At 37.8% G+C, this 72,089-nt stretch overlaps 1 long non-coding RNA gene and 1 pseudogene across 1 annotated transcript; both read left to right on the top strand.

Moving 5' to 3' along the window:
• Positions 1-16,157: 16,157 nt before the first annotated feature.
• LOC104223024 (NAC domain-containing protein 41-like) lies at positions 16,158-37,731 on the top strand (annotated as a pseudogene).
• Positions 37,732-50,495: 12,764 nt separating this feature from the next.
• On the top strand, positions 50,496-54,168 carry LOC104223023 (uncharacterized). Its single transcript, XR_011406076.1, has 4 exons — positions 50,496-50,638; positions 50,781-50,835; positions 50,976-53,595; positions 53,771-54,168. It is a non-coding gene; the product is annotated as an uncharacterized lncRNA (long non-coding RNA).
• Positions 54,169-72,089: the final 17,921 nt, after the last annotated feature.

Below are 72,089 nucleotides of genomic sequence, written 5' to 3'. Positions count from 1 at the left end.
ATGCATTCTACTTCTCTGGGAATGGCATGAACTTGGATAGGATCAGGTCTTCGATCTTTACTCGAATGAAACTTCCCGGCCAGCCTCGATTCTGGTCCTTATCGATACTCGAGAATGGGGTCGTGCTAGCCCGATGTGTGAGCTTTATTAGTCCCCTTGGAAGATTTGGGGACTGTATAGGCGGAGTAAGTGGTTGATGGTGAACCGGTGAGATTCGGTCTTATTCACGAAGTAACAAAGGAGTATCACGATCATCTGCGATGGATGGATCTGACCGAGGCATACTTCGTACCTCTTGCAGAAGTTAAGAATCATCAGGTCCACCAGACCCAAAATGAAGAGATAAGTGTAAACACTTAGGTATCCCGCAGCATGGATAGTATTGGCCTCTTTAGGGTCAGGGACCACCAAGTACTTGCCTGCCCAGTTGCAGTCCTGTCTGACCTCGGGGAGGACATCTTCAGCGATTGAGCATATATATATTGATGCCCCCTCACCCCGGTCGTGCACCGACGAAGGCTTTTCAACCTTGAAATCGTTAGTAATCGAACAGCCCTTAGGGATAAATATTTTCAAGAGAGGCTTGGGAGCCGATTCCTTGGTAGCTATATCAGCAGCGGACCTCTCGAGGATGACCATATCGGGAGTGGTCTAATCAATTTCGACGGTCGTTTGTGAAGAAGAAGAAGAAGAAGCGATTTTTTGGGGGAACAAATTTGGAAGTTTTGGCCATTGTTATTTGGAAAAGGCTTGAAAAATTTGAGGAGAGGCTTAAAGATGAAGGTCAAATGCACTGATTTGGGTAAAAAATAAGTAAAAACTTGCAACTTATTGAGAAATCTTGAAGAATGAAGGTAAAGGTATTAGAGTATGAAGAAGGGTAGTAATCTCTTGAAGACTCGAAGGTAGAAGCTTAGTCAAAAGGTAAAAAATAAACGAAGAAGGGAAGTATTTATAGAGGGTTCATGTCGTTTCACATTCAGGTATGACCTGCCGATAGCTGACGTGTGTTTGAAGTCATAATGACGTGACTAACGAGATGTTTCAGATTCTTTGTCATTTCTATCACGACGTATTGGATAAGGAATCGAAGTGCATATGTCGTTTCTCGTCGTTTCCGTAAACTTACTCTCCAAGAAACAAGAGGACTATCTATATATGGGTGAAACCAATCCCTTTATATGCCTTGGTTCTCAATGAAGTAAATAGAGCAGTGATGTGATAAAAAGGAACCAGAATCGGGGCAAGGATCCCTTCGAGTCAATGTCCGGGCAAAAACACCTACCGTCGGAGGAATCGTGCCACACCCCCCAGGTCTGATTCGAATCCCTAAGCATCGGAGAATGTTATTAGATAATCGAGCAAGACAAACAAGTCGTCATGATATCCGTGGCCAGCCTGATGACATGGCGTGAATCTCCGCATGCGTCGGCAGAAGATCAGTGATTAGTAAAACGGGAGATTTTACCTTTTATGGAATTGTACTTAGGGTAAAACTCTCCTACTATATGAAGGGGAGTCTAACTATTCATTAGGATCATTGTAACATGTATACCAAGGGAATATACTCTTATTTTTCCTGTTATTCAAAGTTCTTACTTTTTGTTCATTAGTTCTTCGGTATTACGAGCTTGGGATCGACGACATGCATTATATTAAAGTTGTTACGAAGTTTGGGTTCACTCCTCATAAGTGATTTGACAACTTGTTATGCCCTTTATCTATTTAATATGACGCAATTTATTATTTTTATTGAATTAATCCGCATATTTTTAAAACCACATACAAATTTAATTGTTATTTGTTTTTTAGGGTAAATAATTTCATATAATACGAATATGAATTTTTCTAATAAGATTAGCTTGACGAGTTCCTGGAGTATATTTGTTGTGTCATATTACTCCTTTAGAGGTTTCAATAGTGCATTAGTGAAAGTTAGATGATAATCTTTTCATAAATTGTAAAATGTATGAGCATGTAATGACCCGACTGGTCGCTTTGAACAATTGCATCTGGTTCGGCAGTTTGAGTTCAAGAGTAGCTTCACATTGTGTATATCGACTTGTGTGCAGGGTTGGATTCAGTTTCGGATGAATCAGAGTCGAATTGGAAAGAAGGAATATAGTCCTGGAAGCCTAAGTAGAGAGAATTTGACCGGAATTTGACTTTTGGGTAAACATATCTAGAATGAGTTTTGGATGATGTCAGTAGCTTTGTATGGTGATTTTGGATTTGGGCGTGTGTTCGGATTTGGGTTTGGAGGCCCGTAGGGTAATTTGAGGCATTTTGGTGAAAGTTGGAAAAGTTGAAGTTTGGAAAATGGAGAGGTTTGACCCATAGTTGAATTTTACGTTATCGAGGTCGGAATGCTATTCCAAAAGTTGAAACAGCTCCGTTATGTCATTTGGTACTTGCCTGCAAAATTTGGTGTTGTTTGAAGTTGATTTGATATGGTTCGGACGCTTGGTTGTAATTCTAGAGGTTCTTAAAGTTCATAGTTATTTTCATGCATTTGGGCATCTGATTCATGGTCTTAGCGATATTTGAAGTGATTTGAAAGTGGGGCTAAGTTCGTATGATGTTACGGGATGTGTTGGTACATTTGGTTGATGTTCTGGGGGGCCTCGGGTGTGTTTCTTGGTAAATTTTGAACGAGTCCGGGCATTTCGGTACTCTGAGATGGTTCTGGAACTTTTGGGAGTGCAGACCACACCAAATATATGCGGACCGCAGAGGAGAGTGCGGGCTGCACTAAAATTTCGCGGACCTCAGTGCGGACCGCATAATTTCGTGTGCGGCCGCGCATCAAGATGTTGGGCAGGATCGCTGGTCCGACTTCGGAAGCTTATATAGTTTGATCTACAAGGAATTTTGAGATGATTCAAAAACAAAAGTTGTATCACTTCGTGTTTAGTTTCTAGAAAGATAAAGAAATCACAATTTGGAAATTTGTAGAGTATGTTATGGCCAAAATACTAAAGTATGTCACTGCAGTCAACATTCTCCGTGGTCAGCGGTAGTTTTTTTTGCGGTCAACAGTGATGGAAATCTGGTAGGTGCACTATAAATAAAAGGTTTAGGTTTTATTTCATATTTTGACCTAGAGAGCTCGGATCTTGGTGATATTTTGAAGGTTTTTCCAGAAATTCATCGGGGTAAGTGATTCTAACTCGGATTTGGCTAGAATACATGAATCTACCATTAAATTCGTCATTTGATTCGTGATTAGAGATGGAATTTGGGAAAATTATGAAATCTTTCAAAAACGTAAAATGATAATTTGAAGGACCAAATGGTATCGGAATTGGATAAATTTTGTATGGGTGAGCTCGTATCGGAATGGGTATTCGATTTTTGTAAATTTTGTCGGGTTCCGAGGTGAGGGACTGGGGAGTTGACCTTTGTTGACTTTTTGCAAATTATATAAGAATCATAGTTTTGTTAATTACAATTATTTTCTCTTGCATTGTTAGATGTATTCAAGTCATTTTTGGCTAGATTGAGCCGAGCATTGATGAATTGGTAAAGGAAAAGCTAAATTGAGTATTGAATTGACCGGATTGAGGTAAGTATCTTGCCTAACCTTGTGTAGGGGACTTCCCCTTATGATTTAAGTATTCCATGCTAATTGTAGTCCATGCATGCGAGGTGACGAGTGTGTGCTCGGACTTATTTGTAGGAAATTTGCCTCTAGGATTCTTAGGTCCTTATGTTCATTATGTGGAAAGTATCCCGTTATGGTTGAATTTCCTAATTTCTTAAATTGCCTCTATATGCTCCATATGATGTTATTAGCTTTCCTCTAATTCGTACGTGTTACTTGACCCTTAATTGAAGTGATTACCTTCCTTATTGTTTTGATACTTCTTGATTGTGAGTTTCCTTTATGACTTCGTGTAAACATGCTACATGTCCAATTGTTGTGGTTACCGGTGTAGTTATCACGTGCTTATTATGTCTGATTGTTTTGTTGAGGTTGTCGTGCTTCTTGGTTTTTCTGTGATTCTTATTATGTACTATTCTTGTTTAAATTAACTATTATTCATGTCGAACAAGACTTATGACATTCTCTTGGAAATTATCCATTGTTGAGTATTGACTCGAGTTGAGATCTATATTACGAAACGAACTATTGAAACAAGATTGGTTATTGTTGATTCCCTTGCCGGAAAGTTATTGTTTCTATTGTTGATTCCCTTGCCGGGATGTTATTGTTGATATTGTTGACTCCCTTGCCGGGATATTGTTGTTCATATTGTTGACTTCCTTGCCGTGATGTTATTGTTTCTATTGTTTGGGTGAGGAAGAGTGTAAAGCACGAAGGGTGATGCCGTGCATGATATTGTGAGAGAGAGTTAAAGCACGAAGGGTGATGTCGTACATATTTCTGTTTATGCATATTATGAGGAAGAGTGTAAAAGCACGAAGGGTGATGTCGTGCCACATTATTGAGAGTAAAAGCACGAAGGGTGATGCTGTGCCACATTATTGAGAGTAAAAGCACGAAGGATGATGCCGTGCATGATATTGTGAGGGAGAGCGTAAGGGTGATGCCATGCACATTTCTATTTATGCATATTGTGAGGAAAAGTGATAAAGCACGAAGTGTGATGTCGTGCACTTTCTGTTTGTTGTGTTTCTTTGTAGTTATCAACTCAAGTGTTTTAATTATTCAGATTTCTTACTGTCGTGACCCTTGTGATGGAACTCCATAGAGTTTTCAATACTTCGCCGTATTTATATATATATTTCAATACTTCAAATTTCAATAATTATTTCATTTTTTTTATTCAATTAGTTACTCAATTAAATTCCCTTAAACCATTTGAGGTCGTATTTTATTTAAAAAGGAATTTCTACTAAGTTAATTTCTTAAATCCCATGGTAAAGGTAATAATTCTTTCGATTTTGTATTTTAATTGAAAATTGTACTTTCTTTATTCAAATGATTTCTAAAAATAATTTCATCTTTTCTTGCTGAGTTCTTAATTAGCTTAGAAGTTGTACTCTACTTTATGTTATGTAAATGAGACTCCTTGAACATCTTAATTGCATTGATTATGGACCATATGTACTGACTAACATAAGAACGTTGTTGTGTAAAGAGAGATAGAAATATGTGGGCACAAGGTGCCGTGTGTGCTAAAAGTTTGGTAATTGAGGTTATGATATGAGACATGGAGTTTGAGATGGCTGGAAATTGTGCATCAGAAACGATATGATTTATTGAGCTGATATCGCCTTCCTTGTTTTAGTACATTTTTACTTGTCTGTGTCCCAGCTATGTTGGTGTTAAATTATTTGGTTATCTTCGTTTCCACTCGTGTTTCTCTTTATTGTTTCTACTGATTGTAGTTTGTTCTTTCCCTGCTGTTGATATTACTATGTCATTTCTAGGTTGATAGTTTACTATGAAATCTTGTTCAATTTATTTGACCAGTAGGTGTCTGGACTATTCCTCATCACTACCCCACCGAGGTTAGTCTTGATACTTACTGGTCACCATCGTGGTGTGCTCATACTACACTTCTATATATTATTGTGTACAGATCGAGGTATTTGATCGATAGTAGCCGTGCGGGTCATTGCGGTAGAGACTCAAGGTAAACCTGTTACAGCGTTCGCAGGCCTCGGAGTCACCTTCATTTGTACTTATTTCCATTTGTTCCTTTTGTTTCGGAGCAGTGATGTATTTATTTTGTATAACTACTCTTACAAAGGCTTGTGACTTGTACCACCTGTTTTGAGAATTGTAATTTGTTCAGAGTAATTTAATTTAAAGTTAGTAAATTTCAATGTTATTTCAGTTTATGTTAGGCTTACCTAGTTTAGAGACTATGTGCCATCACTACTCCTTCGGAGTGATTTTTGGGTCGTGACAGAGCACGTGATTTATTTTTGAATTTTTTGATAATTTTATTTTGTATTGCTCATAAGTTGCCGTTGCTAGGAGTACTTGGTGTCGCTAAGTCTATATATGCTTACATACCATTGGTACGTATATTCGGAAAAATCAATTAATTTGCTAATTTTATGTATACTTTCAAGGGTTTTCTGTGTTCTTGCGAAAATTAAAAAGGAGGCATTATAACTTGTGAAATTGAACTAATAAAATTATGAAATTAGAATAAATTTTAAGTTAAGTATATTGACTGAGAGGATTGAGGACTTTTATGTGCAGCGATTTTTCCTTGATTAAGTTAGCGAAACAGAATCTACAACCATCATTTAATGAAATTTAATACTTTTTCTTTAGTTCTTATTTTCTAACTCAACTAAAGTTTTTAATATAATGTTTATGCATTTTCTTTAATGTTTATACTCATTGAGATAAAATACACGTGAAATGTATGTACATAAGACTAGTAAGATTGAAAAATGCATCTCACTTACGTCTCAAGAAGTATTCCTCATTGCGAAAACCTAGCTAGAAACTAAAACCTTTTCGAACAAGACCAAACTAATCAGGGCCCGATTTAGGTCCTTTTTACGGTGCACGTGAACCAATAGTCTTTTCGTCAAATTAGATATTTTGTGCGTATATTTCGTAAAATTAATTTAGTATTACTTGTTAGCCCATATGCTCAAAAAAGTTGAATGAAGCACCTGGTTGAAAGTTGAGTTAGTTATTCAAAGGAGCATGAATCAATTATCACTAAGAAGTAAAACAGTAAAAAGAAAGGATAAAACTAGGATTAGTTAAAGGAATTTTACATTCTTATACACTATATGAAACTATATTACCCTCCATACTCAAGTTTTACTATAATTACATTTTATATACTCAATTACCATTTATGTATATTTTAAGGAAATTAATGATAACAATTAGTGTCCTAAAATTACTCTAACATATCTTCCACTCCCCCACGTTTCTCTCTCCACATCTCACACCCTCCCCCACTTATCTTGCACCCACAACCATTAAAAAGTTTTGAAACTTTGAATTCAAATTTGGATTTTCAAAAAACATTATTTGTTTGAATTGGATGTTGTTGCAAAGAATTGGGAATTCTCTCTACCTCTCTCTCTATCTCTCAACCCCTAATTTCATTAATGTAAAGCAAAGGAAAAGAGAGCAGCAATTGCACCATTGACATCCATTAAAAAGCTTTGAAACTTTGAATTCGAATTTGGGTTTTCAAAAATCATTATTTGTTTGGATTGAGTGTTGTTGCAAGCAATTTGGAATATGCTTTGGAGTTTATATCTCAATTTTGAGGGGTTTTTGTGAAGATTAAACTTGATTTTTGCTGAATTTCAGATTGAAAATCGAATAGAGGAAGAAGAAGAAGAAGACATGATATACATTATATTTACGAAATTGTAGTAAAATTGTAGAAAAATTATATTTTATTGTTTATATATTTTTCTTTTATTTATTTAACTATTGTATGGAAGTTGAACAACACTGCATAAAAATTATATTAAAGTTGTATGATATTGTAGTTGTATATAACTTGGTAGAAATAATGTGTGAAAATTGTAGATAAATTATATAATATATAATTAGTTGTATGAAATTTATTTTTACTATGTACAAATCAGATATAAAATATACAAAAGACATATTGTATAAAATTTGTGTAAAATTTATCTTTAAGTTGTATGTTATTGTAGTTGTATTTAACTGGGTAGAAATAATGTGTGAAAGTTGTAGATAAGTTGTATAATATATAATTAGTTGTATGAAATTTATTTTTAGTATGTATGAAAGTTGTTGATAAGTTATAAATAAGTTGTATAAAATTTATTTTTAGTTTATATGATATTGTAGATGTATCAAATTTGTATTAAAGTTTTACGGAATTATTTTTTTAATTTGTATGCTGTTGTACCATACAAATTTATCATCTCTCTGTTCCAATTCGTTGTGCTCTAAACATATGTCATGTTCAATTGTAATAAGTGAATTTCTTTGAATGATTTCTTCATTTTAAATGTTCATAATACATAAATTTCAATGCTGAGTGAAGATGAAATTACAGAAACAAGTATACGTTTCAGTTCTTTTGCTTGCTCCAAGAAAGCTTGTTTATTATGTTTGCTACAAATTTCTTGACCCATCTTTGATTCACAATTTAATTTACTCAAAAACATGCATCAGTTTTTAAGATTTAGATCATATATGTCACCATAGTTTTAGTTCGATTCCACCTAGTACTTCGAAGATTTAATTGGGGAAAAAAAGATAGACAAAAGTTCGACAAGCTGACAACAACATAAACTAAGGCGGACAAGGTGTGAAGGAAAGAGAAGAGGAGAAAAAAAAGGAAAAACGTATAATCAAATCCCTTAATTGAAGGCACTAATAATGGATTGGGAGCCTTTTAAGGTGGAATGTATGTATTTTGTAAACAAAACTTGTGTAGGTAGGGTAATTAACTAAACATGAACATTTAGGGTAATAAAGTTTCCAATAGTGTATAGGAATGAAAAAAATCCCTTAATTAAACTTAAAATCACTTCGCTGGACCAAATAACGCAAATTGGCCCATATTTCAAATCTTTACCCGGCTTAGCCCAATGTGTACATGATTTGAAAAGAAATTATTGGAAGCTACCCGATTTAGTTACTTGGAGCTTTTGCTTTGCATTTTCTGCTACTTTTGTGTGAAAATAGTAGCTGATTGTGTGAAAAAATTAATTTTTGTAAGACCATGGCCTATTATCTTTTGGGCTACAAATTTGCAAAGTTATAACTGTATCACCTAGTTGCAATGTATGCGTGTGGATGTAAGAAAATTAAAGAACAGAAAATTAAAAGATAGAAGTCCACCATTGAAGACCATTCAAAGCTTCTCTTTTGAAAATAGGATTTTTTTTAAAGTTTATTTGTTGTTTGGATTAGGTGTTGTTCCAATTGATTGAAAATATCAAGAGGTGTAACGACCCGACTGGCCGTTTTGATAAATTGTGTTTGGTTCGGCAGTTTGAGGTCTCGAGCAGCTTCATAATATGTGTATTGACTTGTGTGCATGATTGAATTCAGTTAACGGATTATTCAGAGTCAAATTGGAAAAAGGAAACTAGTTTTGGAAGTTTAAACAGTGAGAATTTGACCAGAATTGGACTTTTGGGTAATCGGCCCCGGAATGGGTCTTGGATGATCTCAACAGCTTCTTATGGTGATTTTGGACTTAGGCATGCGTCCCGATTGGGATTTAAAGGTGCGCGTCCCGATTCAGATTGGTTTGCGGGTGCGTGGCTAGTAACATGGTGATTACTGAGTTTCGAGGCTTTCGAGGTTCATGTTTTGTTGCGCGACCAGAAATCCTATATGGGTGCTTCAACAGAATGATAGGATGTGAGTGAGATATTAGCCATTTGATTTGCGTAGTTGAGTCGGATATGAAAATTTTGGTATTCCTAAGTTTTGGGGCTAGATGCCCTCATATATGGACTATTTCCTGTTTGCGGATTTTGAAGAAATGTTGAGAATGAGATGATTAATAGCATGTATTATTGACGAGTTGTTGTGGATTCTTTTGAAGCATATTTATCTAATTGGGATGGATCAATATTTGGTTGGGGCAATGTGAAAGCTCAATGAGAATATGTATCTTGTATCAGGTTAAGTTTGTGTGCTCCTGTGAGGTTGCCATTTTGGTTATGTTATCAGGCAGAATGGATATTATTTGTGCCTCTGGCCTATGTTATGTGTTGCTCTCTTATGTTGCGATGAGCTGTGAGGCGATATGATTATTCTCCACACATGTTGTAATTTTGTTCAAGCTTTATGGCGATGTGGGTGAGATAGCCCTCGTGATGTTAATTGCTCATTGCACCTCAGCTGTACTTGTTTCTTTTATGTCTTATTACTTCTATTCACTTTTTCCCACAGTTTTATTTGTGCACTTTATTGTACTTGATATCAGTATTCATATGATCAGTGAGCCCGAGCATTTTAGCTCGATGAGTATTTGGGAGCGGGCTGCGCGCCGCAATGGATGTTATATAAGATACCCTTTCCTCGTGTTTATTTGGGGTTCTGTTTTTCCTTTGTGGAACAATTTGATGAAAACTATATTTTTGTTATTGCACATGTTACATTTGTTAGAAAATTCTTCTATTTTGTTTTTCTTTATTTGTATTACGTAATTGAGTTATTATTGGTTCAATGTACGAGCTGTATAGTGTGAGAATTTATGCGTTTCCGTGATGAATCATCAGTTGGGCTTCTTGTATTGGTCGAGATGTGGTTCTTAGACTTGAGAGTGGTACTATGGTATTGGGGGTGAGAAGTGTTTGGAAGTATGCGGGTGTTTCTGCTAAGATTTGGGCAATGGCCCTGGTAGGCGAGAAGGTTTCTTGACTTGTTGACTTCATAGGCGGCTATGAGTTCCCGCATGTTTCTTTATCATGAATAGTAATGTGGAGGTTCGGAATAAGGTTATATTCAATCTGAGGTGAGTTGTCGGCATCCAGAATGTTATTTGAGCAGCTATGGGGGTCAGAGGTTATTGCTTTGGGCATTGAGTTGTGTGGAGCAGCATGTGATTGTGTTCGGGATTGGAATTTTTGGCTCGATTGCTTGTTTGGGTGTTTTCAGTGTGATGATGTGGAATTCGGGTCCTATGATGAATTTCAGATGTTGAGGTTTGTTATGGACTAAGGAGGAGATGAGACCTTCAGTTAAGTGGCATTGTCAGTTCTTCATAGTTTGGGTAATGGGGAAACACCCTCGGGTGTATGTATGGTGAGCTCATGCAGTGGTTCAATGGTTTTGGATCGACTCCGTACACGTTCGAGGATGAACGTATGTTTAAGTCGAGGAGGATGTAACGACCTGACTGATCGTTTTGAGGAATTGTGTTCGGTTCAGCAGTTTGAGGTCTCGAGCATTTTCATAATATGTGTATTGAATTGTGTGCAATATTGAATTCAGTTAACGGATAAATTAGAGTTAAATTGGAAAAAGGAAACTAGTTTTGGAAGTTTAAACGGTGAGAATTTGACCGGAATTGGACTTTTGGATAAACGGCTCTGGAATGGGTCGTGGATGATCTCAACAGCTTCGTATGGTGATTTGGATTTAGGCACGCGTACGGATTCGGATTTGGAGGTCCGTAGGGTAATTTGAAGCGTTTCGGCAAAAGTTGGAAAAGTTGAAGTTTGGAAAATGGAGAAGTTTGACCCATAGTTGACTTTTGTGATATCGGGGTCGGAATGCAATTTCGAGAGTTGGAACAGCTCTGTTATGTCATTTTGGACTTGTCTGCAAAATTTAGCATCATTCCGGGTTGATTTGATAGGTTTCGGCATGAGTTTTGGAAGTTGGAAGGTTTGAAAGTTCCTAAGTTCGATTCATGCTGTGATTCGTCGTTCCGGCATTGTTTGATATGATTTGAGATCTCGAGCGAGTCTGTGTTAGGTTATATGACTTGTTTGTGTGTTTAGATGGGGGCCCGAGAGACTCGGGTGTGTTTCAGATCATTTTAGTCTGCTTTGGATGCTGATTATCTGATATCTGTTGTTGTTCTTTGCGTTCGCGAGGAGCCTCCCTCGTTCGCGATGAAGAATTTGGCTTCTGGAAGTTTGTTCTTCGCGGTCGTGAAGAGAAACTCGCGTTCGCGAAGAAAGAAATCTCAGTTGCACAGGTCTGATTTCGGAGGCTTATATCTCACAATCTATAAGGAACTTGGAGATGATATAAAAATCAAAGTTGTAGCCCTTTGTGTCTAGTTTTCAGAAAAGGAAATTAATTGGCATTTAGATTTTTGTACAAAAAGTTATTGTAGTTATACTACAGGCTGTCCAGGAAGAGTTGGAAAATCTCTGTTGCACAGGGTTGACTTTGGAAGCTTATATCTCGCAATATATAATAATTCAGTAAATGAGCAACCTAAGAAACAATAGCCCTTGGTGTCTAGTTTTCAGAACATCAAACCATTTGTCATTTGGAGTTGTGTGCAAAACGTTATGACCATTATACTAAAGGCTGTCTGGAATAAGTTTGGAAATCGCTGACGAGGAATTTACTCATCGCGAACGCGAGAGAAGGGTCGCGAACGTGAGAGAAGTGTCGCGAAAGAGAAGAACAGCCCCTAGGCAGGCATAATATATTCTCAAATCGAGGGTTAAACCATTTTATTCATATCTTGACTTGTGGAGCTCGATTTTGAGCGATTCTTTGAGAGTTTTTCAAGCAAAATGATTGGGTAAGTGTTCTTAACTTAGAATTGATTATATTCCATGAATTTGTCTTTATTTTTATCATTTAATTTGTGATTTGAGTTGAGGAAAATGTTGGTTTTTGAAGAAAATTCCTAAAATGAAAAATCATGATTTGAAGGGTCAAATGGTATCGGAATTTAATAAATTTTGTATGGTTGAATTCATATTGGAATGAGTATTTGGTTTTTCTAAAATTTGTCGAGTTCTGAGGCGCGGGCCTGGGGTCGACTTTTGGACAGATTTTTGGATTTTGTTAAAGATTGAGACTTTATGGTCCGGAATAGTTTCTTATGTGTTTTGTTTGTGCTTTGAAGTTAATTTGGTTAGATTTGAGCCGTCCGGAGGTTTTTCACCCGAGAAGTGCATTATAGAGTATAGGTTTGTTGTCTTTGAGGTAAGTATCTTGCCTAACCTTGTGTGGGGGACTTTTCCTTAGGAATTGAGTCTTCTATGCTAATTGTAGTCCATGCATGCTAGGTGACGAGTGTGTGCTCGGATTTATTTGTGGGAAATTTGCCTCTAGGGTTCTTAGGTCCTTATGTGGAAAGTATCCCTTTATGATTGGGTTTCCTAGTTGCCTAAATTGCCTCTATATGCTCCATATGACATTGTTAGCTTTCCTCAAATTATTACGTGTTACATTGACCCTTAATTACCTTAATTGAAGTGATTTCCTTCCTTATTGTTTTGATACTTCTTGATTGTGAGTTCCTCTATGACTTCGTGCAAATAGGTTACATGTCCAATTGTTATGGTTACCAGTGTAGTTATCACGTGCTTATTATGTCTTGTTGTTTAGTTGAGGTTTCATTGTAAAGTTAATTGTTGGTACAATTTTGGTTATAAATGATTCCCTTGCCGGGACATATTTAATTTTTATTGTTGGTTCCCTTGCCGGGACGTATTTATTCTTGTTGTTGACTCCCTTGTCGGGATATTGTTGTTTTCTTATTATTCCATTTCCGGGATTCTTTTGTGATTGGTGTTGATTTGTATATTGGATCGGGTTGCACGCCGCATCAATATTATATGATTTGGATCGGGTTGCACACCGCAATAATATTATATGATTTGGATCGGGTTACACGCCGCAATAATATTATATGATTTGGATCGGGTTATACGCCGCAACATCACTAGATGATTTGGATCGGGTTGCACGCCGCAACAGGACTATATGATTGGGATCGGGTTGCACGCCGCAACAAGAAATAATAAAGGTGAATATTGATTCTTATGGTGAGAACAAGAGTAAAAGCACGAAGGGTAATGCCGTGCACTTTCTGCTGTTGTGTTTATTTGTTGTTATCAATTCAAATGTTTAAACTGTTTAATTCCTTTATTGTTGTGATCTTTTGTGTTAGAACCCACAATGTTTCAATACCTCACCGTATTTATATATAGACACACACACACGTTCCAATACTTCCAACTTCAATAATTGTTACATCCTTAATTCAATTAGTTTCTCAATTATATCCCCTTAAACCGTTTGAGGTTATATTTTTCTTAAAAAGAAATTTCTATTAAGTTTTAAGTTATTAACTCTCATGTTAAAGGTAATAATCCATTTGATGTTGTATTTTAAATTAAAAGGGGTACTTTCTTTACTCAAAGGATTTCCAAAGAAACAACTTCATCTTTTCTCGTTGGCTTTCCTAATTAGCTTAGAAATTATAATTTTACTTATATTAGGTAAAAGGGACTTCTTGGACATATTGAGTGCATTGTACGGATGTTATGTATTGTATAGCATGTGGATTTTGTTGTTAAAAGCGAGATGGAAAAAAATATGGGGGCAAAGGGTGCCATGTGTGCTGAAGGTTCGGAAGTTGAGATTATGATATGAGAAATCGAGGATTGAGATGGTCGGGATTGTGTATTAGACATGATGTGCTTGATTTAGTTGGCATTGCCTTCTTTATTTGGATATATTCTTACTTGTTTTTGTTCTTGTTATGTCAGTGTTGATTTACTTGGTTATCGGATTTATTTGGTTATCTGATTTACTTGGTTATCGTTCGTTACTACCCGTGTTCTCCCTTTATTGTTCCTACTATTTGTATTTTGATTTCTCTCCGCTGTTGGTATTACCTTGTTGTCTTTATCTCGATATTTTATTATCATATCCTATTCGTTTCATTTGACCAGTAGGTGTCTTGACTATTCCTCGTCACTACCCCACCGAGGTTAGTCTTGATACTTACTGAGCATCGCCGTGGTGTGCTCATACTACACTTCTGTATATTTTTGTGTACAGATCCAGGTATTTGATTGGTAGTAGCTGTGTGGGTCGTTGCGGTAGAGACTCAAGGTAAACCTACTACAACGTTCGCAGGCCTCGGAGTCACCTTCATTTGTACTTATTTCCATTCGTTCATTTGTTTCGGAGTAGTGATATATTTATTCGTATAACTACTCTTAGAAAGATTTGTGACTTGTACCACCGATTTTGGGAATTGTAATTTGTTCAATGTAATTTAATTTAAAGTTAGTAAATATCGATATTATTTCAGTTTATGTTAGGCTTACCTAGTTTAGAGACTAGGTGACATCACGACTCATTCAAAGGGATTTTTGGGTCGTGACAAGAGGGGTTCAAATTAAAATTTGAAGTGATTTGGAGTAGATTTGAGCAAGATTTGAGTTAAATTTCATAAAGGGCGTCAGGAAGAAGACGAAGTAAATTTTTGTATAATGATGTATAATATTGTATAATAGTGTATATGGGTGTATAAATATCTTTTATACACTATTATACACTTTTATACACCTTTATACAAACGTCTGTAGATGAACTTCTTCTACGATTTTCAATTTTGTTAAAAATCACTCCAAATCTCTATTAAATGACTTCAGATTTTGTATACAAATTCCTTATACTATTTCCAGCAAGTCTAAAGGACACTCATTCCAAATCTCATAAAATCATATTTGAAATTTAAATAAACTTATTTAAGTTCGTTCAACAATGGTGGACTAGTCTAAACCTTAATTAAATGACTTTAAATTTTGTATGCAACCTCTTTATACTATTTGTAACAAGTTTAAATAACATCCACTCTAAATTTCTAACAAAACCATATTCAAAATTTAAACAAACTTATTTAAGCATGTTCAACAATGGTGGATTATCTTAAAAATTTATTTTTTCATCACCCAAATGTATTTGGTTTGTTAAACCAATATTTGAGTGACAATAGATTTAAAAAAATAGATTAAAAGCATGAGCATTTTCTTTTAAAATGAATAGTAATTTCGAGAACCTATTTGGAGTTGAATGTTGAATCTTAGCTTATTATTTTTAGGTTATAACTTTGCAAAGTTAAATACATACCACTTAGTTGCAGTGTATGTGTGTGAGTTGTATTTATATGTAATTCCCTCAGAAAACTAATGGACGAATCAGGAAAAAAAATAACAAAAGCTCTATTCTAAATTTCTAACTAAGCATGCTAAAAGAAAATAAAAACCCGAAGAATATGCACTAAAGAATAGGGTTAATTTCACACGTGATTAGTGAAATTTACATTTTGTCATAAAGCCGTAATATTATTTTTTTGCATCATTAAAGTCCCTAAACTTTGTTGTTTGTATGGTTAAAGTCCCAAAATTAATTATTTGCTTATATCATCAAAATCACGAAGCTATATTTGTATAAAACAATTGAGCTAGTATGTGTTAATTTATTAAAAAAATAAGTCGCCGTCAATTAAGAAAAGTAAAATTTGAAAAAAGTACTAATAATCTTTCATCCTTGAACGTCAAGAAATAAAATAAGAAAAAGCAAAATCCTAATAACCTTTGAAAGAAAGTATTTCGATTATCAGTAGGAATGGGTTTTCATCAACCCATCAGCTTCATCTATAAATTACCATTAGAAACAACTATTCGGTCTCCGTTCTTTCAACTGTTTCTTTTCTCTTTGATTATATCCATCATTCATCAGCAGTACAATGACATGCTCTGATCATCGGGCTATGGGATGTTCTTCTCGTTATCCGATGGGTAATTTCTTTCATCCAACGGATAGGGAAGTGTTAGAAGTATCTACTAGGGTTTGTGAGAGACGAGCCCCTTCCATGTCAGAATTAACGAGCTCATGCAGCAGACCGATCTTTACGCGGACAAGGAACCTTGGCAGATTTTCGAAGATTATTGTTTGACCCAAAAGATATTGAAACATTTTTTAATAAATCAATTAAAGGAAATGAAGAGGTAAATCTCAGCTAAGTATAATAAACTCTAGAATAAAAAATATAAGGGATGAACACGGTGGATAGTATTTCTTGATCTCATGACACTGAATGATTGAGCATTAAAAATGCCAATCTTGAAGGTAGAAGGATATTACAATCAGTGTTCTTAGCCAAAAAGTCCCTCTTACAAGGTTTTTTCCTCACTATATATAAGGGATAACCCCCTTCTCAACCCTAAAAGACATATCAAAGGGAATATTCGAAAGTATATTCCTAATGCCCCCTGTTAGGCCTACACTAATGCAAAAGTCATACGTCTTTTGTCCGCTATCGGTTGTCGTAGTCCTCCACAGGACGTCATGCTTTGAAGATCTCATCTTTTGTCGTATTTGTCAGTAGCCGTGGTCGTCTAAATTTGAACCAATACAGTTAGTCCCTACACTTGTCGAGGTTGCGACTTGGTGCGTCCTTGATAAGCGGACACCGCCCACTCCTGTGGAGAATTTTGGCTTCACGAAGCGTCATGGCTAGGCCAACAATAGAAGGTTAGCATGCTCAACAAGACCTTGGTTGGTGTATCTTATCGTGAAATAACGTCACTTCCACATGCGTCATCATTATGCATGTTTTCGAGACAGGGGCTGAGGGCTTGTCGCTTCGATTTTGGTGCCATTTTGCAGCCTTCCGCTTCGATTCTGGCGCCACCCAATCCTATAAATTTCGTCTCTGGTTATTCTTTCTCATCTCTCCCGTGTTTGCTGCAATGATTTCTCTGCTTCCTCTTCTTCCATTCTTCATTCTTAGCTTTTTCTGTTATTTTAACACATTTTCCGTCGTAGAGATGCCTAGAACACGTCGATCTCATGAGGGGGTTTCTGACGCTACCCCGTTGTCCATGGCGCTCCCCTCTGGCAGTGAGGACATGACAGTGGAGGAGGGGGACAACTTTCCCAACGTGGATGAATTTACTTCCGAGACACCCTATGTCTCGAAGCGACTTTCTTAAGGATCCTCCTCTTACTCCTGCTCCCGTACTCTCTAAAACTGAACAAGTCCATATAGATGCTCTTCATGCAAAATATAACATTCCCGCTCATATTGATATGGTCCAGCGGGAAGGGACTTCGTGGAAGTCCATAGGCCTGGGTACTGTGCTTTTTATGAGTACCCCTTTCTGATCGGTCATTCCTTCCCCCTTCTCCCATTAGCGGAAGAATTCTGTCGAGTCTATCAGGTATGCCCGGTGCAACTTTCCCCGTACTCGCTCAAAATACTCCTGCTATTGACAAAATATGCGGAGTTGGCGGGGTGCGAGGTTACTGTTCACCACCTTCTACACTTGTTTTCACCCAGCTTTCATAGGGGTACTATGGTACATTTGAGGCACCGTGCGACACAAGGGTTGGTGGTCGGAACCGACGACCGAGTGAGTCGCAAATTTTGGCATAAGTACTTCTTCGTTAGAACCGAACCCATCGTGTCTGACCCCGCTAGGTTCCTGGAGCGATGGAACGAGCATCGTAAGTGTCACCACTTGTTTTACTCTTTCTTTTCTTCTTCATTCACCTTAGTGTTTATATGCTTCCCGTTTGTAGCTATGGGGTGTCCATCCCACCCTATTGCAGGCATAAGGGATCGGGTAGCCCGTTTGCTGCCTCATGCAGCGGAAACTCGAGACTGACCCGCTTTCGTAAAATGCTTTGGGCTGAAAGTTTCATCTGGTAAGTGTCTTCTCTGTATCTCTCTTTGACTACATACCATTGTCTATTGATACGACTCTTTATGATGACAGGTCGCGAAGCTTCTAGGTGGAGGGCCCCAGTTCCTGCATTTCGACAGGCCGTCGCTGCTGCAGGAATACAATTTACTCTTCTGAGTCCGTCCGAGAGGGTCATGCTTAACCGATACATATGGGAGATTCTTCTCGCAATATGGTTGTGAGGGAAGAGAACTCTTCCTTACCGATCCATCACCTTGTAGAGGATTCCTCTAATGGGGACAAATTGTTACTGAGGAAAAGGAGGAGGGTAGAGCTTGGGAAGGGCGTGGCCGTTGATACTGGTAAGAATAGGATGGGTGCGTCACAGACGACACCTATTCCCACGTTTATGGCCGACGCCATCTTGGCGGGGAGGTCTCCCCAAATAGAAGAGGTTTACCAAGGAGGTAGTTCTGTGCGCTCCGCTAAGGGTGCGCATCATCTAACATTGGATGGGGCCTATGCATCGAGGGCAAAGGCTCGGGCTCAGATGTCGACCCGGGGGATGTTCGTGAGTTTTTGGAGCATCACACTCATGTAGAGGTCAGAGTGGAGGGTTCTGATCTACACATAGTTGTCCTCGGGGACTATAACTTATTGTCGGACTGTGGTCAGGTGGTGTCTGTTTTAGCTCCTTTATGTGCTGCCCTTAAGAACAAGGCGCTTAGAGCGATGAGCGATATGGAGTTGTCTCAGAGCGTCTCTGGCATGGCCTTGAGGGTAGATATCTTTCTTTTCATTTCGTTGTTGGGTTTATGTTATTGTTTTTGGCCTGTCCTTTTGTTTTACTTTACTTTTTGTGCCACACCTTTATCATAGAGATCGAGCGCGAGCATCGGGAAAGGAAGAGGACGGCCATTTATGGAAAGATGTCTTCTAAATATCAAGAATATCGCACCAAGCATCATGCGATGGCTGACATCTACAATGAGGATCCTGACTTCTAACTTTTCCGTGAAGGGCTCAAGCAGAGGGAGGATTAATTGGCACGTAAGGTTGAGGAGTTGAAGGAACGAGACGAGGACCTTATGAAGGCCATCGCCCGTAACAGTGAGCTTGAGGCATCTCTTAAAGTGAAGGAAGATGAGCTTGAGCTAAGTAGGGGGTAATGGCCGAGAATGCCGACCTCCAAGCAAAGGTGGCCAATTTAACTACCGACCTGGATATAAATACGACGGAGATCAATGAGCTTAAAGGTGAGCTAGGCTTGAGTGCCGATAGATTGGTGATTGTTGTCTCTGAGGCAGCAGTTTTGGAAGATGCCCTCTGTGTGTGTAGGTCGGAGTGGACCAAGAAGAAGGAGGCATCTGCACTTAAGATAGCGGGACTTGAGGGGAGTGTTCAAGGGTTTGAGGCGGAGCTGTCCGTATTGAACAAGAAGATGGATTATTTGAAAGCGGAGGACGTACGACGACAGTCACAGCCTTTTATATCTTATGCTCCAGCTAATCCTCGACGTCTATATAAGTTGTGGGTTCACGCCGAGGCTTAGCTCGATGTGTACAAGGATCTTCATGTTGATGGGATGGCGTCTAAAACGGAGCTTCAGGATGTACATGCCAAGGCTCGTGCAGCTCCTGAGGCATGTAGGTATGTTCCTCTTATGCCTGACGGAGATAATATCAATTCTGATGATGCGAACAGACTCGCCTATGACTCTTGGTATGAAGACGTGTATGTCATTGGGAATGATGTGTAATATTTGTTTTGTACTTACTTTTTGCTTTACGATTTTTGTAAAGGCGTCTTTGAGCCCTTTGTAAAGACAAATATTTGTAACACATTTGCTGTGGATGGAGGTCGTTTTGGTCGTACATCTCTGAGTCGTTTTCTTTCTTTGATTGATTTTTTTTTATGACTTCTGCTGTAGTTAAGTTGCTTCGACGTTTTGTCGAAATGCTAAACTTATTGTATTGAGTTTAGTTGAAATATTTTCGTTGTCAATGGCCTTAGCAGTAGGTATATTGCTTTCGAGTTGGCGCCGAAGTAGTATCCCGTCGTAGTTCGAGTGATGTCGAACTCGTTTTACGTCGATGTCCTTAGCCATTGGGATGTTACTTTCAAGCTAGCGTAGAAGTAAAATCTCGTCACAGTTCGAATGATGTCAAACTCGCTTTTCGTCGATGGCCTTAGCCATTGGGATGTTACTTTCGAGCTGGCGTCAAAGTAATATCCCGTTGGGATGTTACTATTATCGCAGAAACGCAAATCTAAAATTCTCATGATGCTGACTATTATCAAATCACTTAGCCCCTAATCCATGTTTAGTTTATCTTGTTCACCAGTCCATACCGTTTTCTATTAATCTAGGGTTTAACTCTCCTTTCTGGTAGTCGCGTTGGAGTCACAAACTTATTTCTCGAAATGAGGATATAACTTTATGGCCTATACACCCTTATTGTCTCAAGGCCTGCCATCTCATATTTTCCTTCACTTGATTATGGACTCTATAATACTATCATTTTTTTGATCTATCGTTGTCATCCATGTACCACATTTTACTCATACTACTTCATTAACTCTCTTCTTATTTTCCTTCTAACATTTCTCTCTGTCACTTTATTCTAAAAACTCGAACAAAACATTCTTTTGCATTTAGCCCCTCTTACTCCATCCATTGGTTCCTCGAATTGCCTAACATTCTCTTCCTACCAGGGATGGTAGCTACACTAAGGTAATATTTATCTCTTCAAGGCTTCTAGTGCCTATCTTTGTAATAACTCATATCTAGTTGTACTATTTTAGAGCGCACCATCTGGGTGTCTCATAAGGAGATCTATTAGCACATTTACAATATCCTTCAGAAATGTCAACTAACGCAAACAATCCATCCACCATTTGGGTTATTATAACCCCAGCCGGATCCTGATATCTCGTCCTTCTCTTAAACCATATCTGTTAGCTCCCATAGTGCATAATCGAGATGGGTGTGGCCGATTGTACTTACATCTGTTATTGTTGAAGGTAACTTAAAAATGCTTATACTTCTCTGCTTGAATTGTTGCTAATGTTCATCTCTACTATCTAAGTACCTTGTACCCCTCTTCACCTTGATTCTTTTACTTGTTGAAACTTGTACCCTCTGATTCTTTCATCGCTTTCACCCTAGTGGATATGCATTCTTGCCTTAGAGATCCTTATCAAGAAGCTTGCACATATTAGTATACACATGATCTGCTGAATACCTCATCTTTATCCATCATAAGCATGATGCAAAATCGAGTTCCTCTGACTCAACTCTTCCACGGCTATATCTCTTACCAATCGTCTTTCGGGATGTAAGCATCGACATATTATGAATAAGATAGAGTTTAGGAAATTAAGTTCTTACAACTAAGATCTACCACATGATCTAGAGTAAGAAGAAAGAGTGACAGTCATAAATGCCATGTAGCCTCCTACTTATAAGTGTGGTGCACGACACACCCATAAACAAGACTCTACTAGACACGACTTGTAGACTCCCTAGGATTAAACTGCTCTGATACCACTTTTGTCACGACTCAAACCGATGGGCCACAACGGGCACCCAGTACCTTACTCAATCGAGAACATACATAACGTATCTTTCGTATCATACTATCATAGGTAAATGAGCCAGAGAGACTGTCGTGAGATAAGTAGAATAAAACATGGAGAAATACTTGACATGGAATGACTCGTCCTGATATAAAAACTTACATACGTGACATACGGGCCTATAAGGCCAACATGATCATTTATAAACTCAAAATATAAGCCGACAAGGCCATACAAGTATCTGTATACGTGACAACTATCTATAAGCCACTAAGAGTACATAAGTATCACAAAGGTTGGGACTGGGCCCCGCCATACCAATCAATATATGTCCTAATTATACTGACCAAATAAGCAACTTCGGAGCAAGTGGAGCACACTAACACCTTCCGCTGAGCTGATAGCCTACTTGGAGGACTTAATTTGTCTATCAGAACCTGCGGGCATGAAATGCAGTGTCCCCATGCAAAAGGGACATCAGTACAAATAATATACCGAGTATGTAAGGAATGAAAATCAATAAATAATAGACATGAGAGAAACATGGAGTAAAAGACTCGACATGTAATTCTGGATAACTCTGCAAATCATGAAATACTTTTAATGTCATGCATACGCGTACGAATGTCATGTCGTGCATAAGTACATCTATTCATAACATCATCACGCCTCTAAGGGCATCCCATCATATCATCTTGGCTACTGTGGGCAAAATCATCAACGTATACCAGCTGATCAGGTGGTGGTGTGTACGTAACGCCGTAACCTTTTCCCATATACCATATACATATATTATACATATATACGCGTATATAACGCCATCTGGTCATAGGTCAATGTACATGTATAAATGAATGTCATGCATGAGAAGCACATCAATAAAATCTTTCAGAGTGTCATAAGACCATTTTGCCTTTGAACAATATCATGAAGTAAATTTTTTCCAGCTTACGTATTTTCTGAGACCCATAAACAGATGATAAAATAATGAGACACGTGGGGAATCAAGAACATAAGCATTTTTAGCATTTCTATTAATAAAGTCATTTTATGGAAGTTGCACATTTGCTCGTTTCATTTGTGACGTATAGATCATGCCAAAAATAAATAAGGGATAGCCTTAACACACCTGGGCCGATTCTCTTGACAATCCCTCTAACACTCGTCAATTGCGACAACACATAACGAGGACCAAAGTAGGGAAACATCCGTATGATATTCTTGAGAAAGATTGTATTTTCCAATCACTATTCCAATTAATTCCGAAACAAAAAAGAGACAGATAACTTGGAAATACTATCGAATTATCTTGACACTTTAAAGGAAGCAATCATGAGCTTTTACGATTCTCGTCGAATACAATTACCAAATGATCCAAATAATTGAAGCTTTAATCAGATTTGGATTGGTACATTGTACGTTATACCAAGATTAAAATTGAAATTTACACTAACCTATTGAAAATGGAAGGTTGTTGACAGGAATCATTTAATAACAATAGTGGAAGGAAATTAACTCCCAGGAAAGGAAAAACGACTCTTATCACAGTGGTTGTGGGCCCAATTGATACGGATAAATTTTGCCAAAAATTCCTTAATGTGACACATCTAATAAATGACTAACGAGTCATTTGGTTGCATGGAACATGCTACCACTTTTCAACACTTAAGGTTATCCAAATATTATCCACCAATTTCCTTAATTATATGGTTAATCTTCCACCAAAACTCCACAATTAACCAAATATTCACATAATTAAGAATTATCTCAATCTACTTAAAATACTACTCACTTTTATCATATCTTATACACCTTACTATTATGGCCATGTGGTACTTTATATGGTACTAGTCCATAAATACTGAGTATTTTAGCTCGAGTATTTTATCCCAACATGACAAACTTCGACGAAATTCATTTTATCCAATTTACTTACCCTCTCACCTTCACGAATTTACTCATCACTTGTTTGAAATAGCACAATACTTATAATCTCAAGATAATCTCTTTCCTGAAATTACATTGATTAACTTACGACGAAACTTTAACGTATGAAAACATGGGGTGTAACATCATTTCCCCCTTTGGAACATTCATCCTTGAATGTTGACTGATGCACTTATCATTATCATAGCCTATAGTCCTTGCGAATACTTTAGTACTCTCCTTGCCATTTTTGGCGGTTGTTCCGTGAATAAATTTAAAGTCTAGGGTATTCCCTCCTGTAGGTCTCTTTCTTATGCCACAACTTTTAGTCGGATTCCTCCGAATCTCGTAACTATGGCTACCTTTTTTCATGCAGCTTGTACGATTCTGACCTTGTAAGTGCACCTATGCGACTCTTCTCTCCTTTTTCCTCCAGCTTTTAGCCAATCTCTAGGCCTTAATTTGTGAACATATACAGAGCTTGACAATATGTCCCTCTGGACATCTATATGTATACTGAAGTTCTTCGCTCGGTACATTGTTGAACTTACAAATATTGGTATACTTTATTTCATAGATCAGTTTACTCATCCGTATGACTTTACTGTATCAAGATAGGTCATACTATACCATAACTCTTACTTCGATTTATCGTTGCTGAGGTCTGCTACCGAATTCCAGCTTACTCTCGTTGCTTATCCTATATGCATATGTCTAAGTCCTTTAATGTTTCCTCATTACTATTTATCTTAAGAATGATGGTCTAAACTCATTTCATACTTTGTAACTTTTATCCATCCATATCGATCTATAATCTACCACTGATAACTAAAACTTCTTACGTAATACCTTGCCACTAGGGCTTACGTCTCATTAGGGAGCATCTGAAGTAATTAGACTGATCCACCTAGGGGCGATACCATGCTTCCATAACAATATTTCATAGTATCCCAATGTGATTTACCTTATATGGGCATTTTAATCCCGTACAATTCATGAAATTCTCTTCAAATCATTAATCAATCGAAGGCCCAAACGTCATCCTTTATCTGTCACAATTACACATTCATTCTACTTCTAAGGCAACATTCCATTTCTTCTAAATGCTACTAATCTTAGACTCTTTTGGGTTCATTTAGGCTATACTAAGCTTTGTATAACTTAGAAAAACCACCAGCTCTCTTGTTTTCATGGGCTTAACCTTGAGGACTTATCCATTTATGTCTCCTTCTCACTTGCCTTTTCTTATCCTTACTCCTGCCTTCCTAAAACCTTGTCGCTCTACAATACTTTAGCTTGCGACTAATTTCTTTATGCTTTTTTGGAACATCAAGCGAGACATCACATTATTTCAAACTCTTCTTTAATCTTTTAACTAGACCTCTCGATGCCTAGAAACCATAGGCTGGAAGGTATGCCACTGACGATGCTGCTATCATTCCTCGATAACGAAACCTAGTTCTTCTAACCTTTTACTGAAGTATAGGCAATTCACAACCTTCTATATTTGAGTGCCTCGTACGTTGTTCACTTTTACCTTACACACCTTAAAATCTTGCATCACATCTTCTATCTCTTTCATGACCTCCCTTCCACATAGGTATAATTCACATCCATAACCCGAAGCTCTATTATAATACTTTCACCTCTGGTGCATATACAATTTGGTGGGTTCTTTGTACTGACTTTTTATGAGGTTGGTACTATTCTGACTGGCTTCATCGTAGAGCCATTAAAGAATATGGTTGTTGTACTATCTCTTCTGTATCTCTGATATTAAGAGCGGTCCTTCCATATTCTTAATCACGATTTCTATAATTTTCTGGGTCCGATAATCAGGCTCCTATTTTACTTGGCCAACGTAACTCTTTAGTTTCCTCTTCCCTCTGACCAACCTTTATGTAGGCTTAAGATATCTTCCGATCTGTGGCTCGTGGCATTCAGTTATTACTTTAGCCTTTTATGGACGCTATGGAAAACCATGATACAAATGATTTATTCCTTTGTCTATGACCTGGACCCAATTCCTTCTTTTAACTTATACTGAAGTCTTCTACGGCTGATCATTAATCGAATAATTCCTTTCATTCCATTTCAGCTTTCTTCAAACGTAAGCAATTGCTTTTCCTGGTCTTTTTGCCCCCTTGTTGGGTGCATACTTAGCTTATCTGAGTTCTCACGCATGCCAAAGTTTTTGTTCAACTCATATGGTCTCGAATATTACTTTTGGTTTTACTTCCCGCTCATTAGCCATGGTAGGTTCCACTTTCTTTTGGAGCGCATATAATTTTGTAGTGAGGCTGTTGTTACAAGACCATTTCCTCTTTAGGTCACTGTGCTTAGGTTGAAGCCTTCTTCCTTGTTTCCTCAACTAGTCTCTCACTATAGTACTTAGGAAGGACCCTCAGACTCTTGTAAAGCTGTGAACTTATTACATCGTATACCCAATAAAAAATTTGATGTCTTTCCTTGTCTACAATTATCCGTAGTTACTTATCTCCACACGCTTGTGCTTGTAGGGTTGCTTCTGAATTGATATTTTGACCATCTTCCCAGTGGCACTCTCTTTTATTTCCGTAATACTCATATGGTACCTTTTACTATCCCAACTCCTACCTGAATATTTCTCAGGGATCACGATGTCATAACTACGAGGCTGAATTCACTACATTGGGTTTTACTATGTTTATCTTACACGATCTTCTTGACTCGTCTGTAACCTCCTATTTAGCCATAACTAGGTTATTCTTGATCAATTACTAACTACTCGTTGGCCCATTCTCATCTAAACATTCTGCGTAATCTTTCTTGGGTTATTTCCTTTGTCTTAACTTACGTCTCGCACTGGCTCCTTATTTATTAATAATAGCTTGGGCTAGAACCTTTACTTCCTCTCCTTGACGTCGTGCTTACACTTGAATCGTAGCATATTTGTAGGATTTGGATAAGTGCCATCTCATTCCTTTTTCATTTTTTTTCGCATTCTTCCTTTACCATTCCATAGACATTAAAACCACTTAATTTTGACTTAATGACACATCACTCCATATTCCGCCCGTTAGGGGAGTACTAAGAGCTGAAGCTATGATGACCTACCGATAGATGTTTTACCTCTTTATTTTTGGCGTCCTTTTACATCATCGATGACTCTTACTCGCCTTGCGGTAATCCTTCTATACCAAGCATAATGAAATTCCTTACTCACGAGGATGACACTTAGTGTAACTAGCGCACATAGTCTTTTAAGCTTAATTTTGATCGTATTGCTTGCTTTAAGGAAGCATTTTCCTGAACGACCATTATCTAAATTCCTCATGAATCTTTTTCGGTTGTCCATTCTATTATTGCTGAAACGCAAATCTAAAATTCCCATGATGCTGACTATTATCAAATCACTTAGCCCCTAATCCATGTTTAGTTTCTCTTGTTCAACAACCCATACCAATTTCTATTACTCTGGGTTTAACTCTCCTTTCTGGTAGTTGCGTTGGAGTCACGAACTTCTTTCTCGAAATGAGGATATAATTTTATGGCCTATACTCCCTTGTTGTCGCAAGGCCTGTTATCTCATCTTTTCTTTCTCTTGATTATGGACTCTATAATACTATCATTTTTTTTATCTATTGTTGTCATCCATGTACCACATTTTACTCATACTACTTCATTAACTCTCTTCTTATTTTCCTGCTAACATTTCTCTCTATCACTTTATTTTAAAAACTCGAACAAAACATTCTTTTGCGTTTAGCCCCTTTTACTCCATCCATTGGTTCCTCGAATTGCCTAACATTCTATTCCTACCAGGGATGGTAGCCACACTAAGGTAATATTTATCTCTTCAAGGCTTCCAGTGCCTATCTTTGTCATGCTCATATCTAGCTGTACTATTTTAGAGTGCACCATCTAGGTGTCTCACAAGGAGATCTATTAGCACATTTACAATATCCTTCAAAAATGTCAACTAACGCAAACAATCTATCAACCATTTGGGTTATTCAAACCCCAGCCGGATCCTGATATCCCGTCATTCTCTTAAACCATATATGTTAGCTCCCATAGTGCATAATCGAGATGGGTGTGGCCAATTGTACATACATCTGTTATTGTTGAAGGTAACTCAAAAATGCTTATACTTCTCTACTTGAATTATAGCTAATGTTCATCTCTACTATCTAAGTACCTCGTACCCCTCTTCACCTTGCTTCTTTTACTTGTTGAAACTTGTACCCTCTGATTCTTCATTGCTTTCACCCTAGGGGATAGACATTCTTTCCTTAAAGAGCCTTATCAAGAAGCTTGCACATCTTAGTATACACATGATTTGATGAATGCCTCATCTTTATCCATCATAAGCATGATGCAAAAATCGAGTTCCTCTAACTCAACTCTTCCACGGTTATATCTCTTACCAATCGTCTTTCTAGATGTAAGCATAAACGTGTTATGAATAAGATAGAGTTTAGGAAATTGAGCTGTTACCGCTGAGCTCTACCACACGATCTAGAGCAAGAAGAAAGAGCGGCAATCCTAAATGCCCTGTAGCCTCCTGCTTATAAGTGTGGTGCACAACACACCCTTAAACAAGACTCTACTAGACACGGCTTGTAGACTGCCTAGGACCAAACTGCTCTGATACCACTTTTGTATACATGTATCTGTATACGTGACAACTATCTACAAGCCTCTAAGAGTACATAAGTATCACAAAAGTCGAGACTGGGCCCCGCCATACCAATCAATACATGTCCTAATTATACTGACCAAATAAGCAACTCTGAAGCAAGTGGAGCGCACCAACACCTTTCGCTGAGCTGATAGCCTACTAGGAGGGCTCTCAACCTGTCTATCGGAACCTGCGAGCATCAAACGCAGCGTCCCCAAGCAAAAGGAACATTAGTACAAATAATGTAGCGAGTATGTAAGGAATAAAAATCAGTAAATAATAGACATGAGAGAAACATGGAGTAAAAGAGTTAACATGTAATTCCGGATAACTCTGTAAATCATGAAATACTTTTAGTGTCATGCATACGCATATGAATGTCATGTTGTGCATAGGTACATCTGTTCATAACATCATAAAGCCTCTAAGGGCATCCCATCATATCATCTTGGCCACTGTGGGCAAAATCATCAACGTATACCAGCTGATAGGTGGTGGTGCGTATGTAATGCTGTAACCTTTTTCCATATCTCATATCCATATATTATACATATATATGCGTATATAATGCCATCTGGTCATGAGTCAATGTACATGTATAAATGAATGCCATGCATGAAAAGCACATTAATAAAATCTTTCAGTGTGTCATAAGATCATTTTGCCTTTGAACAATATCACGAAGTAAATTTTTTTCCAATTTATGTATTTTCTGAAACCCATGAACATATGATAAAATAATGAGACACATGGTGAATCAAGAATATAAGCATTTCTATAAATAGAGTCATTTTATGGAAGTTGCACATTTGCTCGTTTCGTTTGTGACGTATAGATCATGCCAAAAAGAAAGAAGGAATATCCTTAACATACCTGAGCGGATTCTCTTGACAGTCCCTCTAACACTCGTCAAATGCGACAACACATAACGGCGGACCGAAGTAGGGGAAAATTCGTATGATATTCTTGAGAAAGATTGTATTTTCCAAGCACTATTCCAATTAATTTTGAAACTAAAAAGAGACAAACAACTTGGAATTACTATTGAATTATCTTGACACATTAAAGGAAGCAATCACGAGCTTGTGTAATTCTCGTCGAATACAATTACCAAATGATCCAAATAATTGAAGCTTTAATCAGATTTGGATTGGTATACTGTACGTTATACCAAGATTAAAATTGAAATTTACACTAACCTGTTGAAAATGGAAGGTTGTTGACAAGAATCATTGTTTGACCATTTAATAACAATAGTGGAAGGAAATTAACTCCTAGGAAAGGAAAAACAACTCTTATAATGGTTGTGGGCCCAATTGATAAGGATAAATTTTGCCAAAAATTCCTTAATGTGACACATCTAATAAATGGCTAATGAGTCATTTGGTTGCATGGAACATGCTGGCACGTTTCAACACTTAAGCTTATCCAAATTTTATTCATCAATTTCCTTAATTACATGGTTAATCTTCCACAAAAACTCCATAATTAACCAAATATCCACATAATTAAAAATTATCTCAATCTACTTTAAATACTACTCATTGTTATCACATCTTATACACCTTACTATAATGGCCATGTGGAACCTTGTATGGTACTAGTCCATAAATACTGAGTATTTTAGCTCGGGCCATATTTTATTCCAAACATGACAAACTTTGACGAAATCTATTTTTTTCGATTTACTTACCCTCTCACCTTCACGAATTTACTCATCACTTTTTTAAAATAGCACAATACTTATAATCCCAAAATAATCTCATTCTTGAAATTATGTTGATTAACTTATGATGAAATTTTAACGTACGAAAACATGGGGTGTAACATTTTCGTCGATGGTCTTAGCCATTGGATGTTACTTTCGAGCTGGCACCTAAGTAAAATACCATCGCAGTTCGAATGATGTCGAACTCGTTTTTCATTGATGGCCTTAGCCATTGGGATGTTGCTTTCGAGCTGGTGCCGAAGTAAAATTCTGTCATAGTTTGAGTGATGTCGAACTCGTTTTACATCGATGGCATTAGCCATTGGGATGTTACTTTCAAGCTAGCACCGAAGTAAAATCCCGTCGCAGTTCGAATGATGTCGAACTCGCTTTTTGTCGATGGCCTTGGCAATTGGGATGTTACTTTCGAGCTGGCGCTAAAGTAAGATCCCGTCGTGAGGGTGGCATTCTATTTTATTTGTTGGAGTGTCGTGGATGCCAGTTTCATTCATACATTGGAGATGCGTGTCGCTTTCGTATACATAATGGAGTGATTTTATTCATATATCGGATATACATGTCGACTTCGTACATATGATGGAGATTATACCTAGTCCCTTCATTGCTCGGCCTGGAAATACAATCGTTAGGCGGGGCAACGAACAATACTTCGAACCTCGAGATTAAAAACCTCCCCAAGAAATCCTGATTGGGACAAAAAACGGGCGAGGGAAAAAGAGTACGACTCGGGCGGCGTCTTTTTTCAGAAGTGGAAGTATTTGAGGTGGGCGACATTCCAGTTATTTTGCAATTGCTTCCTTCGATTGGTTCTAAATGGAATGCTCCTTTACTTGCTGCTGCTTTTATTTTGTACGGTCCATCCCAATTTGTTCCCAGTTTCCCTTCATTTGGGTCCTTTGCTGCTTGCGTTTTGGCCTTTAGTACGTAGTCCCCGACTTTCAGTGGTCGTCTTTGGCCTTCTTGTTATAGTACCTTTTTAGTTGTTGTTTTTGGGCCACCATTCTTATGTGTGCCATATCCCTCCGCTCTTCGACCTCATCCAGGTCTTGTAACCTACTTTCATCATTGCTTGAACCACTCTCATTGGAGTACCTCAGGCTAGTTTCCCCGAACTCAATGGGTATGACTGCATCGGTGCCGTAGACCAGTGAGTACGGTGTCTCACCTATGCTGGTCTTCGACATTGTGCGGTAGGCCCATAGCACCTCCGGTAGTAGTTCCAGCCATAGCCCTTTGGCGTTTTTGAACTTTTTCTTTAATATGTTTAATATTGTTTTATTGGAGGATTCCGATTGACCGTTGCCGGCAGGATGATTTGGCGTGGAGAGTATCCGTTTGATGTGCCATTTTTCGAAGAACTCAGTCGTCTTTTTCCCTACAAACTGGAGTCCGTTGTCGCAACTGATTTCATTGAGGATGCCGAAGCAGCATATGATGTTTTTCCAGATGAACTTGATGACTTCTCGTTCGCGTATTTTAGCGAACGCACCTGCTTCCACCCATTTGAAAAAATAGTCAATTAAAACCAAAAGGAAGCATACCTTACCTCGCTTTACTGGGAGGGGCCCGAAAATATCCATCCCCCATTTTATAAATGGCCATGGGGAGGTGACAAAGTGCAGGTGTTCCCCCGCCTGGTGTATCATAGGGACATATATTTGGCATTGCTCACATTTCTTAACGTACTCTGCGGCCTCTTTTTTCATAGTAGGCCAGTAGTATCCTGCACAAATAAGACACCTAACGAGGGCTCGGTTACCAGTATGGGCGCCGCAGTGGCCTTCGTGTACCTCTTCGAGCACTCGCCTTGTCTGATTAGGTTAGAGGCATTTGGCTAACGGGCCGCCGAATGTCCTTTTGTAAAGGTCGTGGCTTATGAGACTATATCTGGACGCCTGTATTCGGAGATTTTTGGCTTCTTTTTTATCTTGTGGGAGTGTTCCTTCCTGTAGATATGATATGATGCGATTATGCCAGTACCAAGTAAAATTTATAGAATGTACCTCGACTTGGTCTATTGATGAGTGGAGAAGGGTGACCACGTTCTCCTTGGTGATGTTTTTGGTTGCCGCTGCTAGCTTGGCGAGACTATCTACTTCGATATTTTGTTCTCGGGGTATTTGGTCGAATCGACATTCGTCAAATTCTGGCAGCTGTTTGTGGATTTCAGTTTGGTATTTCTGCAACCTTTGTCCCTTAATTTGGAAAGTCCAGTAACTTGGTTTACAACGAGTTGAGAGTCACAGCGGAGGATGACCCGTCGAGCACCATACTTAATGGCCAATTTTAATCCTGCAATTACGGCCTCATACTTGGCCTCATTGTTAGTCATTTCAGGGCATCGTACAGATTGATGAATTACTTCACCCGTTGGGACTTTGAGTACAAGTCCCAGTCCCGATCTCGACGCGTTGGATGCGCCATTGGTGTAGGGGACCCAGAGGTCGGATTGATTAGACGAAGTGCGAATCTTTTCTTGCTCGACTTCGAGCAGTATCTCTGCGCTAAAATCGGTGACGAAGTCGGCGAGCACTTACGACTTTATCGCGGTTCGCGGTTGATATGTTATATTGTGTTTTCTCAGTTCTATGGCCCATTTGGCCAAACTACCCGATAACTTGGGTTTGTGCAGGATACTCCTGAGAGGGAAGGTTGTCACCACCTTTATGGGGTGGCACTGAAAATATGGTCTAAGCTTTTGTGAAGCTATGACTAGCACCAGAACCAGCTTTTCAAGGTGGGGGTACCTTATTTCGGCGTCAATTAAGGTTTTGCTGATATAGTAAATTGGAGATTGCGTACCTTGGTTTTCTTGGACTAGAACTGCACTTACCACGACTTCGGATACAACCAGGTAGACTAGGAGGCACTCGCTTGGGTCAGTTTTGGCGAGTAAAGGTGGCAAAGACAAGTACGATTTTAGTTTCCTCAGGGCGTCGGCGCATTCTACATTCCACTGGAGCCCGTTGTCTTTCCTTAGTACATTAAAGAATTTATGGCACCTATCCGATGACCGTGAGATGAACCTTGACAGGGCTGCTATCCGTCCCGTCAATTTTTGTACCTGCTTTTGCTGGTCAGTGTTTTGGGTATTCCTTCGATGGCTTTAATCTGTTTCGGGTTGACCTCAATGCCTCTTTGTGATACTAGGAAACCGAGGAACTTTCCTTAGCTTACGACGAAGGCGCATTTTTTGGGGTTTAGTTTTATGTTGTACCATCTCAATATGTCGAAGGCTTCCTTCAGATGACCGATATGATCTTCTTTCCTCTTCAACTTAACTAGCATAGACTTCCATTGTTTTACCAAGTTGGTTTCTGAACATTTTGGTGACCAATCCCTGATATGTCGCCCCCACATTCTTTAGTCCTAATGGCATCACTTTATAGTAGTATGTTCCCTGGTGAGTGATGAAAGTGGTTTTCTCCTGGTCTTCTTGTTCCATGAGGATCTGGTTGTAACCCGAATAGGCATCCAAGAAGCTTAGCAACTCGTGTCCTCCTATTGCATCGATGAGCTAGTCGATGTGATAGAAAAGAATCTTTCGGACATGCCTTGTTTAGGTCTATGAAATCTACACACATCCGCCATTTTTAGTTTTTCTTTTTCACCATAACCACATTGGCGACCCATTGAGGATATTTCGATTCTCAGACGGAGCCATTTGTGAATAGCTTATCGACCTCTTCGCTGACAGCCTCGTTGATTGATGCGTTAAACTTTCTTCTCATTTGTCACATAGGTGGATATAGGGGATTGACGTTTAACTTGTGGGTAGCGATATCTTTTGGAATGCCTGGCATATCTGTATGGGAGAAGGCAAACAGATCGGCATGGTCAGTCAAGAACTTATGAAATTTTTCGTATTCCGAGAGGTTGTGCCCGATATAAGCCTTTTTTGTGTTGTCGTTGCCGTATAGCAGGACGGGATAAAGATTTTCTATTGTTGATTCGGATGCTTCCACGATGTCGGGGTCCTTGATAACGTCTGTTCGCATGTTAAGTTTGGCTCCCAACATCGCTGATTGCTATGCTTCCACATTTGCTCCTTTGAGTTGTTGGGTGTGTGAGCAATCTTGGGCGATGCGATAGCATTCTTGTGCGGTGCGTTTTTTCCCTCGAATTCTAGATATTCCCAACGGGGTAGGAAACTTGATCACTTGATAGAGACTGGAGGGGACCGCTCACATGGCCTATATCTACGGGCGCCCTATGATGGCCTTGTAAGCTATTTCCTGATTCTTGACGTGAAATGCCGTTACCACGGTGACTCCTCCGGGTAGGACGGGTAGCACTATCTCTCCAGAAGTCCGTTCAACTACATTATTAAAACCTGTTAACGTTATACAGTGCAGTATTATTTTATCTTCGAGTCTCATCTGCACGAGGACTCGAGGATGGATATTACACGCGTCGCTCCCGTCATCTACCATTATTCTTTTTACATCAGTATCTGCAATACGTAAAGTGATAACAAGAGCATCATAGTGAGGGAAAGAAAACCGTCGGCATCCGACTCATCGAAGATGATACTATCTTCGAGGTCATCATACCATTCGTGGGTGATTGATCGTTTGAGTTTATGTGTGGTGGTGAACTTGACATGATTGATCGTTGCACCGTCGCCCCCACCGATGATCATTTGTATGGTGCGAGCGGGAGAAGGCGGTTTTGGAGGTCCTTGGGGTTGTTCGCGTCTGCGGGCGAAGTTAGTCTGTCCTCGATTGCTCAGCAGCTCCTTCAGGTGACCCTAGTTTAGCATTCGTACTACTTCCTATCGTAATCTTATGCAATCTTCGGTTTTGTGGCCCCTTTATTGGTGAAATTCGCAGAAAGTGCTTGACTTCCGAGTGCTGGGGTCTGACCTCATCTTTTGCGGCCATTGCACCTTTGGACCGAGTTTCTCCAGGGCGTACACTATTTCTAAAGGAGTAACACAAAAAATGTGAGCAGATAGGAGTGGAGGCATACCTTTCTCGTGTCGATATAGTGTTGTATGTCGAGGAGGAGCATCTTTGCACCGTAGTGGAGATGGGACAAACGTCCTGACGTAGGGTTGATGTCTTTCCCGACTGGAACGGGGCCCCAACTGATCTCTTCGACCGTCGTTGCGACGATCTTTCCTTGCTTCGATTTGGAGTGGCGTCAACCGTTGGATCGGCCGTTTAGATTTTCCTCGTTGGCTTGTACCTCAGTCCAGTAGGTGTTATAGATTTCTTACCAAGTAGTTGGAGCGTATTTCATGAGCCTGCTGAGCAATTTTCTAGTTGCTCTCGACTCGTTTCTGTTTAATCCGTTCTGAAAGGCTGCTACTGCCATTCCTTCTGACACATTCGGCAAGATCATTCTCAACCTGTTGAACCGAGCTAAGAAGTCCCTGAGTTCCTCGTCGTGCATCTATCTTATGGAAAATATGTCATTTACCCTAGCCTCTGCCTTTTTGGCTCCTACATGGACGGTGACGAATTTGTCATCCATTTCATCGAATGTTGCTATCGAGCGTGCTGCTATTTGAGAGTACCATGTCAATGCTCCCCCTATTGAGGTTTCGCCTAACCTTTTCAACAGCCTCGATGGTACCTGCTCTTTTGAGAGATCGTTACCTTTTACGATTGTAACGTAGTGGATGATGTGGTCTTCTGGATCGGTAGTACCATCATATATCTTTAAGTAGGGCGGCATTTTGAAGGTCTTTGGAATGGTGTATGGGGCCGCTTCTTCACAGTATGGTTGCTCGATAAATCGACCAACATCACGTTTTGGCAGCAACTTTGGAGCTCCTAGTATTTTGTCAACTCTCACCTAGTGTTCCCTTATTTGGTCACGAAGTACCTTATTCTCATTTTATATCTCCTCCATTTAGTTGAAAACAGTTGCAAGCATATCATTGCCTTCGTACCTGATCTTTTGAGAGATTGTTACCTTTTACGGGTGTAACGTAGTGGATAATGTGGTCTTTTGGATCGGTAGTACCATCATATATCTTTAAGTAGGGCAGCATTTTGAAGGTCTTTGGAATGGTGTATGGGCTGCTTCTTCACTGTATGGTTGCTCGATGAATTGACCAACATCACGTTTTGGCAGCATCTTTGGAGCTCCTGGTATTTTGTCAACTCTCTCCTAGTGTTCCCTTATTTGGTCACGGAGTACCTTATTCTCATTTTCTATCTCCTCCATTTACTTGAAAACAGTTGCAAGCATATCATTGCCTTCGTTATCAGCAACATAAGTGTTACCTTTACGGAGGGTGTCTTGCTCGCCCTCGTTTATCGTGACATCTGCATATGCCACATTCCTATCATCCTTTTGGGCGGGTTTATCAAGGATGGTGTTCAGATCACTTGTTAGGCATTCTTCCAGTAGTCTTCTTACCACCGGTGGTGCCTCTCCTGTTGCAGATGTGGAGGCTTCCCTTTCGCGTGAAGCGGTCACGCTTCCGTGCGGGGGAGGTGAAGTGTCTCCCCCGGGTGTGATGTTTAGTGTTTCATTTTTGTGATCCTCTCTGCTATCTTCGTTGATGGTGTCTAGGAGGTTGGCTGTGACGCCTACTATGGCTTTTTGCCTTGCGTCTGCTTTCCCTGCCATTGTTCGTTTGTACCAAGCTCGGAAGAAGCGATTATCCCTTTCAGGAGTCTAGATGAAACTATAATCTTAGCTAAAGAAATCCCCACAGACGGCGCCAAATTGTTTGACCCAAAAGATATCGGAACCTTTTTGAATAAATCAATTAATGGAAATGAAGAGGTAAATCTCAGCTAAGTATAATAAACTCTAGAATAAAAGATATAAGAGATGAACACGGTGGATAGTATTTCTTGATCTCATGAAACTGAATGATTGAGCATTAACAATGCCAACCTTGAAGGTAGAAGGATATTACAATCAGTGTTCTTAGCCAAAAAGTCCCTCTTACAAGGTTTTTTCCTCACTATATATAAAGGATAACCCCCTTCTCAACCTTAAGACATATCATAGGGAATATTCGAAAGTATATTCCTAATGCCCCCTGTTAGGCCTACACTACTGCAAAAGTCATATGTCCTTTGTCCGCTGTCGGTCGTCGTAGTCCTCCACAGGACGTCGTATTATGAAGATCTCGTCTTTTGTTGTCAGTTCGTGTGGTCGTCCAAATTTGGACTCATACACTTATGATGATCATGGCACCAACAAAACTCGTTACTTCATAACGCCGCAAAAGAAAGAGAAGTCAACGTGGAAAAGTGTTCCACGAACTGTTGGGAAGGGCACTTGGAAACCTCTAAGCAAAGGCCTAGCGGTGTTTGATGATAAAGGGAGACTCATGGGCTTCGTGAAAAGTTTGAAGTATATTCCAGCAAACAAATCGTCAAATAACGTTAATGGCGAGTGGTTCATAACTGAATACTCTTTGTACGATTGTTATCTCGATGCTAGGGAGATTAAGAACAAAGGTTTCGTAGTTTGTAAGATCAAGAAGAAGGAAAATCCCGGTAATAAGGAAAAAGGAAAAGCAGTGGTAAATGATGAGAATATGAGAGACGTAGAAGAATTTATCAATTCTGCTCTACAAGAAGACAACTATGGAATGTGGAAAGATGATGATGATCAGAAGAATACTGAATACATAGAGGGAGACGAAGTTGGAGACCAATTACTTGCTCTGTTGGGTTCCGAAGACAATGCCGAATACATAGAGTGGGATGAAGTCGAAGATGATCAACTTGCTAATTTATTGGGTTCGGCAGACGATATTGATCTGGATGTTTTAGAGTTTTTCTAAATCGGATGCTAATTGCTTTTTCAATTGTCGACGAGAATATACGTACTCTAATATATTTAGTAGCTAGTTTAGTTTGATACTTAGTAGATAAAGTTACAAGTTTTGTAGTATTTTCTCTAAGCTAGGACTATGAATCAATATATTTTGAAATTTTCCTTGCGTATCTCACATAAATTTTTAACTAGTTAGTACAATATGGTCAATGTAAATATGGTCGTTGTTAGTTAGTTTATTAAGATTAATTGTCACCTTCTGATGCTAATGTCATCTGGTTATTAAAGTAGTTTCTTATTAATTTGGTAACTGTATATACAAGTTATCCAGTTGCGGAGTGTGAAGATACAGTTAAGTTCAATATTCTGCCTAAGTTTAGTTAATAGTGGATATTTGGGTCTAGATGTTCAAAACAAAATCTGCAAGACCCGTGATTGTGCACTAGAGTATAATGGATTGTAACGCCTCTATATGGGTATAGAGTGTTCAAAGGACTAAGAAAACTATTTTTCATTAACTGCTCTATACTTGTATTGTTTACGCTGCTCAAATGTGACTTAGTATGACAATTATCATTAGATAATCTTACTGCTATATACGATATCTTTTGTATACAGCATGATTAGTGAAGAGGGACTACTCTTGAAAGCAATATTTAAATAGAATATTAGAGGAATGTCTCTTCACTTCGCATGTTAGAAGTTTTCGTTGAACCTTAATTAGGGGCTTTGGCTTAGAGGGTGTTTGGGACTTTAAGCATTTTTTTTGGCTTAATTTGGTGTTTGCTTAACGTCTAAGTGCTTTTAAGTTAGGGTTATATTAAGCCAAAACAAGCTAAAAGTCATAAGTTGGTCACCCCCAACTTTTGCTTTTAGCTTAACAGCTTTTTTCGTTGACCAAAAAAATTATTTTACTATCCCTTAAATTATTTTATAAACCCAAAAATACTCTTCCCTTGTTAAAACCCAACTACGACTCTTTTCTTTTCCCAATCGATCTTGACGTTTTCTTTCTGCAGTCTTTCTCCAGAGAACGTAACTTTCCTCCCCACGCAATCTCTCCATCCCTCATCTTTCACTCGAGCTCACGATCTCTTCCTCGTTTGGACATAAAAGTCTGTGTGCAGTAAAGAAAGTTGGAGGTCTCTGATTGAGTTGCTTGGTAGACAATTAATGTTGTTGATCAGTTTAAGGTAAGGTCCTCTCTTTTACTTTGGTTTTATTTTATTTTAAGATCATGATGAGATATTAGTGATTCACTAACTCGTAATGTGCAAAAAAATTGTGTCCGGTCTTTTTTCTTTTGTTATTTGAAGAAAGTTCAATATGAATAGTTGAAGCAATTTAACATTGCATGGATGAATAATTGCATGTTTATGGTATATATTTGTTTCTATTATATATCATCCATAAGATCACTATAGTCTTGAGTACATTGTTGTCATTATTTGATGCAAATATTTTTTCCTGTTGCATGAGAATCCATTATAATAAAATTGAACATATTGGAGAAAGCAGTCCACTTTATAGCATTGTACAGCTCATCAGTAGTAATTGCTCTAATAATAAACAATTTAATTTTATGAACACTTTATGGGTTTTTTGCGTTCACGGGGAAGATAATGCATTGTTTGACTACAGATGAAGAAAAAGTATAGCTGATCGATCATTCTATGCAAGGGAAGATATAGGTTGTTTATCTGCAAATTCTTCTGTTAATCAAATTGAGGTGCAAGTGTATTGCTCTATCGTCTAGATAACTTGTTGTATAGGGATTCTATTTGAATTAAGGAAGAATGTGGCAACATGCACTTTAATTAGGAGGTAGAAATTATCATTATTTTCGTAGGAAAAAAAAAAGAAGTTCTTATTATTCACAAGGCATCTTGTGGATGCTCTATTTACAGCAAGAACATTAGTCACCCATTAAATTTAGCTTCTATTTACAATCTAAGAATTTTAGAAGCTACTATTTTCTATTTTCATGTATGATGAAATATTTCTATTTATTTACTTCTTAGGTGAGAATATTATTGTATAAAGCTTACGAAGTATTTTTATTTTCTTCAGATTGTTAACACTCAAATATGTCGGAAAATTTTACCGGACGAAATAATGCTAAGTGGGATGATGATGCCCATGTTAAATTTGTTGAGCTGTGTGAATAACAGAAAAGAAAAGGAAATAGACCTAATAGTTATTTGTCTAAAGATGGATGGAATAATATGGTTAATGAGTTCAATAAGAAGACTAGAAGAACTTATGAAATAAAAAAAATGAAAAATCATTTGTCACCACCCGGAATTATCACCTTCGGAACTGTGATGGCGCATAACATTTCACTTGCTAGGCAAGCCAACGTTAGAGAATTCACAAATTATCTTTAGCCAATTTTTAATAATAGAAATAATTAAGCTAAACAGAATCTAAAACAGAGTTTGCGGAATATTATAAAACTCATAATATCTGATACATTTAGGATCTGGAGTCACAACTCATGAGTTATTATGATTTGCTACAAATAGAGTCTGAAAGAAAATATACTATTCTAAAGGAAAAGAAACATCCAAATAACAAGACTAGGAAGAGACTCCAGGGTCTGTGAATGCCAGCAGATCTACCTTTGGTCTCCTGACGATCAAGTCCAGCTGCTAACGTCACGATCAGCTAGGGTTGGTACTGAATTCTGCATAGAAGTGCAGTGTGTAGTATCAGTACAACCGACCCCATGTACTGGTAAGTGTCGAGTCTAACCTCGACGAAGTAATGACGAGGCTAAGACAAGACACCCAATGATAAACCTGTACAGATAACAGTATATGTACAAATAACAACAAATAAACACTAGACAAGTAATATCGGGAAGGGGACATGCTGAGGGGAATATAAGAGGAGGGAATCACGACACCAGTGATAACTATAACAGCCAGTATACCTTGAACCAATGAAAACCATTAAACACAGTAAGGAAAAGTGTACGGCATCACCCTTCGTGCTTTTACTCTCAACCTCATAGTGGAACAATGAAACTGCACGGCATCACCTTCGTGCTTTTACTCTCAACCTTACAATATAAATCAACATATATGATATGGCATCATCCTTCGTGCATTATCTCTGACAACATGGCACGGCATCACTCTTCATGCATTAACACTTACAATATGGCACGACATCACCCTTCATGCATTAACACTATCCTAACTATAGAGTAATAAACAAATAACAATAGGGAGATGGAAATAACATGAATAACCCTTACTTCAAGATTTGGTTCTACAATACCAACCTCAACTTTGAATCAATACTCAATTATCGCCAAAAGATCCGTAAACATCATAAGAACGGGCAATTTAACAATACTAGTCTAAACATGGATATCAGGAACAAAGGAAACAATAATTGCAAGAACCCAAGTCCCACCTACATGCTTTAACCCGACAACAATGCATAAGTACTCGTCACCACACATATACGTTGTACCCAACACCTAAACACGTGGAAAATAGACAAACAATACATATTCCCTCAAGTAAAGGTTAACCACGACACTTACCTCACTCCAAAGACCAAACTCAAAACTCAACCACCGCTTTGCCTTTCAAACAAGCATCTGAACCAATAGAATCTAGCAATTTACCAACCAAACGATTCAAATTAAGCTTTAGGAACTCCCACGATTGTAAAGAATTCAATTTAGGCCATTATTAAAAAAGTCAACACCCAGGCACGCTTGGTCCAAATCTGAAATTCAGACCAAAACCCGATTACCCATTCCGTCTAAGTCATATTTACCCGGATGTTGATGTCGTATTTGCGACCTGGGCTTCGGAAATGTGAAGGAACCATCGCAAATGTGAAGTCCTTCACACTTTTGCTGCATTCCCAAATGTGAAGGTTAGTTCGCAAATGTGAACATGACTCTCTGCAATTGCGACCCTATGATCGCATTTGCGATCACTGCCTTTCCCAAACACACTTCGCAAATGCGAAGTATGTTTCGCAAATGCGAAGTATGTTTCGCAAATGCAAAAACTATGGCCCAACTACTATTCGCATTTGCGATGAGTAGCTCGCAAATGCGAGACTGATGTGTTCGTAAATGTGATCTTTGATCTCGCAAATGCGAGATCAGAGGTCAGTTCCCAGAAATTGCAGATACCAGCAAATGTTCTAAGTCCAATATCACTTTGTGGCCTATCCGAAACTCACCCCCGAGCCCTCGGGGCTCTAAATCAAAAGTGCATACAAGTCTAAAAACATCATACAAACTCTCTCCCGCAATCAAAGCGTCAAAATAACACCTAGAACTACGAATTGAATACCAAATCAAATGAAATTTTCAAAAAAGTTTTGAAACTTCTATTTTCACAATCGGGAGTCTGAATCACGTCAAACCAACTCCTTTTCTCACCAAATTTCACAGACAAGTCATAAATATTGTATTGATCTATACCGAGTTCTGGAACTAAAATACGGGCACGATATCCAAAAAGTCAAACCTTGGTCAAACATCTCTATTTCACTAAGCCTTTAACTTTTAAATTTCGACAAAGTCTTATATCTCGGACTAGGGACTTTCGAATTCGATTTCAGACATATGCTCAAGTTCTAAATCACGATACGGACCCACACTACAACAAATGTGATTTTTAACGACGAAATTATTAGCTACGACGAAAAATTCGTCACTAATTGTTTATTTTCTGTGAAAAAAGTTACTTTTTGTATACAAATACACGAGCCACATAGTTTTAGTGACGAAATGTTAATTTTGTAGCAAAGTTTTGTCTACAAAAGTTTCCCTCCAAAAATATGGTGGCGCCATTTTTTTAGGCAGTCTTTAGCTACAAAGTAAAATTATTAGTGGCGAATTATATTTGTCACTGATCCACTAAATTATTAGTAACAAAAAATTATTCGTCTTGAAAAATAGTTACATTTAGGCACGAACATTTTTCGTCACCAAAAATAGATGATTAAATAACGACAAATCGAATTTGTAGTAAAATAAAGTGAACTTTGGCTACGAATTTTTGTACTTAACTGTGACCATTATTTTTGTCACTAATAATCTAAAAATTTTGTGACAATCTTTAAATTATCTTTATGTAATCTGACATTTTGCTACAACAAGGTTTTATCTGAAAATAATACAATGTTTAAAAGGGCTACAAAATAAAATCGTCATAAATTATTCAATTTTCAGTGACAAATCACATTTCATATTTAAAAACGCACGAGTCACATGTAGTTTGGTAATTAAGTATAATTTTTGCAGGGACAATAAATATATCATGGATATTCAAATTTTCAAATTTTCTTTTCAAATTTTCTCCATACGTGCTCGTTAGGTTTGTATATTTCTTTTTTTTTTTCCTTAAATATAATTTATCATTTAAATTAGATTTGAATAAATTTATTACTAGTAAAGATTTATAAAATTATGAGAAATAAATATATCAGCAACATTCTATGTTAGATATAATTATAATTGCCATCAATAATTTATATGCTAGATATTACAATTGATTTTCTAAATTGTCAATGAGCTAATATTTTAATTCTGATAATTTAGGATCTTAGTAAAAATAAAAGTAAAAGTATAGAGAAAGAATAAAACAATTAATTCCAGATAATTTAATTATTTTAGCAAAACAAATAGAGAAATTATTTTGTGAAAAAAATATTTTTCGATCCTCTGGTATATATAATAGTATGTCCATTACCCTTTAGTCAATAACTACTTTTATAAATTTATGTACCAAATTTTAAATACACATTCTAATTAGCATAATGATTGTGTATAAATTATTTCAATATTCATAATTGTTATAGTATACTCAATATTAAATTCTAAAGATACTTTCAAAATGATAATTAACAATTGCATGTCAAATAGCGTAGTTTAATAATATTTATATAATTTTTTAAAATTGTACATACATTAATGGGGTATATGCACATAGCGCGTACCTAAAACTATTATCTATATTTGTAGTTATACTATAGTAAAAACACTATAGTATGCCACTGTCAACAAAAAAACTATCCACACATCAATGTATGCCACTTGTGGAGAGAATTATTGCAAGAATCAAGTGCTGGACCACCAATTTTTTATCATACAGTGGCAGATTGCAGTTGATCAAGAGTGTATTGTTCGAAATGCAAACGTATTGCGCACAGGTTTTCTTACTACCAAAGAAGATACTACACATGGTTACTACTGCGTGTAGGACATTCTTATGGACGGGAACCAATGAACCATCAAAAAGAGCTCTAGTATCATGGAAAAAATTGTGTATTCCAGGTTCAACTGGTGGACTAGGTATTCTGGACTTCTACTCATGGAACAAGGCTGCTTTGTGCAAGCTCCTATGGGCCATCAATGCAAAAAAGAACATCTTATGGGTAAAATGGATTCACAACTTTTATATAAAGAGGAGGAATGTCATCACAATGCCAACTCCAAAACAAGCTTGCTGGATTATTCGAAAGGTATTTGATACAAGAGAATGGTTTGGGATTGTGAATACTTCTGGAGATGTCAATAAGTACTGTAAACAAGGAAAATTTAGCATCAAGAAAGTATACATAGCTGCAAGGCCTCAATTCCAGAAAACTCCATAGAAGAGACTTGGGCTGGGAGATGATACTATACCAAGACATCAATTCATTCTGTGGTTAACTCTCAATCAAAGACTGACAACAGTTGATCGATTGGCAAAATGGAAGATAGATGTGCCAAAGGACCGTGTACTATGTACCAGTCAAAAGGAAGAAACGCTTGATCATCTCTTCTTTGAGTATGAATATGCAAAATCGATATGGGCAATACTATTAAACTGGTTGGGGGAAAGATACTCAATTGAAAGCTGGGAAAAGGAATTACAGTGGCTAACTAAGAGAACTAATAATGGTAGACCAAAAGCTCGAGTTATGGTATTTTTATTTGCAGCAACAATCTACTACACATGGCTGGAAAGGAACAACAGAAGGTTTCAAAAACAATACACTCCACAACCTATGCAGGAAGAATCCGAGAGATTGTACTGCAGCTGCATATCAAAGGCCAAAAAAGGAGTAAATGGAAGACCTTGTTAGAACGGTTAAATAGATTTCCTACTTGAGACAATGTATAGAATATTAGTCTGTTAGGAAAATATATGGAATCGTAGTACAATAACAGTAGTATTGTAAAGGGTCTAACTCTAGAGTCCCATGGGCTAGCGGATGTACATATTTTCACTAGTTAAATATAAAAATTTTGTTTTGACCCAAAAAAAGCACTAAGCTTTTTAGCAAAATATCTTTTTTACTTTTTTACCCTTTATAAATAGATTTCATATTGGACAAAATTGTAATTTAATTTTATTTAGAACTTTGAAATAACTAAAATATAATTTCTTAAATCTTTCCTTACTTGAATCATGTAGAAATTTTGATATTTAGGACTTTCAAATTAATTAAAATTTTACCTTATATTAAATTTTTTCTTGTTTGAAATACATAGGACTCCTAATATTAGAATTTTATAATCGAATAAGAATTCCTAATGGTATGTCATACCTCTCAAACACATGATTTATTTTAATAATTTGATATGAGATACCTTGGTAAATTGTGATACGTGATCATTAAGGCTGTATTGTGGTCCGGGCCTGGCCCAGGACCGACCCAGGACAACGGGCCAAACGGGCCGGTTCAACCGGGCCTTGGCTCTAGTAGTGTAAAAGCCCGTGGTGGGCCGGTTCAACACATTTAGCCTGTGAGCCCGGGACCGTTAAGCCCGGGACTGGCAGGCGGGCTTGGGCCGGTTCAACCGAGCCCACGGGCCTAACGGGCTCCAACGGCTAATTTTTCTAAAAAAAAAAAATAAATTAAAAAAAGACCAACGGTCAGATTTTTAAAATCTAGCCGTTGGCCTTCAAAATTTATCCGTTGGCCACTTTAAAAAATAGTCATTTAGCCCCCAAACTTTGCTTTAACCCCAAACTTTTTATAATTACACTTTTTTCCAATTCTCAACTATAAATACCCCCCCATTCTTTCATTTTTACTCACAAATTTATCAATCTCTCTCAATCTCTCTCTAATTTTCTTCTATAATTGCTTGCTTTATTATTACAATTTCGTGAAAAATTGTGAAGTTGGTGAATTGAAGTATTCAAGTCTTCAAGTCTTCAACGATATTCAATTTTCAAGAAGTTTTTCGTCAATTCGGTAAACGCGTTCCAACTCTTAAATTTTAATATTATAGTTTTGTTAGTTTTATTTATTATAATTATGATTAATATGGCATTTTCTTTGAAAAATATTTTTGGTGGTAAGGGTAAGGGAAAATCTAAAATTGGTGAATCTAGTCGCCAAGCTACTACTCTTCCCCCGGCTCCCTGACCCAGACCTGTTACCCGTCCTCCTCCACCCATTATTCTTGATAGCGATAATCCTTGTTTTTAATTTTTCAATAGTCAATTTTGCCAGGATGTTGCACCGGGTCAACAATTAAATGTAGAAGTTATGAATGCTCTTTATCCTAATGAAACTATCTTTGAAAATGATGAGGAAAATGATGATTTAGATGAAACACAACCGGATTTAGATGATACACCTACTAGTCCTGTTAATAACCCTACTAGTCCTGTTAATAACCCAACTAATGTCCCGCCTGACCCTCCTGTAGTAACCCCTACTTTTAATAGACAACCTTCTAAACGGCCCGAAACATCTCTGATTTGGCATTTTTTTACTCAACTAAGAGAACAAAATAAGGCTAAGTGTAAAACCTGTGGGTCTCAACTAGTTCATAAATTTACTGGAGACCGTAGCGGTACGGGTAGTTTGACTAGACACATAAAGAAACACCCTAGAGATAAAGCTAGATATCTTTAAATGAAAGCTGCGCAAGAGGGGACAAGTGTAGATACTACGGTTAACCCTAGTACAAGTTCAAATCTAGTTCAATCGGGAATTACCACTGTTACCGGTGGCATTTTATATTATGATCCAAATAAAGTTCGTGAAGAATTGACAAAAATGGTTACTGTTATGTGCTTACCCTATAGTTTTCCTTTTAACCCTCATTTTTGTGCATTATATTAGAAGAGTTTTTAATCCTACTTATAAAGGAAGGCCTCGCGCAACCGTAAAGAGCGATATTTATAAATATAAACATGAATATGAACAATATTTGCGCTATTTATTTACTCATATAGATTGTCGCATTGCTATTACTACTGATATTGGTAGAAGTGGTAATGACTGTGATTATCTAACTGTTACAAGTCATTGGATAGATGAGGAGTGGATAATGCAAAAGCGCATTATTGCTTATAGAATAATTAATTCACGCCACACAGGTAAGTTTATTGCTAACACAGTTGCAGATATTTGTAAATATTTTTGCATTAGAGATAAAATTATGTCGGTTTCAATAGATAATGCTTCTAGTAACACTAATGCTATAGGCTTGCTTACAACTACACTAAATCCTGCATTTAGTAATATTTTTCATGTTAGATGTATTTGTCATATTTACCATTTAATCGTCGGTGCTGGTATGAAAGTTTTAAATGTAGAAATTGAAAAGGTTAAAATGGCTCTTAATTGGCTTTTTTATTCAAACCGTAGAAGTAGACTTAGAGACTATTTTAAAAAATGTGATGAATTTGGCCTTAGAGAAAGAAAGGTTCCTAAACCTTGTCCGACTAGATGGAATTACATGTATGAAAGTTTAGTTGTTGCATATGAATATAGGAACCCAATAAGCGCAACGTATAATGCTCGTGTAGGTGATGGTGATGATGATGATGATGAGCACCTTACAAATCAAGATTGGAGTAATGTTAAAATGCTTGTAGACTTTTTAGAACAATTTCATATTGCTACAAATGAATTATCTGGCCAATATTATCCTACTATTTCTAACTGTTTAGTTTATATTGCAGCACTTGTAGATTTATTTACTCAATTTTCAGAGGGTGGAGTAATTTATCAAGAAGCTATTAATTCTATGAAAGCTAAGTTTAAAAAATACTTTTTCCCTATCCCCCCTATTTTTGGTATTGCTGCATTGTTAAATCCTACAATGAAATTAGGAGGTCCTCGCTTTTGGTATTCAAAAATTTATAACGCTTTATCACTTTCAGCTGAGGAATTTGCTACACTTGGAGATGCAAAAGCCTCAATTAAAATAAATACTCAAACAATTTATAATGCTTATCAACTTGCCTTAGATCAAGCTAGACCAAATGTTCCAACTCCTACTTCGTCTAGTTCGCAAGCATCTAAAAGAACTGCGGGCCCAAAAGCCCTTAGTTCTTGGACGGAGTTCAGGGGTTCTCAAGGTGATAATTTTGGTGATAGTTCACAACTAAATGAGCTTCAAGTTTATTTATCGCAGGGACTTGAATCAGAGAATCCCGACGGCTCCTTCGATGTTTTGGAATGGTGGAAGGACAAACAAAAACACTATCTGGTTCTTTCAAGGATGGCTCGAGATATTTTAAGTGTTCAAACTTCAAAAGTGGCATCCCAGAGCGCATTCAGTCAAACGAGACTTCAAATCGGTGATCATAGAGCGTCTATGAGGGAGAGCTTGGAAAAATCAGTACTCTTCAGAGATTGGATCCGTTCGGAAAGAAGAAATTTTGGACTTGCAGAATCACAACCGGAGATAGATGAAGCTTATGAAGAAATGCTAGCGGAACTTGCGTAGGATGCTGCTTCGTCCGGAAGCGGTGATGAACAAGCTTCTTTTCCACCACCACCAACGGAAATTCCTCCGGACCTTGAAGGATTTATGAGATTTGCTAGAGATAATACATAGACTAACATGTAACTTGTATTTTGGCACATCTTCCTTAGTTTTTTTTCCTTTTAATGGTGGTATTAGTACCTTGTTGTGCTCATTCCATTGAGAGGAGGAAAACTAAGAAAGATATTGTCATTCTTTGTTAATGTCATAATAGTAAAATATATAAGACATTCCCTTGAATATTTCTTTGCAATTTATTTTGTGTTTAAACTTGATATAATATATATATTATATATCTAATACATATAAACTATATATATATATATATATATATATATATATATATATATATATATATATATATAAGGCAATACATACTATATATACTATATATATTTATATAGCTATATATAAGCAATTTATACTAGTATATACATATATAGTTTACAAGAAAGTGCCTTAGATTACAAATAGCCTATATATATATATATAAGGCAATATATATTACATAAGGCAATATATAATTATATATACACATAATACACCCTTATATATACATACTATACATACTATATATACTATATATATTTATATAGCTATATATAAGCAATTTATACTAGTATATACATATATAGTTTACAAGAAAGTGCCTTAGATTACAAATAGCCTATATATATATATATATACACACACATATATATATAAGGCACTATATATATCTCTAATACATATAAACTATATATATATATATATATATATATATATATATATATATAATTATATATTGCCTTATGTAATATATATTGCCTTATATATATATATATATATATATATATATATATATATAAGGCAATATATAATTATATATACACATAATACACCCTTATATATACATACTATACATACTATACATACTATATATACTATATATATTTATATAGCTATATATAAGCAATTTATACTAGTATATACATATTTAGTTTACAAGAAAGTGTCTTAGATAAAAAAAAATTAAAAAAAATAGTCTGGAACGGAAAAAGCCCGTTTAGGCCCGCGGACCCAGCCCATTTAGCCCGGGACCATGTTGGCTTAGAACCACCGCGGGCCGGTTCCACACATTTGGCCCGTTAGGCCCGGGACCGCCTCAGCCCCATGCTCGTTTGGCCCGGGCCCGGACCACAATCATTGACAAATTGTGATTCCAAATTATTACGCAGTACTAAATACCCAATTAAAGAATTGATTAACTCTAATAATAAGTCGTGATAAACTTATTCAAGTAATTTTCTGCTTAATATTATCTATTTAAAATTTATTATTTATCAGCAATATTAATTATCCTTGATTATGAATGCAATTTAATTTGTAATTTTCTCCTTTAAATTTTTTTTATGTAAATTGAGAAATTAACTAATTAGCAAAAGAATACAGTTCAGTTTTTCAAATTTATCATATAATTAAAATTACTTAATATTTAAAACTTGGTATGAGATAATATTAAGAATTTGAATCAACAAAAATAATGTTGAGAACAAATAATTAAGTCTTTGAAATAACTTATTAGGTAAAAAATTCAATTGGATTCTTTTCCAAATTCATCGCATAAATAGAATTACTTTTTAATTTAGCGAACTCTTAATATAATATTACGACACAGATTGATAATGGTGCTAATATGAAGCAACATTGATGAAATAGTAGGCAATAAAATGTATCCTAAATCAGTTTTCTTTTTACTTCTTTTTGCATTCATTTAAATTAATTCAACATGAGTCATTTTAGAACTTTGTGTTGTTACTTATCATTTTCATTCCCAATTTTAAAAGTCCAAAAAATCACTTTATCAATTTGAAGTAAATTAGTTCTATTTCTCAAATAGTGAAAAAAAAAAGAAATAAAAAGAAAGTTAAATGACAATATTGGACACATCATCCCCAACTTTACTTCACACACTAGGGAGTCATTAGGTAATTCGATTAAATTTTTCAGATGCCCGCTTATTTACCCAAGTTCAGAAGTTATGAATATCAGTTAGGGCTCAATTCCCGCGCCTCTAACTCAGGAAATCTTTCAGCAGAGCAACTGAGCAAGTTGCGGACGCCCCCTCTTCATCATCTTCTATACAGGGCAAGTCGCCACAATCGGAACAACAAAGGTTTGTTCTTCGTCATACATTCCCCTTTCCTTTTTCAAGATGCTGGTTTTGTTTGGGTACAAAGAGATTTTCATATACTAATTTGTTATATTAATATGGTTCTAAATCCTGAAACAATTCTGTTTTGTTTCCAATTTGTCAGCGAACAGATGGATTATGGTTTCGATTATACGTTTGAACAATTGAATAGTCCCGAGGTCTGAGGCTGAGAACCTTTTTACTTATTAGAAAAAGTTTATAGGGGTTTCACTTCATTTACATACAATTTCATCCAGAAAATTCCTATTTCTTAATTTTAAAGTATCGTTGAATCTCTTATATCTTATCGTTTGCACAGGTCAAGATGGTGGCAAACGGATAGGTCTTAGATTTGTCTAGGTGAAGTAAATTTCCAACTCTTATTTACTTTGATGATATAATTTCTATAGATGAGATATATAGTTTTTGTGTGTTCTAGGACCTCCACACTGGGAGGCTGAAGGGTATTTGTATAAAGACCGATGGGCTCTATCTATTGACTCCTATAACTTTTGGTAGAGGATAAAATAAAGTTTTTATTCTCTGAATGTAAAAATAGATCAAGATACTTTGCAGCTTTACAACAAAAAGATGATACAACCATCAACAAGTTATGAAATAAATATTATATATTAGTGAATAAGTATATAGTATTGTAGTGAATAATTATGATATTGTGCTTTGAATAAGCAAGCAAAATTATCTTTTCCTATTAGGAATATTAGAGCAGACAATGTCTTAAACTTGATTCACATGAATGTATGGGGATCATTTAGAGTGGCAACATATGATGGAAATATATACTTTTGATTAGTCTATAATGACTTTGATTTATTTATTAAAATTGAAATCTGATGTGATTGTTGTGAATAAATTTTTTTGTTAATGCTACATACTTAGTTACGAGTAAGGATAAGGTGGTTAGGAATTACAATGGCTGAGTTCCTTAATTTAGAGTGTGTTGCTTTGTTCAATAGTCTTGGTATAATACATCAAGGATCCTGTCCTTACACGACCCTTCAGCCTCCCAGTGTGGAATATCTTTAACAAGAAAAATTCTAAAGGATTTTCTAGAACTAGATCATGCTCTCTGTTATAGTACATTTGTTGAAGATAGTTAATGTCAATTTGGAATCTGCTTTTCAACAATTGAGTTTCCAGCAACCAAGTATGACTAAAATTTTCTGACATTTCTTAGCTAGATGGAATGATGGCTTGTTCAGTAGTTAGTAGGACTTTGGATATCCAAATTTAGGCTATGATTTTTAGCCACAATGTGGAGAAAGTCATCTTTTTAATATGGCTTGCAATTTAGATACGGTCTTATATATCCGTCTGGAGAGCGAAGTTGTGAAAACTGTTGTTAATGATGTGCGTAGAAACAAGCAAATGGAGAACATTAAGCTATAATCCTAAATCTAAATCTGGGGATAGATAACTTGAGGTGGATTTGCTGTTGCATCTAGCATATTGGGTAACTCCTTTTCCCTTTTCAATATTCTCTTATACTCTCTCCTCTATTACAATACTCTTGTCTTTGGCAATTCTTTCTCTAGCTTCTCCTTCTATGTGACTCAATTGATCCTTCTAGCAGTTTTATTAGAATTTCTCACCTATACTACTGTTAATCATACGTACTCTGTTTGGAAAAAATTTTGAGTGATCTTTTGCTTGTTGGTTTGGCTGATGAAGTTAGAGTGCGAATAATGTAGAACACTAAAATGACATGGTAGTTAGTTGGAACATTATTCCATAATCTCAACTGTGAAGGAGATATTCTATGCAGATGGTTCTATGGATCAACAAGGTCTAGAAAGTTTATCCTTGGGTTGCAGCCATATTTCTGATACTAGAGTAGGCTACAAGTTATAGCTTTGTTAAATTCAGAGGTGGTATGGTCTTACTGCTAGTCTAGCCATTGCAAGTCTTTCCATTCCAAGATAAAGAGGGTGCTTGGAGGATTTTATACAATGAAATCAAGATAGTTAGGATTTTACAAGTTTGTTAAAAGAAAAACTTTCAACTAGTATGACAGGTTATTGGCTATTCAAAGATTGCAAATTAGCTCCTCACTACATATTATGTTAGTGTCTAGTAGCTTATAATCAACTCTAATTTTGTTATATTCTGTGATAAACCCTATTCATTCTTCTGTGGTGGAAGTAAGTTAAAGAGGATTTAGAAAAGATATCCACAGTTTTAAGTTCTCATCTTACAACGGTCTTGACTCTCAAATTTATGAAGGTATGAGGTCAGGCTGGTCAATTTATCAGTCAACTTCAACGTCCACATTAGATTTCTGGAAATATTTTTATTCATTTGCTTGCACTGATAGTTTTCTGTAACTAATGCTTCTTTAGAAACGGTTCATCTACGGTTACTGTCTTGCATTCGTGCTTTAAATTGCACAGACTTCTGAAACTTTTGCAGCGAAACTACCGTTTTTTCTTCATGTTTGTTTTCTCTACAACACTTCTTTGCATATATGTTTTTGGTTTCTGCTGGGTCTACATTAAGAGAATCATGGTTCTAGAAGACACAACCATATGGAAAGCAATGATCAAAACACCTGCCTCCGTTGTTCTGGTAGTATACACTTTTATATCAGTGTGGTTTGTTGGAGGTCTTACTGCTTTTTATCAATACCTCATAAGTACTAATCAGGTATGATCATCTATACCTTTGAAGAATCCATAGAATTAGAATCCAAGATCATTATGCTTCCCTTTGTTTAGCTAAGGTGGTTTGGATTTTGATGTGTACCAGGTGACATCTATTTTCTGGCTGCTGCAGGCTACTTATGAGAATTTTAGATACCAGTATGATTGGCGTGTCTCTTTGTTTAAACACCCAGATTCCCGCTTTGTTCTTTCTCTGATTTATGCCTTCATGGGCAGCTCAAAAAAAAAAAAAAAAATAGCCAGTGATTCACCTACATTGTAAGTCAATTATTCCAATATTCGTAGAAGTATATGCTTTTCTGCGAAAAGATAGACCAATGGAATTTATGTCTTCAATACAACTAAACTCTTTTTCCATTTTATTCATTCAACTTTTTTTATTTTTTAAAAAGTTCATATCATGTTGATATTCAATTTTATTTTGTCATTTCAGGTCATATGCTAAGATGTTCAGAAATTTGACATGTGGAAGACTTCACTATGATAAAGAGTTAGAGAAATTGTTATGTGTCGCACCTCCTTTTCTCCGCGCCCGCGGGGCGCGTGGGGAGTTTCTCCAATTGAAGGACAGTCGAAACGGGATTTATTTATTTGTTTTAGAGTCGCCACTTGGGAATTTTAAGGCGTCCCAAGTCACCAATTATAATCCCTGAATCGAGGAGAATATGACTCTGTTTATTATTCTGCGAACCAGAAATCCTGAGTAAGGAATTCTGTTAATTCGGAAGAAGGTGTTAGGCATTTCCGAATTCCGTGGTTCTAGCACGGTCGCTTAATTGTTTTTATTATTGGCTTAATTATCTTGATTTTTATTAAATACTTTTTGTTACATGATTTTTCTACCGCTTTTACTTATTGTGGTTAAGAAACCTTCTTTGAATCGAATTACGCGTACGTATATTCGTGTTAAAAAAAATGCGGAATTGTGTCACGCGTACGTGTACACAATAACTTTTGATAATAAATTTATTGAGCAATCATTTTTCGAAATTGTGTCGAATCAAGAATATTTGTTTTTCTTGAATAGTGAACCGTACATCTCGGTTTTTTATGAAATTGATTTAACGCCTTTGGAAAAATCCTTTTATCAAATATTCGTTCGAAATTGCGCGTACGCGTAATCCGAATTTTTTGCTTTTAAAAATATAATCAGGGTACGCGAACGTATCCCTAATCGCGCGACATATTTGTAATGATATTACGGTTTTTTCCATAAAATGTTTATTATATTATGAGGAATTTTCCTTTAAGATATCCTTAATTCTTGAAAAAGAATTCACAATTTATTGAATGTTGCCCATTGATTATAATTTCCGCATATAACATGTTTATCCAAGACTATTCAAATTCAAAGAACGGAATAAAAATATGATTAATACTATTTTAAACAAATATGACATATATATATATATATATATGCAGAAGAATAAATTGCATATGGAACTGAAAATAAATGATTCATAAAGGAAGGAAATATTTTCCGAGGATTTTCATTATTTACTTAATGCAAATTCTACTTCTAATTATCATTGGTATGAAGTGCGGCAATTTATACTTATACATCTCTTTTCATTCTTATATGCTTGCTTTTAATCTAATAGGCCTAATCACTTGGTTAATTTGTTTTATGAAGGTAGATAGACACCGAGCTATAATGGCCGAATTATTATACAAGTTAATTCAATAAAGTTACCTTACATGCAACTTAACTGTATATCGTATTCATAGCGTATTGTAATAAGCTACATCATATCGCCTTTCGCCCACTTTTATACACACATCTATTATCTTATCAACATCACCATCTTTACCTTATGTAACAATAAATATCACTACTATAATTATCTTGGCACTTCTACATCACTTCTTACTTAACCAACAACAAAATTTAAATAATGACCAACATTCATACCATATTCCCTACTTCGACAATTTAATATGATTGAACTAATGAGATAATGAGCTAATGTTATTACAAATCTTTATACGAACTTTCACAGCAAGACAATTAGCTCATAGCTATCAAATTGAATTCACTACTAATTAACTAACATAAAATAAAAATGAAATTTAAATTGATGAACTTGGACAAATAAAAACAGAATTTCAATTCGAACTTCATTGATGAGTCATGTTGAATCTCTTTCCAACTTAAAATTTAAAAGACATGTACCTGAAAATGGAGGTAGAAGAAATGAATTTCAGCAGTGACAACAGCAGCAAAGCAGCAAAATATATCAGTATTTCCACAGATTTGAGCCACAAAACAGGACCCGAGGAACCCAGATGCACAGGAGTAAAGCTTCTTAAAGAATTTCAGATTTTAAAACCCAGCAGTATCAACAAACAAGACCCGGACAGATTCCAGAAAAATAATGTTTCAGAATTTTTTTTTTCTATTATCTGTTTTCGACTCTATATCTATATGGGTGCTCTATTTTCTGTTTCTTTTTTCTGTTTTTCTTCTTTCTTTTCAGATTTTTGTTTCTGCTTCTGTGTGTTTTCCTCTCTTAATTTCTGTCCAGATTTCTCTCTCTCTCTCTCTCTCTTTTTTATAAAAAAAAAAACCTCTCCCTTAAGGTCTGTCCAGCTCCTGTATTTATACAGGGCTGGTTCTATACCAATTAGTATTGGAGGGACCCTTTATCCCTTTAACAACCAGAAAGTTTCCATTGAAACTTCTTTTTAATACTTTATGTGATCCTAACATGATTTTCAGCAGCCCCATTATCCCTTGTTCCCCCTTTATTACTTAAATATAGCCATTAACATTACATTATAATACACTAGCATTAACACCTGTTTTTTACTGTTTCATTCCCAGAAATGCCCCTGACCTACTGTTATTACTTGAAAAATCAGAACCCACTGTAAAACAGATTCTACAATCTGTATAGACTTAACTATCTTTCTGATTTACAGCTATAACCAATCCTATGATTTGGAGACAGTATATTACATTTCTAATGGCTGATTGACAAAAACTGAATTTAAACAGGGAATTCTCAACTGAATAAAAACAACCTTAACATTATACAGAACATGCAGGATTATTTCAACTGGAATTCAAAACTGAATTAAAAGCAAACAAATACAGGAGCATTGTCAATATACTGACAATGTCCCGTTTAGAAAACAACAATACAACATACATTTGAATTCACTAATTCATAAACAAACATGATTTAATTGACGAATACTAATCAATTGACTATTTACAACATTTGTCAATAATTAGTCTAAACAATAGAAGCAGACTGTTTCAGTCAACATTTTCAGAAATGAAAATTCGTAATATAACTAATCGACGAACTTAATCGAGTCGATTACACACATTGTAAACAATCACAACCAATAGAAACAATTCACATTCTGATCAAGTAGATAGGTAAGAAACAGAAATGACAGAATTAATCAAAACACAAATATAAAAAATTAACAAGCTATTAATACAGACAACAATACACGTAGAATACACAAAATAAATAGAAAAATACCTCTGAATTTTAATTTTATTCCGACTCGAACTCAACTTGGATTTCGGATTTTTTGTTTGAAATCAAACTGACCTTAGTCGAAGTATTTTCCACTGAAAATACTTCGACTAAGGTCGATTAAACCTCAATCTTCATCATAATCTGAACCGAATCCGGAAGTTTGGTATTTTTAGGGTTCTTAAAAACTCGATTTGGGATTTAACCATTTCTGGTCAGATTCGAGAAGAACCAAACATGACACAATGGTGAGGGTAGCCTAGGGGTCATTTGGTGTTAGTTTGAAACGGATCTGAGTTCGTCCTTGTTTGGTCCGAATCTTCAAAAGAAGATTCGAGAAGTTCAGAGCTGATTCGAACCAAACTAACTTCAGATCCATAACAAGGGTTGTTAGGGGAAGCCATGGTGTTAATTTGGGGCTGATTGGTTTAGATCAAGTTTTCAGGCCAACCTTCGATTTAAGATTCGAAGAGTTGTGGCCTGATTCGAAGGAAACTAAGGTTGGATTCGTGTAGGGGAGGTTCAGGAGGTCCTAGGGTGTTAAGTTGGTGACCAGCGGCGTTGATGCCGCCGAGTTTCAGGCGAAGGGGAATAGGGGCGGCTAGGGTTAGGGGTCTGTTTGGAACGATGATGAACAGGAGCGGAGAGGGGGGGGGTGTTCAGTTAGGGGTTGGGTAGAGGCTTGGGATTTATATAGGGGTGGGGTGGACTGGTATCGTCCGTTGGATCAAGTAGAATGGATGGCTGAGATCTACTCACTTAACCAAACGGTGTCGTTTGGTTTAGGTTAGGGGGACGGGTTGAACCGGGTATCGGATCGGGTAAGGGTCTTGGGTTAGGGTGATGAGATCTTGGCCGTTGGTTGGATTTAATCCAACGGCCCTTGATAAGGGGTAACCAAACGACGTCGTTTGATTCTGTTTTGAATTGGACCGGACATGGTCATTTGGATTGGGCCTGATTTTGTTTAGAAAATTTGGCCCAGATCCGTTTTTGCCCATTTAATTCCACTCTTTTTAATTTCCAATTTAATTCTTCAATTATTAAAATAAAAAAATTACTCCTTCAAAATATTAATCAACCTTTAACAATTTAACACATAGACAAAAATATTAATCACATAGTGAAACATTAAAATTAGAACAAACGCATATTTTTGTAATTTTATTTAAATTAACTTAATTAAATGCATACTTAAATCCTAGACGAAACATGTATTTTTATTTTAATTTTGTTTAATTATAACAAAGCAAACATTTTACGGACATAAACAAATATTTAACACCACGCAAATTCAGAAATTACACAGTAAAAGAAATTTATTTTGATTTATTTTGGAGCAGTTTTTCGTAAGGCAAAAATCACGTGCTCACAGCTGCCCCTCTTTGTGCGGAAACTCGAAGAGTTTTCGTACAAAGATAAAGTGAGCGGACACGAGCGATTTTTGCCCGTTCTAATACTCCGTGGGAAGCATTTTTTGAAAGATTTGACCGAACCTCTGCTTCGAAGGTTTCCTACATATCCTTGGCTATAAAGGAATCAGGTCAATGTAGTTCGGGAATTTTTGGTAGCTGGGACTACCATGGGACTGTGATGTTACTGCTGCTTCGTGCTGTTTTTACTGCTTGCTGACCTCCTTATTACACATTACTTTAAAGGAAATACAAAATTAAGCTAGATTATGGTACAGGAATTATAAAAATCTTATCTAGATCATGCCCTTGCGTTTCTTGTTGTCTTGATATCTTGGTGAATCTTGGGCATTTGGCTTATTTCGTATTCCTCTTGGAACTCTTGTTGTTTCTTGCTGGGGATTCTGTTGGGCTCCTCTGCATTATTGATCTTAAATGTGCTCCTTTCTCATATGAGCGGGCTTTTTGATTTCAACACTTCAATTTCATTCCCTCGTTCTTCAGGTGGGTGCCTTGACTGCTTCTTTTCTTTTTTCATCCTCATTCTCCAGGTGGACGCCTGACTTCTTCTTTCCTTCATCCTCATTCTCCAGGTGGACGCCTGACTTCTTCAATTTCTTCATCCTCATTCTCCAGGTGGACGCCTGACTTCTTTAATTTCTTTATCCTCATTCTCTAGGTGGACGCCTGACTTCTTCAATTTCTTTATCCTCATTCTCCAGGTGGACGCCTGACTTCTTCAATTTCTTTATCCTCATTCTCCAGGTGGACGCCTGACTTCTTTAATTCTTCATCCTTATTCTCCAGGTGGACGCCTGATTTCTTTAATTCTTCATCATTATTCTCCAGGTGGACGCCTGACTTCTTCTTTTCTTCATCCTCATTCTCCAGGTGGACGCCTGACTTCTTCAATTTCTTCATCCTCATTCTCCAGGTGGACGCCTGACTTCTTCAATTTCTTCATCCTCATTCTCCAGGTGGACGCCTGACTTCTTTAATTTCTTTATCCTCATTCTCCAGGTGGACGCCTGACTTCTTCAATTCTTCATCCTTATTCTCCAGGTGGACGCCTGATTTCTTTAATTCTTCATCCTTATTCTCCAGGTGGACGCCTGACTTCTTCTTTTCTTCATCCTCATTCTCCAGGTGGACGCCTGATTTCTTCAATTTCTTCATCCTTATTCTCCAGGTGGACGCCTGACTTCTTCAATTTCTTCATCCTCATTCTCCAGGTGGACGCCTGACTTCTTTAATTTCTTTATCCTCATTCTCCAGGTGGACGCCTGACTTCTTCAATTTCTTTATCCTCATTCTCCAGGTGGACGCCTGACTTCTTCAATTTCTCATCCTCATTCTCCAGGTGTACGCCTGACTTCTTCAATTTCTTCATCCTCATTCTCCAGGTGGACGCCTGACTTCTTCAATTTCTTTATCCTCATTCTCCAGGTGGACGCCTGACTTCTTTAATTCTTCATCCTTATTCTCCAGGTGGACGCCTGATTTCTTCAATTCTTCATCCTTATTCTCCAGGTGGACGCCTGATTTCTTTAATTCTTCATCCTTATTCTCCAGGTGGACGCCTGATTTCTTTAATTCTTCATCCTTATTCTCCAGGTGGACGCCTGACTTCTTCTTTTCTTCATCCTCATTCTCCAGGTGGACGCCTGACTTCTTCAATTTCTTCATCCTCATTCTCCAGGTGGACGCCTGACTTCTTCAATTTCTTTATCCTCATTCTCCAGGTGGACGCCTGACTTCTTTAATTCTTCATCCTTATTCTCCAGGTGGACGCCTGATTTCTTTAATTCTTCATCCTTATTCTCCAGGTGGACGCCTGACTTCTTCTTTTCTTCATCCTCATTCTCCAGGTGGACGTCTGACTTCTTCAATTTCTTCATCCTCATTCTCCAGGTGGACGCCTGACTTCTTTAATTCTTCATCCTTATTCTCCAGGTGGATGCCTGATTTCTTTAATTCTTCATCCTTATTCTCCAGGTGGACGCCTGATTTCTTCAATTCTTTGTCCTCATTCTCCAGGTGGACGCCTGACTTCTTCTTTACCAGGTATTTGCTAACACAAATACTGTTTTTGCCCCTGTTTTAAATCAAAGAAAACTTCGTTAGTTTAAAACAGGGTGGTTGGCTGTGGTATTCTTGCAGATGGTGATGTTTCTCTTCGTCTCTCTTTATTGCCTTGGAATGATTGAAAAGACTGTTTTGTCTTTGTAATTGATCCTTGACTATAGGATTCCCCTCTGTGTCTTTTTCCTTCAAAACCTTTCAACTGTAATCATATGCCTCTTTTGACTTTGCTGATCCACTTTTTATTTCATCTTTCTTACACCCGTATTTTATCTCCCACCTTTCGTGACTGTATTTTGTAACCTTGAATCTTGGTAATATACCTTGACATTCCTTCTTATTTGTTTGGAATAAAACTTATCTCAAAGCTTGGAGAAAGTAAGATTATTAGCAACGAAATACGCTGATTTCGACAATTATAGAATGAAAAGAAAAATCCAATTTTTGGATGACTGTTGGAAAAGGAATAAAGGACTTATCTGATTGGAATTACTGGCACCAATGATCAGGGTATGCATTTCGGATTAATCAACCCAGTCTTTTAATCAATCTCCTCTCAATTTGTCTCAAGGAGTTTTCACCGATAAATTTTCCTCATTTTTCACTTCTTCACTTCCTTTTCGCCTTATGGTGCCTGTGTGGGTTTTCACCTATAAGACTCTCTCATTTTACTTTTCTCTCAACTTTCTTCGTCTTATGGTGCCCGTGTGGGTTTTCACCTATAAGACTCTCTCATTTTTACTTTCTTTCCTTGTTTGTACCAGAGTGTTATGAACCACTTCATTTGCTTGCCTCAGCATTTTTCTAAGATTGATCAAAAGGTCTTTTGGTATAAGGTTAGGAATGAAAAAGGTATTAAAAGCTAAATAGCTTTGGTATGGGTTTAAAATTACAACTCTTGGAATCCTTTCTTATTTCCAATACAATTCCTGCCCCAGTTTCTTGATTGGGGTCTCTTAATATTTCTTTTCTGTGCACATTGTGCATGTTGTGCACCCTATGACCGAGTCGTGAGGCGCCTACGTATCCTTCTTTGAGGAATCAGGTCAAACGTAGTTCACTACATAATAGTGAAGATTTTTTTTTTCCAAGAGAGGGTAGGAAAAAACAAGTATGGCTCAAAAGGGGAAGCAAATGGTATAGTGTTTGGATAGCAGAACAAATTGCCTTTGTCATTTCAATCTTCGAAATAGTGCTAAATACAAACATTCAAAAAGTTATGCATAATATCTCTTTACCGCGTCAGAATTGATCGCCATATCTATGCATTTGCCTTCGATATCTGTTAAACATAGTGCACCATTCGATAATACTCTGGTCACAATGAATGGTCCTTGCCAATTCGGGGCAAATTTGCCTTTTGCTTCAACCTGATGTGGAAGAATACGTTTCAGCACATGCTGACCTACTTCAAACTTCCGGGGACGCACCTTTTTGTTGTATGCTCTTGCTATTCTTCTTTGATATAATTGACCATGACATACCGCGGCCAATCGTTTTTCATCAATTAAGTTTAACTGTTCTAGACGGGTTTTGACCCATTCATCATCATCAATCTTTGCTTCGGCGATGATCCGAAGGGAAGGAATCTCAACTTCTGCAGGAATTACCGCTTCAGTGCCGTATACCAACAAATAAGGAGTTGCTCCTACTGAAGTGCGAACAGTAGTGCGGTATCCCAATAATGCAAATGGTAATTTTTCATGCCATTGTTTTGAACCTTCTACCATTTTCCGCAGTATCTTCTTTATGTTTTTGTTGGCTGCTTCTACTGCTCCATTCGCCTTGGGCCGATATGGGGTAGAGTTACGATGTGTAATCTTAAACTGTTGACATACTTCTTTCATTAAGTTGCTGTTAAGATTAGCACCGTTATCTGTGATGATCACCTTCGGGATTCCGAATCGACATATGATATTTGAGTGGACAAAATCGACCACAGCTTTCTTGGTCACTGATTTGAATGTCTTGGCCTCAACCCATTTGGTAAAATAATCAATAGCTACCAGAATGAATCTGTGTCCATTGGATGCTGCCGGTTCAATTGGTCCAATCACATCCATGCCCCAAGCAACGAAAGGCCATGGTGCTGACATTGTGTGCAACTCGGATGGTGGAGAATGAATCAAATCTCCGTGTATTTGGCATTGATGACACTTGCGTACAAAACTGATACAATCTCGCTCCATGGTAAGCCAATAGTAACCAGCTCGGAGGATTTTCTTTGCCAACACATATCCACTCATGTGGGGTCCGCAAACTCCTGAATGTACTTCAGACATGACAGTTGTAGCTTGTCTGGCATCTATGCATCTTAATAATCCAAGATCTGGTGTTCTTTTATATAAAACTCCTCCGCTCAAGAAGAATCCATTTGCTAATCGCCTAATGGTCCTCTTTTGATCTCCTGTGGCTTGTGTGGGATATATCCCCATTCTGATATACTCCTTGATGTCGTGGAACCATGGTTTACCATCAAATTCTTCTTCAACCATATTGCAATAAGCGTGTTGATCGTGGACTTGAATATGTATTGGATCTACATAAGCTTTGTCCGGATGGTGCAACATTGATGCCAGGGTAGCCAATGCATCGGCCACCTCATTATGGATTCTTGGAATATGTTGGAATTCCACTGATTGAAACCGCTGACAAAGATCATGTAGACATTGTCGGTATGGTATGAGCTTCAAGTCTCGGGTTTCCCATTCTCCTTGAATTTGATGTATCAAAAGATCCGAATCTCCCATGACTAAGATTTCTCGGATACCCATGTCTGCAGCTAGCCTTAACCCCAAAATGCAAGCTTCATATTCAGCCATATTATTGGTGCAATAAAATCGCAATTGAGCCGTAACAGGATAGTGATGCCCTATTTCAGAAATGATTACAGCTCCTATCCCGACTCCTTTCATGTTAGCGGCTCCATCAAAGAAAAGTTTCCAGCCAGGTTTTTCAATTTGTTCCACCTCGTCGATATGCATTGTTTCTTCATCAGGAAAATAAGTCTTCAACGGCTCATATTCCTCATCGACCGGGTTTTCGGCTAAATGATCGGCCAGTGCTTGAGCCTTCATTGCAGTTCTAGTCACATAGATGATGTCGAATTCCGTGAGCAATATCTGCCACTTTGCAAGTCTTCCCGTTGGCATAGGCTTTTGAAAAATGTATTTCAATGGATCCATCCGAGAAATGAGGTAAGTAGTGTAGGATGACAAATAGTGTTTCAACTTTTGAGCTACCCATGTTAGGGCGCAACATGTCTTTTCCAGATGAGTATACTTGACCTCATAAGCTGTGAACTTCTTGCTAAGGTAGTAGATGGCTTGTTCTTTTCTGCCAGTGGGGTCATGTTGCCCCAATACACAACCAAATGAATTTTCCAAAACCGTTAAGTAAAGAATCAAAGGTCTTCCTGGCTCTGGCGGGACTAACACGGGTGGTTTCGACAAGTACCCTTTTATCTTATCGAACGCTTCTTGACACTCATTGGTCCATTTGACTGCAGCATCCTTTTTTAACAATTTGAAAATTGGCTCACAGGTTGTTGTGAGCTGAGCAATAAACCTGCTGATGTAATTTAGCCTCCCTAACAAACTCATTACTTCAGTTTTGTTTCTTGGAGGTGGCAGTTCTTGAATGGCTTTAATCTTTGATGGGTCTAGCTCGATGCCTCGTCGACTGACTATGAATCCCAGCAACTTTCCGGACGGAACTCCGAATGCGCACTTGGCAGGGTTAAGCTTGAGGTTGTACCTGCGAAGTCTTAAGAAGAACTTCCTCAAATCCCCAACGTGGTTGGCCTGATGCTTTGATTTTATGATTACATCATCCACGTATACCTCAATTTCCTTGTGTATCATATCATGAAACACTGTGGTCATTGCTCTCATATAGGTTGCTCCGGCGTTCTTTAAACCGAATGGCATTACCCGGTAGCAATAAGTTCCCCATGGTGTGATGAATGCCGTCTTTTCTGCATCTTCTTCATCCATTAGAATTTGATGATATCCGGCATAACAATCCACGAAAGACCCTATATCATGCTTGGCACAATTGTCGATCAAAATATGGATATTGGGTAATGGGAAATTATCCTTTGGACTTGCTTTGTTGAGATTGCGATAGTCGACGCATACTCTAATTTTGCCGTCTTTCTTTGGCACAGGAACGATATTAGCTAACCAAACAGGATATCGAGTGACTCGAATGACCTTTGCTTCCAATTGTTTGGTGATTTCTTCTTTAATTCTCACACTCATATCAGGCTTGAATTTTCTCAACCTCTGCTTGACAGGAGGCACTGTTGGATCGGTGGGCAATTTGTGGACCACTAAATCAGTGCTCAAGCCCGGCATGTCGTCATATGACCATGCAAAAACATCTTTGAATTCTATGAGTGCTTTGATTAAGTCCTCTCGGATCTTTGGCTCGAGATGGGCACTTATTTTAGTTTCTCGGACATTACTCGTGTCCCCTATATTGACGTCCTCAGTATCACTCAAGTTAGGTTTGATTTTTTCCTCAAAGTGAATTAACTCTTTACTAATCTCTTCAAAAACCTCATCTTCATCATATTCTGATTCATAATCACAATATGTTTCTTGAATTAATATTTCGGAACCAGATTGATTTTTAAGACTGGGCTGAAGATTCCTCATGCATGCCATATCACTAGAGCCAGCGTAAAAAGAACTGTACAGAAAAGAAGAAAAAGAAAAGAAAGCTATTAGGAATGATAATAAAAAGGAAACTGGCTTTTTATTGGATGATGAAAGATAACAAGGTTTTGCACACTTCAAACCAACTGTAAGATAAACTTTGGGATTACAACCTTGAAATAACCCAAACAAACTGAAAGAAAATCAAAATAAACTACCAAGACTCCTTTCGAATTGGGAGAGGAGTGGCTTTCCAATTATTGAGCTTTGTTTCTGGTCCAACGAATTGAACTTCTGCGTTGCTACACCCTTCTCCGCCTTCCAGCATATTCACATCACTAAACAATTTCTCGAACCTTTCAATTAATTCCTCCTCAGGATTGATCCAGGATTTAGGAATTGTTGTTATCGGGCGATTTTTAGCACCGGTCCTGACAAAAGACTTCGACAGCTGTGGTACTGGTTTTGGAAGAACCCATGCTTGGTGTTTCAACTTCCTGGCCCTTATCACGTCATTGGTGGTAGGTGTGAACCCTAAACCGAATGTTCCCCAGTTCTCGGGGAGAGATACTGGTTGTACAATTCCTTGCAAAGATAAGCCCAGACCTTTGCCGGGTATAAAGCCATTCTTCAGCATTTCATAAGCTACCATGACTGATGCAGAGGATACCTTTGGATTCGAAAGGTATTTTCCTTCTGGAATTTTCTCTACCATCACCGTGTCGGACACTTGGTATACCCATGGTCCTTGGTCAATTTCTGCTTCCTCGACTGGTACAATGGTGCTGTTGTGAGCATTTAAATTTTCTTCTCCATGCACGACTATTTCTTGATGGTCCCATTCAAACTTGACAGCCTGATGTAGTGTTGACGGGACTGCTTTAGCAGCATGGATCCATGGTCGCCCCAACAATAAGTTGTAAGAAACAGTCATGTCCAACACTTGAAATTCCATTGTGAATTCAACTGGCCCTATAGTTAGTTCCAATACTATGTCGCCAAATGAATCTCTGCTTCCACCATCAAATCCTCGCATACAGATACTATTCTTCTGGATCCTCTCCTCTTTAATTTTTAATTTGTTTAAAGTGGAGAGAGGGCATATGTTTGTACTGGACCCATTGTCAATCAATACCCGGGTTACTACGGAGTTTTCACATTTCACGGTGAGGTAAAGAGCTCTGTTGTGCTCGGTACCTTCCACAGGTAATTCATCATCAGCAAATGTAATTCTATTTGTTTCAAAGATTCTGTTGGCTATTTTGCCCAAATGATTTACAGAGATCTTTTCAGGAACATGAGCTTCATTTAGGATTTTCATCAACGCCAGACGGTGTTCCTCTGAATGGATCAGTAATGACAATAATGAAATTTGAGCGGGGGTCTTCTTTAATTGATCCACAACAGAATAATCATGGAGTTTCATTTTTCTTAAAAACTCCTCCGCCTCTTCTTCCGTCACAGCTCTCTTTGTTGGCATTGGATTGTTTTTAGTTTTTCTCAGCTCTTCGGGAGTAAAACATCTTCCCGAACGTGTCAAGCCTTGCACCTCGCACACTTCTTCCTTGATTTCTTTGCCCTTGTACATTACAGTCACCCGTTCATAGTTCCATGGGATGGCTTTGTTGTTGATGACCGGCAGCTGGATTACAGGTGCAACAATAACCCGATCTGTACGGGCTCCTTCCACGAATACAATGGGTTTGTTAGCAACCCCTGGTACTATCACTTTCGGCCTTTCTTGTTTTGCGGCAACTTTGCTCGATGATCCCTCATCGACTATCATAGACGGTTCATCACCATTTTTGTTCTGCTTAGACACCGGCTTCTCCTCCATTAACTGCTTATCTGGCTTGGTTTCATGAGTTTTGATCATCATGACAGTTTGTGACGGCTTCTTTGTCTCTCCATCAGCTTGTATGATTTCTATCATGTTAGCCTCTTGATGGGCTGGCATTGGATTTCTATTGATATTTGGAGCTTCGGGGGTTTGAACCTCGATTTTATTAGTATCAATCAGCTCTTGTATTGCATTTTTCAAATGCCAACATTTCTCCGTATCATGGCCTGGTGCACCGGAGCAATATTCACAGCTAATGGTGTAATCCAGATTCTTTGGTGGAGGATTGGGTAGTTTGGATTGTATTGGTCTCAGCATGTCTAGCTGTCTCAGCCTGTGGAACAGACTAGTGTAAGACTCTCCCAATGGAGTGTAAGTTTTCTTTTTCTGTTCCCTTTCTCCCCTGAATGCTGGCCTAGGCCTAAAACCTGGTCCGGGATAGGCTCGTGGGTAAGTATTTGGTGTGACAGGAGCACGCCAATTGGTGTGAACAGGTGGCTGATTGTATGCTTGAGCATGATTAATGGCAAAATGAGGCTCTGAAGGGTGATAGTAGTGTTGGGACGAATCATGGTGGTAAGCTGATGGGCGAGGTCGTTGTTGATTATAGTAAAGCGGTGAACCTCTGGGTCCCGGCCAAATTCCTGAATCAACTACGGCTGCTTCCTCCCTTTTATTTCTTCCGATTCCTCCTACCCCGCCTTGGATAGCTTGAGTAGTTGCCTTAATTGCTGAATAGCTCATGATTTTATTTGTCTTGAGGCCTTCTTCCACCATACCTCCCATCTTCACTACTTCGTTGAATGATTTCCCAACCGCTGAAACCAAATGGGCATAGTAAGTCGGTTCCAAGGCTTGGAGGAAGTAGTCTACCATTTCGCTCTCCTTCATAGGAGGATCTACTCTTGCTGCCTGTTCTCTCCACCGAAAACCATACTCTCTGAAACTCTCATTGTGTTTCTTCTCAAATTTGGTCAAAGATAACCGATCTGGGATGATTTCCAGATTGTATTGGAAATGGTATGCGAATGCCTGTGCCAGGTCATCCCAGGTGTACCATCTTCCATGGTCCTGGCGTGTATACCACTCCAAAGCTGATCCGCTTAGACTTTGACTGAAGTATGCCATTAATAATTCATCCTTTCCCCCAGCTCCTCGCATCTTGCTACAGAAACCCCTTAAGTGGGCTACTGGGTCGCCGTGCCCGCTGTATAGGTCAAATTTGGGCATCTTGAAGCCAACTGGCAATTGTACATTGGGGAATAAGCATAAATCTTTGTAGGCTACACTACTTGCCCACCTAATCCTTGCATGTCTCTGAACGATTGTTCTAGACTCTTGACCTTCCGGAACATCTCTTCTTGCTCAGCATTTTTGGCTGTCTTGTCAATTTCGGTTGGGAGATCAAAATGAGGATTGGTTGAATGAATTTCGGAGGCTTTGAGGGTGGGCTTCGACGGGTAATATTGGTTGTCCTGGGCCTGGAATGTAGGCTCACTAGGAGATTTGGGAAATGTAGCAGGGGGAGGTGCTACGAAAACAGGAGTCATAGGTGGAGGAAAGTACGGAACTGGATTTGGAGGTGGAGACTGTGGTGTTTGAGAGGTAGTGCCTCGGTAGTGCTGATAAATGGGGAAACTTGGGGATAATTCAGTGGTGATATTATCCTGAGTTTGGATCATTGATGGAGCAGGGTTATTTGGGTAAGATGGGGGTAACTGTCCTGTAGACCAAGCTTGGTACATTTCAGCCATTTGCTGCTTGAGCTTAAGCATCTCTTCTTTCATTTTCCCGACATCCATCTCTTCTATCTCCATACCTGTGTCAACATCTGGGATAGACATACTTTCGGGTATTGGTCCTTTTGATCTTGTGTGATAGTGATAATATGCCAGTATACTCTTTAGAGAAACTAACTGCTTGAATTCTGAAAATGAACAAACTTGTTAGTTTTGAGAGTTTAACACATATATAATCACACGTTGAGATGCAATGCTCCTAGACAAATAATCCCTTTCTATTATGCATTTGCTCGGCTGCTTGTGTCGTCCCAGCTTTCTTGAAATTGAAAATTGTCATTCACTTTTATTTACTATATATATCTTTTATCGTGGTGGTCGAATCTTAGAGATTGCCTACGTATCATGCCTTACATGAATCAGACCTTGCGTAGTTCGGACTAAAGTCAATCACGTTTATTTATTACACAAAGATGGAATTATTTTTGAAAACTTTAAGAAAATAGCTTGAAACACACACACTTAAATCAAAATAAAAGATATAATTCATAACATCTCACAACGTGCCCCACTTTCCACTTTTGTTGTCAAATGTTGGGTTATCTGCTCAATGTGGGGCTTGACCTGGATGGCCTCCCAGCGTACGATACATCCTTTCCAACTCCATTGCTAGATGACGAGCAAAAGTGGGCGCATGCTCTGTAAACCTTTCATAATCCATTCCTTGGCAGTTTACATAACTTTGAGATGTGAAGACTGCCAAGTCGTGGATTTGTGCCCTGAAACCTTGGAGACGTTGGTCTTGGTCTTGCAATTGCTGCTGACGAGTGGTGGCTATGTCTCTGACACGGTTTTCACGATCTAAAGCTGATTCTAATAGAGCTCGGAGTCTGGCCTGCTCTAATCTTGCTTGCGATCTTTCCCTGTCGAGGTCTGCTTGTTGGTATTCTCTGTTGCATCTTCTTGCCTCTTCTAGTTGTGCACGAAGCTGGTCTTCTGATCGCATCCAATAGTCTTTTTCCTTCTTGAATTGAGCCTTGTCTTTTTCGGATTGCCTATCTTGGCGTTCCTTGTTAGATCTGGCTTCTTCGTTTAATTGTTGGATCCTTTCTTTTGCTTTGCTCAATGCCCTTTCGTTTTCCGCAAGAATGGAATCATAATCTTGCATTCTTTCAAAGAGATTGGCGATGGTTTTTTGATCCTTCCAGCTCCTCTTTGGCGTTTCAGAAACTCTTTTCATTTTTTGGAATCGAGCATGAAGATTTTCATTCTCACAAGCTAGACTCTTTTTCTCGCCTTCGGCTTCTTGTTCTTGCAAATCTTTCTCCAAACTGAGGCTTCTTAGATTTTCTTTTAGGGCATGGATAGTTGCTTTGTACCCTTTTTCTTTTTCTCCCCAGATCAACCGCTCTTGGATTTTATCATTGAAGTTTTGAACATGGGGTCTTTTTGTTGGCCTTTTTAGCTCAGGGTTCTGGTACATCATCCACGCGAGACCGCTTTTCGAACCACCTTGCATATCCAGGATTTATCTCACCCTTGGTAGTGTCTAGGACTTGAGTATCACTTTTCAAGTATCGGCACCCATTCCACATTTGCTGAAGTAAAGCTTCGGGAATAGTGGCTTCTGGGTGTAATTCGATTACTTGCGTACTCAAATCTTCCTCATCAGGAACTATTTGATATCTCCCTAGTTGCCTTAGGACTCTTAGTGGTGCATACGGCTGAATGCTTCTCAATCCCAATAGTAGTAGATAACTATTTGAGGTTGCCATATGTATTACTTCTCTCATCGGGAGCCATCCCAGAGTCCATTCAATTTGATTTGCCGTTAAAGCCTTTAGATGAGATACCCATGCTTCTATCCCTTCTGGAGCTTGATAATTTTTTGTTCTTTCCTCATAGCTCTCGATGCAATTAGCTTTGTTCGACCCATACTGTATGATTTTGGGTTGTTGTTGGAGATGTTCAATCACCCACATTTGCAACAAAATTTTGCATCCTTCGAAAACTTTCGCTCCTGATTTGCATAAAGTCAAAGCCCGATAAATATCTGATAGAATGATGGGGACAAGGGTGTGATTTTCTTTAGTGGTGAGGATTTGCACAACTTTTGCGGTGCGAATATCAATTGTTCGCTCTTTATTTGGGAAGACCATGACTCCTAGAAAAGCCACCATGAAAGCAAATCGATGGTGCATCTGCCAAGTGTCTTTGTTTTGCTTATTAGTAAGGCCTTTCTCATGAATTTCGAACCCATCTGACTTTCCAAACCTGGAATACAAAAAATTGAAGGAACAACATCCATTGATGACATTGCTTTTCCTGATTTGACTGCTGATGTTCAGAAGACCGAAGAATCGATGTATTGAAGGAGCCTTTGTGAATATCAAGCTTTGATTTCTTAAACTTCCGTCAAAACCAACATATCCAGCTATCTCCTCTAATGTAGGAGTAAGCTCGAAGTCAGAGAAACGAAAAACATTGTGAACAGGATCCCAGAAAGTTACTAATGCCGTAATCAGATCATCCCGAGGCTCAACTTTCATAATGTCCGTGAGATTTCCCAAATGCTTGACGACCCATTTTTGACCGTCTTCGCCTAAATCATACCACCACATTTGAAGCTGACATAGAAATTCCTCCGTACTTGTGGATGAGGGGCTTTGTGTAGTGCTCATTTTGTATCTGAAAGTTAATTTTAATAAAGTCAAAATTTATTTTGGAAAAATTTATGCTAAAATCATTTTCGAAATTTTTCTTTTATTTATTGTCAAAATTTAAAACTATATTTTTTCGAAATTTTTAAAGCAACCCATTTTATTCCTTTCTTCTTACCAAGATTTTATTTAAGCTGGTCAACAAGCATGTTCGAGGCGAATGAATGCACAAATAACAAGTAAGATGCATCATGATGGTCTTTTAATTTTGGGTTCACCTGTCCTAGACAGACCCAACCCCTGTGTTGAGTCTCCAAGGCCAAATGCATATGATGCAAATATTCGTTCCTACTAGGGATCCGGTACATGGCTAAGTTATTCTAAGTGTAAAACCTTAGGTTGATTGTTCTAAACCTGGCTTACCCAAACGGACAGTTTGAGCCGAAGCGGGGGCAACGTACCGGGAGCACGAAAGTCTGCCCGGCCTAGTTACTTGTCCCAACTCCGTCTTATTTGGTATGACTTTAACAGAAAGGTGGGTCACGCGCACGTGTACACCATAAATTCAGAAGACTCAGAAAGAAGGGGGTTTCGTAGCAGTTGTATATATTCACAATTCAAATAATATTAAAGCGGTAAAAAAAAACATTTAGCATATTAGCATATAAACAGTTGAAAATTATATAGTAAGTAAAGCCAATAAAAACAGATATTTTAAGCTCGAATTCTTTAAACCCTGAACCAATGGTTCTGGGTTATAGTAACAAAAGTTGTTCCCCAGCAGAGTCGCCAGAGCTGTCGCACCTCCTTTTCTCCGCGCCCGCGGGGCGCGTGGGGAGTTTCTCCAATTGAAGGACAGTCGAA

Source organism: Nicotiana sylvestris, chromosome 3 (assembly GCF_000393655.2).
Source record: "Nicotiana sylvestris chromosome 3, ASM39365v2, whole genome shotgun sequence".
Taxonomy (NCBI): Eukaryota; Viridiplantae; Streptophyta; class Magnoliopsida; order Solanales; family Solanaceae; genus Nicotiana; species Nicotiana sylvestris.
This window is presented reverse-complemented; position numbering and strand designations above follow the sequence as displayed.